A 72089-nucleotide genomic window follows, 5' to 3' on the forward strand; every position below is an offset into this window, starting at 1 on the left:
CAGGATATTTTTGGAATAGATTTATGGAGAGATATAGAAGCATCTAGAAATGGTGGTTCTCTATTATCGAAAATTAATTATCATTCTTAACACTTATACCCAAGAAAACTAAAGATGAAACTTCAGGGGACTTTAGACCCATAGCTCTTTGTAACACTATTTATAAAATCCTATCTAAAACTCTATCTGGACATAGGATTTGTACCTAGAATATCTATTCTAGATGGTATAATTATTATTTCATAAATGATGCATTTAGCAAAATAAAATAAAGAGGCAAGTATGTTTATGAAATTGGATATACAGAAAGCATATGATATGGTGGATTGGAGATTCTTATGCAAAACACTAGAAGCCTTTGGGTTTCCCAATCAATGGATAAATTCTATTTTCAAATACATATCAACCCCCAAAATATCACTCCTCATTAATGGATCCCTAAAAGAATATTTTGACATCTCCAGAGGCATAAGGAAAGGAGATTTGCTATCTCGTTTTTTATTCAGAATTAAGGTAGATGTTTTTTGGAAGACAATAAAAAAAGCATAGACCGAAGGAAGAATTAAAGGAATCATAGTGGCAGATAACGTCTCTAATATAATGCATCAACAATTTGTAGATAACACAATTCTACTAGGAGAGAGCTTATTAGAGGAAGCCCAAAACTTCAAAAATATAATCTAACTATATATGGAAGCATTGGGTCAAAAAGTGAATGCTGAAAAATAAAAAATCTTTTTTGTGAACACCAAACTTGAATTAAAAGATCAAATTTGCAATATAATGGGTTATAAAAGATGACCATTTCCATGTAAATATCAAGGTATGAGACTTATTAGAGGCCAAAACAATATTCTAGAAATAATGGAAAAGAAAATGGGAAGTTGGAAAGGAAAGTGGCTAACAAAAGTGAGTAAAGTAACAAAGATTAAAGCACTTCTTTATGCACTTCCTACCTATCAACTATCATGCCTTCCAAAAGAAGGAATTTTCCTTTGGGAAACCCTCCAAAGAAGGATATTAGTAGCCAATAGGCTAAGGAAAATTGGTTTTGAAGGACCATTGAGGTGCATTTTATGCAAAGAAACAAAGTAAATCAATAAATTATCTATTACTCCAATGTATGTACACTCAAAATTGTTGGGAATGAGGGACCACTGAGGTGCATTTTATGCAAAGAAAAAAGTAAATCAATATATCATCTATTATTCCAATGTATGTACACTCAAAATTGTTGGGAATGACTAAGGCAAAGGCTTTCATAGACATCACCTATGCTAGGTAGTCTAGAGAGTAACTTGAAAGGTTGGCCTAATGGTAAAACTCATAACATTTATGATAAATTTTGAAACATTTGTCCTTCCATCCTTATGTTGGAAATCTAGAAAGAAAGAAATAGAAGGATTTTCTATGAGAAGGAAATGATTATTGCCATGTTAATTAAAAAAATAGAAGCATGCATAGTAGAAGTTATGAACACACATTTAAGAAAATGAGTAAAAAATAAAGGTGTATTTTTAGAATGAGACGTTATAATGAAAAGAAATTGGAGCAAACTAACCAATCCCCCACTAATAAATACAAACTATAGTCAAGAGGTAAGTGATAACTGCAAATGGGAACCACCCCCAAATGGATAGAGAAAATTGAACATTGATGGGCATCAATAGGAAATCAAGGAAAATTAGTGATAGGATGTATCATAAAGAAGGATTTTGAAAAATGGATCATTAAAAGAGTGAGATATATGGGAAACATGATGAACAATTTAGCAGAACTAGAAGCCCTTCAAGAAGGACTCCTATTATGTCTTAATATAGGTATTAAAAAACTTATAATAGAAGGGGATTCACAAATTGTGCTCAATGCCTTAAGGAAGAGGAATACCTCAAATTGGGTATTGAACTCAAAACTAGAAGAAGTTTTGAAATTATTCAATCTCATTGAGGAAACAAAAATTCAACACATATTTTGATAAGGTAACTGAAAAGCTAATTATTTAGCAAACAAGGGGGCAGATGGAGAGGAAATATTAATATTTAATAATCAATAAAATAGAAATCAATAATATATTTACCTAGTAACAATATAAGTTAATAAGTATAAATTAAGACATTACTTAGTAATGATTGTAGAAAATAATATAAATTGGTAATTATGGGAGGACAGAGAACTAGCATCATTAATCAATGAGCCTTCTAGAGCTTTCAACACCTTTCCTCTATAAATAAGGTGTCTCTTTCTTAGCTTGTCAAGTGTGATTTTTAATTAAAGTTTATCAGTATATGTCTTTTTAGCATGGATATTGTTGTTGTTGTTTTCCATGTATTAGAAGTTAGGACAATTACATTCAGGGATAATGTCAAACCAGAAAGATGGAATAGGATTTTGAACCCTATAGATGGTTTTTCCAGGGTAGTTGTCAATATAATCTTAGGTGAGCAAGTATTCAATTACAATTACACTTGGTACACTAGAAGTTCATTTATTGGGTCATTTATAGCATGCTAGGCTAGGGAAAACATAGGGTTAGATCTAATCATAAATCTATGTTGTGACAATTTTTACCCCACCTAGTTGGAAGGGTTAGAACATGTAGTTTTAAGTATCATGAACCAAAGGATTCCTCTGCTAGAGGTTTATATGAGTCACCCACCAAGTAGCTTAGGTCAAGCTAAGGTCTTCAAGTGCCCCTTACTCACAATCAGGGACAATGTCATGTTTTATCAAGCTTGGAAAAAGATGGAGGAAAATATTTCCTTTCTTCTACAATGGAGAGGAATTGTGGTTGAGCCGAATGTGGAATGGATCGAAAACAATCTTAATCTCTCTTCTACATATATTGAGCCCGAGGTTGAATTGGAAAATTTGGAAAATGTAGAATTCATTCTCCCCAATCTATTCAAATCTAGTAAAGAGAAGACAACCTTTATCTTTCCTCCTTGGTCCCATCGACCAACATAAAAGAAGCTACCAAAATCATTATGCTATGCATTACAAATGATGAGATTAGCCCTTTGTAATTAATTATTTTGATTGAATTTAGTGGTGACTCCTGTGAATCAGGGTTTTGGTATTTGGGCATATGTTAAGGCCTTTGTAGGTATCCAATTGTTATGGTCATGGGTCAATTTTGTTCTATTTTTTTGCCTTTGTCGACCCATTATTATTAGGGTGTTTTGTATGTTGGTTTTAGTTTGCGAGGTGAAATAGTAGTTAGTAATTTTCCTTATATAAAGAAAATTGATTGTAAATATTAGTTGTTATCAATACATATATATGCAGTTGCAGCTCTCCCTTTTGCCTCATTTGATCAGTCTTAGTTATATTTTTTGGGCTCAATCTGATTAGGTCGATTTATGTATGTTTCCTTTCCATGGTTACTAGATCTAGCTTAATTTGGGGTTTTGATGAAACAAAGAATGGTGTGTAATATATTTTATAATTTTTTTGAATTTTGGGTTCAAAATTGGAAAGAAGATGCTGACATGAACTAATTCAAAAGGCATTAATTGCGAATCAGAAATGGATTAGAATTACACATTATGTATTTGTACTCAAACTCCAGAAAGAGAAAAAAGTTCAGTAATCTAACATTATAATCAACATGTAAGGTCAGATTTATTAATCTCGGTTGAGTGGCATTTGATTTTCACATCGCAGCCTCAGTTTCAATAAATATGAAATTTAAAGAATTAAGATACTAAATAAAATATGGTAAGAAGTGTCAGAATATGTGTAAAATATTTCAAGCACTATTTAAGATAAACATTGAGTAAAGATTTTTGATACTAGGTCAACATGGTTGTCAGTAATTTTCATAAAGTCAAACTTAAAATTTTATGAATCAAGTCAAGAAATAAGGAAAATTAAAACAAAAATGGCTTAAATTAATACTATTTTTCATTTGTATCAATATGAATGAATAGAAGCTCAATAAGAAGCATTGAATAATAGGCTAAAGAGATGCGTTTCTAGTATTTATCATTAATGTAATCATGAATGTAATACTTTAAAATTGGTTTAAGCTGTGAACATCGAGTTTGTCTTCTGGCTTTAGATTTTTCTCTTAATTTAATTACTTATATATAGTTTCTACTAATTCCAAAAGGGAAGCAAGTCAAGTTCTTTCATAATGATATTAATAATATATCTACCCAAAAACTGAATCGATGCAAGAAGCTAGGATCCCAGATAGACCCTTGTGAGTATGCAGTTCAAAAATCCATTGATTGAGAACCATGAGAGTAAAATTATTGTAATAATATATATAATTCTAAAGGAATTATTTAATGGACATATATACTGGGGTGTGCTCCTTTTAAATTTTTATAATATATGATCTTGGTCCTGGACAAGACTAGAGGTTTTATCACTCTGTTCTTTCTTACCAATGCCCACTTGAATCTATAATTTTGTTTCTTATTTTAATATAATACAAAGGCTACAGTCATTTATTGATGATATAATAATAATAATATAATTTTTTTAATCTAAAAAAGGTCTAATTCTTTCAAAAACAAAGTGTAATTACAACCAATATCCATAGACTTAACCACAATAATTAGCTACTATAACCACATTATAAACTATATTCTTAACCAAAATTATAGCCATTATCTTAAATACTATCTCTAACCATAATCTCAGTATAACCCTAAACATTTAGGTATCACATTGTTGTTGGTGTATTCAAAAGTGATATTTTTGTAACACCTCGCAAAGAAAGAAACATAGAATCATCAAGTAGATTCGACAGACAAGGATGCATTGTATTACATACTCTAAAAAAGGAGCCCATTCATAGTGCTAGTAGAGGGACGCATAAATCACCATCTTGGGCCAACTTACCTCTACCAAAATGTAGATGGTTGAGCATTATAATGGAATCAACATGCAATGTTTCTTTCAAACGGCTACCACATTGATGGACCCAAACAAAAATTGCTTATGGTTTATGTTGAATTGAAATGATTTGTACTAAATTATTTCAACTTCTTAGCTTATATTATATAATACACTTGTGCATCCTCATTCTATTTTGATAGATTAGAATCATTGAGATCATAATCAAATATGGTAAGTTGGGTTTCAATATTTTTCTTTAGTGATTTGTTTTAGTTAGAGGTCCAGGCAATCATCATATAATTATTTAAAAGTTATTATCAAGCTTATTCATTTACAAAAATTCATATGTTTCTTTTTATTGATCTATTGACTCAACATATGAAATACATTAATGAAATAACATGCATAATTATTAGTATGGTCGATTTTGAATCTCACTCATATTTTAATGAAATAGCATGCATAATTATTAGTACGGTCGATTATGAATCTCAATCATACCTTATCTCTGTATTTTCAATCTCAATACTATTGTTGGCAGTTCATTCTATTTGTGTTCATCTTATTGCATGCATATCGCATATAAAGCAAAGTGTATTAGAGAGGCAAGCATGTGTAATAGCTAACCCTACAACAAGATTCCCAATTCACACAAAAATGCTAATGTTGTGGAAAGACAACACCACATCATTGAATACTGATATAAAAAAAAGTTAAGTATCTATGAATTTAAATAGTAATCAAGGTTAACATGTTGTTAACTCAAAGTACAACTCATCATTCAATGTTCTTCATAAACACGAGTATACAATAATCAATGATAAATTTAGTGTAAAATTAACTTGCTTATTTTGATGTGAAAATACATTATAGCATTAAACTATGGTGCTGAAGTACCATATATTTACATCATACATTCTTCATAACTTGAACAATGATACATTACTAACTTTTAAGTTTACAATATCCAATAACTAAGATTTCATCAAAAGAATGGATCCATAGAACATCAAAAGATGAAGAGACATGACTATATGATAGGTTTTGAAAATTGACAGAACTCCTAAAAGTGTATCCAGTCTCCAAAGTCCTTCGATGTAGTCCTTCTACTATCTAAAAATGGGAAATTAGCCTAGATTCTTTTACCTTGCCAACCATAAAGTGTTTACTTCCCTAGGATTCTTCCTAACAATGAAGAATATCCTGACCTTGGCATGAGAAACCTAGCTTCCTGGAACAAGATGGGTCAAATGGATCTTATGTAGCTATGAACATACTACATGCATCCATGTGCCTAGCAGCCTAATCATAGAATGTGGAAGGGAAAGAGAAAAGAACACTACATATCTACCCACATAGAGTGAAAGAAAAACTATAATATATCTTCTCACATGGACATTTATTTTATCTAAGCATATAAACACATATGCAAACAATGAAATTAAGCATAGTCACTCATCTATGCTAGTGTCAAAAAAACAACATACTTAAATGCAGTAATAAATGGTTTGGCCAAGCTCTAAATTCATCAAAATTCTTGAAAAACAAAAACATAATGAATCTTCCTTTTAGAATCGTGACAGGTTGAGAAAAGCAAACACATAATGCTACCCTTTCATTTGGCCACATTTCACCCATCCATCAAGATAATAGACATGATTACCCAGGATTATCACGAATAGTCTATCATTAACTAAATGATTGCAAGAATAGTCTATCATTAACTAAATGACTACAGATTTTACTACATACCTCCTTGAGAAAAAGCATAATCCCTCCTGAACATACCCTTACAATTTTTTAATTTTTTTAAAACCAAGTTTATAGAATATCAACACTTGTGTGTGCAAGCTTGTTGGTCATAACACATAGATTTCCAGGAGTAATTATACTTGAAAACAAGGATTACATCAAAGTTTATCCAATAAAGTTAAAATTCTTCAAGAAACCCATTCAGCATTGTAAAAATAGTGACTATCTAGAAATTTTAAATACACCACCATTTGCACCATTTTAATGTACGATAAATGGTATTTTTATTTCTTCTACAATATGCTTAGTCTTCAAACAAGAAATAACAGTAATATATATTTAGAAGAGTTCTACAGACTGGAAAATTATATATATATTTCTCTAAATCTCAAAACTATATAGACATAGCCTTGGTCTACCATAGTAAATAAGCATATGTAGGGAATTTAATATGCTCACATCAAACCCACGGTACCAATAGTTGACTGTTTATCATAATAATGTTTAATAAAAGACTTGATTAACTATATGAGAGAATATAACATACTCAAGAAGAGTGGAAAAAAAGTTGATCATTATTAGAATCAAGAAAGGAATCTGAGAAATCTAGATACAGAGGAAAAACTTTACGCCATACAAGCAGTAAAGATGGGATAAAATTTCATCTCAGATTTTATTTAATTCTCAAAAGAGTCTATATGATGGATGAAATTACCTTCCTTCCAATCCCTCCAAATAACTATTTTCCCCAACATCTTCATAAATTGCCTCATTCTCTTTTCCTTAATCATTCGTTGGGACTCAGTCTGCTAAGAATTAATTGATAAAAATCAAAGAATCAATGCCCAGGAAGAAATAGAGATATATGGATATAAGATATGTTTACAAAACAATAAAAGAAGTTAAAGTATGCTTCTATATATGTTAGTACATTTTCATAAGTAATTATTGAACATTATATACCTATAAGAAAAATAAAAATACCTTTAGCACTCTCATTCTAAATATATACTTCAAAAATAATAAATTATATTTTACTTCCATCTCATCTTAATATAAGAAACTTCTAACAAATAGCATGTCACAAAAAAAATCAGTCATCATAAAAAAAAACTAAGTTTATATGTGTGTGTGGCTATGAGACCATTCAATGCATCCCCTTCCGAGAGGCTAACCCTCTCTACCTAAACCACACTCTCATCCTATCAATATTGCATCCACTCAAACACTCACAAAACAAGATTGAGTCAGTATCCATCACAATTAAATCGATACTGAGAACATCATAATATCAAAGAAATATCACACACATCAATACTCGTAGTGCATCATCATCATGAACATAACTTATCACATTCATCTAGAAATCCATTACCTCATCACATGATAATAGTATAATCCTAATTGCAACTTATTGTTACTGAATGGCGAGCTTTGGAAAGGGAGGGAAGACAAGTTTTCAAAATTCAAATCTTGATTAGGGTGAGATTTCTCTAGAATGTCAGAATCAGGCCCATGGCTTGGGGCATAGGTTGTAGCAGGAGGATGGTCAGTGATCTTCGAGTATAAAGGACTAGGCAAAGAAAGATGATGGGGACCCAAATGCTCCCCCCAAGGTTTTGGACAAGATTCCTTTTATTCCCAAGGTGGGCCTCCCAGGACTTGTTAAATGGTCATCACTTTTTTGTGTGAAGTCTATAAGTAAGTCCTCATTCCCAACTATTAAGATTCTCCCTAGGGCAGAGAAAGGATCTTGTGCTATTGCCATTCCGAATGAGCTAGTGGATCATAGCATAGTGTTAATGGCTTCTAGTCTGGTGGGCAAGTTTATAGGGCCAAGGCCTAATATAAATGTTGTTAGATATTTTATTAAGAAGAAATGGGCTCTCAAAGGACAATTCTCTGTCATGGCTATGGCAAAAGGATTCTTATCCTTTGACTTTTCTTTTCTGGAAGACCTCATCAACATCTGTGTGAGAGACCATGGATAGTTGGTCGGTCCATCGTGGTTCTCTAGAAGTGGACTTCATAGATGAATATGAATGACTCATTCTTTGAACAAGCACCTATATGGGTAAGGCTTCCAGAGCTTCCCCTAGAATTCTAGAATGAGGATGTTTTTGTGGGGGTAGCCAACTCCTTTGGTGAGCTCCTTTCAATTGATCTGACTATAACCTTTAAAAGACACCTCACCTATGCTCGTATTTGCATGGGGGTAAGGGAAGGAGTGGACATGCAGGAAGTTGTGACATTCCATTCAAAGTTGGGAGTGCATGTCCAAAAACTAATTTATGAGATTGTGCCTTTTGCATGCTTTCTCTGTTTTAAATCAGGACACAAGGCTAACCAATGTGCAAAGGCCAAAATAGCCAAAGCTAAGAAGCAAAAGAGTAAGTCTATTGCTAAATTAGGGAAAGATAAGAAAATGGTTTGGAAATAGAAGATGACCAAGAACCTAGAGAACCAAGTAGAGGATGTGGGAAAGACAAAGATTCTTTAGCCGGAAGGAGATCCAAGCTATACAAGCGGTAAAGAAGCAAAGGAGTCAAAAAATGGGGATCAAGAGAATGATTCCTAGGCCTTAGAAGTGACAATTAAAGACTCATCATCTATGAAAGAGTAGGAAGCCAATATGTTGGGGGAGCGTCAAATGGCAAACAAGTCCATGATGGAATCTATGGAACCAACCAATGGAATAGGAGGATAGGATAGTGTCCCCCCAGTTAGTGTAGGAAGTAAAGGAGAAGAGGTGAGCTAGTCAAGAGAGGGGTTCAAGATGGTGGTTGAGGTGCACAATCAAGGGCTCTCCTTGGATATCCCTTTGCCTCCTCTAGTGAATCTGGTAGTTTCCTCTAATTTAGGGATGAAGTTTTTGGAACTGATCAATAACTCTTCCCTAAAATAGATTTTAAAATGGGAAGAATGGATAGATATTTATTCTCAAGAAAATAATGGAAATTGATCTATGGTTAAAAGGAAGAAAAATCATGACCATCCCTCAGTGTCACTAGCAACGACAAGAAACAGGGTCAAAGCTAATTTTGGGGTAAATCCTAAGACATCAGGTAGAAAAAGATTGAGCTAGGTTATGCAAGAGGAGGCCAGAAGGAACTTGGTAGATGAGAGCCAAAGAACCATTAATGAATGCTTTGTTAAAAGGAAATGAAGATAATATCTTGAAACATAAGGGGCATAAATGGTGCCCATAAATAAGAGATAGTTAGGAATTGGATTAGAGACCAAAGACCTAATTATCTACATTTCCAAGAAGCAAAAATGAGTAAAGACATCGCAAGGAAGTTGTCTTTTAGTAGCAATATGAGTAGTGAGGCTAAAGACTCAGAGGTAGTTGCAAGGGGGGTGCTTATGCTCTTCAACAAAAAGGCTTTCCATATCTCCACTGTGCTCAATGAAGGTAATGCTCTCCTTTGTAAAGTTTTTCATATCCATAGTGGTGACACTTGGTTTATCTTAAATGTGTATGCTCCCAACTCCAAGAGGGAGAGAAGGGTTTTTTGGGCAAAGATTCTTGATGTAATTCAAAGTCGTAACATCAATAAAGGTATTATTATGGGGGATTTAAATACCCCTCTCTCATATGATGAAAAATCAAGGGGGTTGGCCCTAGACCAGGATAGTAAACTGGATCTTTCAAATTTTATTAACAAATTGGCCTTTATGGATGTTGATCTCTCAGGGAGGAAATTCACTTGGTCAAATATGTGGATTGGAGGGGATTGTATCCAGGTTAGTCTTGATAGAGCCCTCATTTCTCCAGATTGGATGCAAACTTTCAAGTGCTGGCTCTCCCTTCTCCCCAGAGTTGGATCAGATCACTCACCCATCTCGCTCTCATTTAGCTCTCTAATGGCCAAATAGAACATCCCCTTTCATTTTGAGAAGATGTGGATTTCCCACCTGGATTTGAAAGCTAAAATATCCTCTTGGTGGAACATAGAGGTGGAAGGTACAACTATGTTTAGGATTGCTCAAAAAATGAAAAATGTGAAAAGAAATATCAAAGTCTAGAATAAGACAGACTTTGGGCATATCTTCTAGGACAAGGAGGTGAAGATAGACCAACTTTGAAAAGTTTAGGACATGATACAATAGGAAGGGTATAATGATCAAAATAGGATTGAAGAAAGATCAATCCTTATAGAACTCCACAATATAATATCTAGGGAAGAGTACTTTTGGAAGCAAATATCTAGAATAAATTGGCTTAAAGAGGGGGATCAGAACACTAGGTTCTTTCATCTTTCTACCTTAAAGCACCATGCTAATAATAGGATTGTGGATATAAAGAAGGCTTAGGTCATTTTCTCTAATGATAGTGAGATTGTGGTGGAGATAGTGCAATACTTTTCATCGATACTATCCAAGGACTCTTCGCTTTCATTGAAAGACCAAGAGAAAATTTTGGCTTCAATCCCCAAACTGTTACTTGACCATCATAATTCTATGCTCAAGGAAATACCCACTATGCAAAAAATTAATCAAGCCCTAGTTTCACTTCCAACTAATAAAGCCCTAGGGCTAGATGGATTACCAACTTTCTTTTCTCAAAAGTATTGGGAGGTGTTCAAAGGGGATGTGGTGAAGGTGATGCAAGAATTTTTTGGGGCCAAGAATCTGTTGAAGGAACTCAATGCTACCTTCATGGTGCTTGTTTCGAAAACCTTAGGGGTTGATTCGATGGATAAGTTCAAACCCATTAGCCTATGCAATTATTTCTATAAAATCATTTTGAAAGTACTGACCATTAGGATTCTCAAGGTGCTCCCTTTGATTATCTCTCTGCAACAAACGGGCTTTGTCCTAGGAAGATATATTCTCGATTCAATTATGATAGTTCATGATGTGATCCATTCCTTGGAAGCAGGGAAAAGGGAGGGTTTCCAACACAAGTTGGACCTATCCAAAGCTTATGACAAGGTGGACTGGGACTTCCTTAAGGCTATTCTCTTGACTTTTGGATTTGATGCCCAGGTATGCAAACTCATCCTTCAGCTTGTCTCCACCCCATCTCTTGCTATTATAGTCAATGTTGCTCCCTTGAATTTCTTTTTTCGCTCGAGAGGGCTTAGACAGGTTGATCCTTTGTCCCCTTTTCTTTTCATTATTATGGTAGAATGTTTAGGGAGGTTAATTCAGAGGAAAAGACAGGAAAGGACCTTGCAAGGTCTTAAGACATCTTCCAGACAGGTCTCTTTCAACATCAGCAATTTGTGGATGACACAATTTTGGGCGGGGAAGCCATGGTTCAAGAGGCTAAAGTGTTTAAGAACTTACTAAACACCTATATGAGGGGTGCAGTCCAATCTATCAACTGGGAGAAAAGTTTAGTTTTCTTTGTTAACACTCGTAATGATCAATAAAGAAAGATTGCTCAAATTTTTGGATGTAGAGTTAGATCTCTCCCAGCTAATTATCTTGGAATGCCCTAGGATTTGAAACCTTTGGAATCTTTCTAGAATGGTATTATTGATAGATTTAATATGAATTTGGTGGGTTGGAAAGCAGCTGCCCTTAGTTAGGCAGGAAAATGTACTCTGGTGAAATCTACTCTCCAGAACCTACCAACTTATGCTCTTAGCCTTTTCAGGATTCTGATTAAGTATGCAAATAGAATGGAGAAAATCCAAAGCGGCTTTTTATGGTTAGGACTTGAGGAAAACCAAAGATATCATTTGGTGGCCTAGGATAATGTCTGCATCCCCAAATGTTATGGTGGTCTGGGTATAAGAAAAATTAGACACCTTAATAATGCCCTATTAGCAAAGGAGATATGGCACTTATTTCAGAGCACTAGAGAATGGTGGGATATCTTGGTGGAGAAGTACTTGAGAAGGCAGTCCCTTAGCTTCCTATTCAGTGAAGCTAACATTCCATGTGGATCTTTTGTTTGGAATGGGATTCTTAAGGCAAGTTCGTTGGCCAAATCAAAGGCAAAATGAAAAGTGGGGAATGGTGAAAGCATTCTCTTTTGGCAGGATAATTGGCTAACTCAGAGGCTCCTCTTAAATTTCCCTAATTATGAGAGATGGGCTAAATCTTGTATAAGAAGATTTGGATTGAAAGTTAGTGACTACAAAATAGACCAAGGGTGGAAAGACCTATCTTTAGTATCTTAGGATCTCAAACCTCTAATGATTATTCTGAATGCTATGATTTTAAACAACAAGAGCGATGAAATTATTTGGGAGGATAATACCAATGGGTTATATTTAGTTGCTTCTGACTATTTCTCAATTTGCAATAGGATGGAGAAACCCATTTGGGCTAATGCTTGGATATCTAGACTTACTTCTAAAATCAACAATTTCTTTTGGATGGTGTTGCAAGACAAAAATCTTACCATTGATAACCTTGCAAAGAGAGGTCAGTACATTCCTAATAGGTGCATCCGATGTAAGCATGATTTAGAGATATTTAATCACATGTTTATTCATTGTCTGTATTCCTCAAAGGTTTGGAAACTTATGACCAAGAGCTATGGGGTCAGTTGGTGTAAACTACACAACTTCAAGGATTTCTTTGGTGAATGGAATTGTTTGCATAAAGGCATGAAGACACAAATGATTGGCTCTTGGACTCTTCCACATTTCTACTAGGGAATATGGAAAGAGAGAAATAATCATATCTTCAGAGAAAGGGAAGCTCCAACATTAGTTCTCATAGATAAAATTGATAGTTCTATGAGAGAAAATTTTGCTATTAGAAAGGGGGGAAATATTGAAGAAGGAGGAAACCATATGGAAAGGAAGAAGGAGAGGGAGGTGAAAATACAAGAGGCTAAGTGGCTTTTTACCCTAGAGGAATGGCATAAAGCCAACTTTGATGGCGCAACCAAAGGGAACCTTGGCCCAATTGGCCATGGCAGAATAATCAAAAATTGTCACGGGATTGGTGTAGTAGCCTTTTCCAATCCTTTAGGGACTCAGACAAACCACTATGCGAAGGCTAGTGTAGCTTTTCATGTTCTCAAGCTAGCTCTTGCTATTGGGATTGACAACCTTTGGTTAGAGGGAGATTCTTTAAATATAATAAATTATTTAAATGGATGCTCCCATCCTTCCTAGACCATTGCTAACATGGTGGAGGAGATCTGAGCTAATTTGGCAAAGTTCAAAAGGGTCCACGTCAGGCACATGTATAGAGAGGCAAATTTTTTTGTAGATTGGTTTGCGAATGAGGTGATAGCCAAAAATATGGTGATGATTAGGCATAGCGGAGACAACTTTCTAATGGTCGTGAAAGATAACCTAATTCTAGAATGAATCCAGGAGAGTATTAAGGTAATCTAGAGTTAATAATATAAAGATATGCAAGATGACATGGAAGACAAAGTTTTAATGAGAATCAAGTGGAGGTTATGAGATGACATCATTTTTTGTACTTTTGGCACATTTTATGTGTCTTATTTTTATCTTCCATTAAAATTGCTAGAGGTGGAGGAGATTTAGTGAATTGAGAAACTTAGAAAGAAAATGACTATGAAGGGTCAGGGTACTGGTGTAGGGTTTGTTTGCAAGAGATCAAGATGGTTGGGGAGAGGAGAAGGAAGGAGTTAGCTAGGGAGGTTGAAAAATGGAGAAAAAGAACGAAGGTCTGGAACAGACTGGAGAAGGGAAAAATAGCAAGGTACATGGAAAAACTCCATGGGTTTGACAAAGAGATTACTAAGCTCATGGTGAACAGCTGGAAAGATGGACGAGTCAAAATTGATAGGGTCTCTCACCAGGTGAGCATGGAAATGATTCCTCTTGTCATAGAGATTCCTTAGGAGGGGGTTAATTTTTAGGGAAGGACAAGAAAACGTTGGCAAATGTAGTGAAGGATTTCATGAAGAATGTGGAAGAGAGGAAGAATTTAGTGAAGGTTGAGACTTATTATGAAATGGATTCAATAAAAAATCTATAGAGGTATGTATTAAGGGCTATCATTGAATTCATTACCCTAGATACTAGATTTGATAGAGTCAGAATGCACCACTTTGTTTTGCTAAATCATTTGAGACATGGAATAAAAAGTTCTTTTCCTTTCTATCTATTTACTTCTTTGAGCAAGAACATTGAGGGTTATAAGTAGAGACCTAGTGTAAACCTGACTCTTCATGAGGGTTTTCACTTTCTAGTCTTTGAATATCTTAAGGCCCAGACCAAGGGAAAACCCTTAGGCCACTTTGGGGAAGCTTCAGAGAATAATGGGAGCTCAAATTTTTCTGACTTTGATGACACCCAAAGTCATAGCTTTGAGGAAGAAGATAATACCCCCTCAATAGGTAAGAAGCCAAAGGGGGAGGAAAAACCTTCTCCCTCTACCAGTATTGTCCCATGTAGAAAGAGCCCAGAGGATTAACACCTAATCCTGTGGAACAAAGGGAGGAGGAGTATAATGATGATGAGGAGGAAATGGAGTTAGAGGATGAGAGGATGGAGGAGGATGTCACTATTCTTCCTAGGAATCCTAAGAAGAGAAAGGCTAAGGAGGATATGCCTCTAGAAAGGAGAAGCGGTGAGACAACAGAGATTCATGGCCCCTCCCCTTCCTTCTCTTCTCCCTAGAAGAAGATAAAAGATATTTTGGTGGAAGAGAGTGGTAAGGAGGTAACGAAACAAAGGAGGAGGGCATGGAGAAACTTCAATACCAAAATGAAAAAGATGGGGATAGTTAGAAAGACAATGAATCCTCAAGTTCTTGAAGACAAAGAGGGCAAACTTCATTTTGAGGAACTCATAGATCCGGCTTTGGTAGCAATTTTAGACAATGTAAGGGAGGTAGGGCTCAACCTTCTCAATAATGCCAAACATAGTATGATAGACAACTTTCACTCAATTAAGTGGTTGTTCCATGAGATTGAAGAGCTCAAGGAGAAAAGGAGTCAGGAGGAAGGCCAAAGGAAGAGTAGCGACCAGGGTTCTATTGTAGACTAGGAGGATCGTATTTCTAAGGTCGAGAAAAGGGTGCAAAGGATGGAGATATCAAACAAAAATCTTGCTAATCAAGTGATTACCACTCTATACATTCTTAACGAGAACATCAATAACCTGGGCGAATCTTTGAAAAACACAAGCATTTGTGGGGAAAAGGATGAAAGGGGCAATGAGGAATCTAGGTGAATTGAGGGGAAAATGAATGTGACCAAGGGCCCGATGGAATGTGCTACTAATCTAAACTAGGAGTGTGTGACTGTGGAGATCCAAAGTGCTAATGAAGTAGCTAAAACCATGTAGAAAACTAATAGGAATATTGAATAGCAAGGATTTTATTTCCTATCCTGTACTTTTATCTATTGATCTATTGGCTTTTGTTGTCTGGCCATTGGCCTATCTTTTGTTTTGGCCTTATGTAGGTAGAAGTATTGGGTCTGGACTTTATTTAATATTATTCTGCCAGCTCTTTTGTAAAAACTTTTGGGTTTCAGGATCCCTGTAAAACCTATTTTTCTTACTAAAAAATAGTATAATCCTAATCATGCTTAACATAGCAAGATATAACCAAAACTTCCAATGCATTAATCATCCATTTTTAACACTATTAATCACATTGTAAAATAGTAGTTAACTTAATGATTATTTAAATCCAAGTTAAAAACCAATTTTGGCCAAGTTAAAGAAACAAGGTTGCCACATAATCCCCACATAGGCAAAAACAATGGAAGTTGCAAGATAGGTATGACTTGGCTACATTATCCAATAGAAGAATTTCTTAGAGAATGTGAAAAAATTATTTGCAGTTGCTTTTCAAGATTTTTATAGTTTGTTCTACCAAGAACTTATGTTGATGCTATTGTATTCTTATATATATAGAGAGTGAGAATCTTTATAGAAGGAGTGGATCCTAAAAAAGCAAAGTGATATAGTTTCATCAAATTTTACAAAGACGGGTAATGACTGTGTTATGATATTTTGCACAACTAAATTTAGTTTATTTGTATAGTTTATTTGTAATCTTTTATCATTTTCAGTTTTTAAATAATGGTTGCCATAGAAGTAATTCATGATATTCAATAATTTGTGAAGGATTTGTCTTTTCATTATTTTATAAAAATAAATAATTTGTGTTTGAGATACCTTTAGTATTTAATTTCTATTACAATTAACATAAAGTATATAAATATTCTACATGTGATTAAGATATATTAAATATTACAATTATCATATTTCTCTCTACATCTTTGACCTATGTTTTATGTAACTTTACAATCAAACTTATATGCACACTACTAAAAACTAAACTTTCTAATTTACCCTAATTTAATCTTAACTAATTGAACATTTTTTTTTGTGATGAAATTAACTATCCTATATACAAGATGCAAATTGCTTTAATTTCAATTAATATATTGGCTAAACACATATATAGAATATACATAAATGTAGACAAAAGATCTTTAATTTACAAATAAACTAACTTAAAATTGTAGTATGAGAATTTCAAAAAAAAACTTTTGTTGATGTTGAAAAAGAAATATAGTTTAGGTGAAATTAAGCAAATTTTAAACTTATCTATAAAAGCCTTAATAAACTAAAAACTCATCCAATCTTAAATTTTGTGAAAAAAGTATATTTGAATGAGAAAATTGTATTTTAACTATATGATGCTCAAAAAAAAAAGTTTAAATATAAAAAAATCCAAATATTAATTTGTTTTGAAAAATAATAAACCTAACCCTTTTTCACTATTTTTATTTGTCAAAATACTTGATGAAATAAAGTTATAATTTTATATGAATCATATTAATACTATTATAAATATAATACTACAATATATTTTAAAATAGATAATATGTCATATATTTTTGAGACTTCAAATGAAAATTTTAAATATTTTTTTTAAATAATAATATTCTAATTAATATTATATATTTGAGAAAATTTAATTAACTTGGAAAAATTACGATAAATTAAGTTTTCTATAAACAATTTCTTATAACAAGAAATTACAAAGTTTAAAAAAAGCTAAATACTAAAATATGTTTTAAACTTTTATCTAAAGTTTAATGTAATTTTAGAAGCTAGACAATAAATTTATAAATTGGAAATTTTTATTTAAGACTTAGAGTTTTATACAGGAAAAATTATGAATTATTATAAAGCTTTATTTAAATTTTAATTAATATGATATGTATAAAGTCACATTGATTAAGGTGAGGTCAATAATATAGTGAATCTTAAAATATTGTCTCATTTCAATGAAATCATGTATAAGACCAATAAGTGTAAACATAAATAACTTTGATAATTTTGTTGTTTAAAAAATTGATATGTTACATCACCAAAAAAATTTAAAACTTTAAAAATATAAGAATACTAAATTCTAATTGGCCCAAATGAGTTTTTTTAATAACTAGTTATGAAAAACCATTGCAATAGTATATGCCTATCAAGAAATACTAATAAAGTTTTAGCTTTATATGGTCAAAGTTATTCCAAATATGAAGAATATTCTAAAACTTAAAAGTAGCTAATCATATTAAATTTAAAAAATAACACATTGGAATAAATATTTGTACAAAAAAGTGGAAAATAATGAGTCGGCAATTTTTTTTAAAAATATAAGTTAAAACTTAGAATTATGGGCTCTTTTAAAACTAAAAGATACTTTAACTAGGGTTTGGTGGTTTCTCTAAGGAGGTCTATTGTTTTCTCTTGACTATCTAAATCTTGTTTTTTATTCAATATAATTTATTTAATTACTTTTCTAACTTTGTAAAATAAAAATAGCACACCCCAATAAATATTTGAACAAATAGATAGAAACAATAAGAGTGAATATAATATTTTTTATTTATATGTTAAAACATTGAATCATAGACAAATTCTTAATAAAAATCAAAAGAGATTTTAATTAAATAAAATGTTTAACAAATTTATTTCAATCAATCATAGTGCAAAAAAATAAAAGTATTTGTAATTATTTGGAAAAATCTACAACTTACTCTAGATCTGCTTTCAAAATCAAAACGATAAATAAAACATAAAATATTACCATCCAAAACTGCATGCAGATTAGAATAAAACATAAAATATTATAGTTATATTAAATTTCTATTCATTCAAAAAGTTATCTATTTTATTAATTAGAGTTACTAATCAGAGTTATTAGTGAGACCCAAAAATTTCTCACACTTTCCTTCCCTTTTTCCTAGAATAGAGGATATGGGGGTTGATTTGGAGGCTTTATCTTTACACGAGTGATCTTCATAATTTCTATAATACACTAATGGTAGTTACTATATGGCTCTTATTCTAGTTGAATATTTACTATAGAAAAAATAGTAAACTAGAAGTCATGGGTAAGGATGAATTCAAAGTAGAGGATGAGACCAACGATAAAATTGTTGGTGCTTAGTGGGAGGTAAGAAGCAACCAAAGGGATAATTTGTATAATTGGGCATTGTTAGAAGAGAAAGTCTTTAATGAGGAGAAGAATGTGATTATTAATACTTTGGGATCCATGTAGAATAACTAAGAGAAGATGGGGAACAACTCAAGGTGTTTGAGTCTTGTCACAATGTTGGTTAGAAGAGGATGGATTTCACCATTGAAGGGATCAAGGAGGAGCTTGAAGAAATATAGAAGTTCAAAAGAAAGAGGATGGAGGATGCTCAGATTAAAGATGAGGTTCTACAGGTGGATATTAAACATGTTACTAGGGTGTCATAGCTCAATAAGAATTTTCCTTTGTCCTATGGACTTGATGCTACTTTTCCCTAAAGGATTTGGGCCCTATCCTACTTTTCCTAATAAAAACAATTTAGACAAGGACAATAATAAAAGAATAAATAATTAAATAGAAAGAAATTAAAATAATTATAAGAAGTTAACTTTTATAAAAATTAATATGTTGTCTCAAATAATAAATTAGATACATATATCTGTGTGTTAAATTTAAAATTAAATTTATAGTTAAAATAAACTCATAATATTTTTTTAAAAAAATTGACTTCAATAATACTATAATTACTAACTTTCACATTAAAAAATATAAAATTAATAATTATAATATAATTTTTATCAAAATTTGATTCAAACAAAATTATAATAATTAAAATTTATTTGTAAATTTATTCTTGTACACATTTTATTGAACATGGCTATCCTTCATATAAATGAATTTAAAAAAAAAATAAAAACAAAAGAAATTCACTGTCTTAATTACTTCCATAGAAAAGTAATGCTTAGCCTCAAAATGTATGATTTATGTATCTAAGTAGCTTTAATTAGAAATATTTTGAACAATATGATTTATTTATTAAGTAGCTTTAATTAAAAATATTTTGAACAGATATTTTTTAAGTAGACAGAAGACAAATTCAACAAAATTTGGATGCATGGATAACACCTGTCCTTATGATAGCTGGATTCAATTTTCTTAGGGTTGAAAGCGAGCCTTTACAATTGTGAGTACTTTGCCCTGCTTAGGTGGAAAGTAGTAATCTAGAGACCGGAAAATGGATGGTTGAATTATTCAATGGCATTATTATTCAGTACAATATGCCTCTCATAGAGGTGTAGCATATGAGTTGTCGGTGTCAATTCATATTATCTGTTATATGCACTTCAAATTTTGCGGGGCCGTACGTTTTTAACGATGTCGATGCTTAGATATTGATTTTAATTTCAAAACTAGTGCAAACGAGCTTCACAATCTCTTTGTTCACACAATATTTTAATTTTCATGTCGATTATTTCCAGTGATTTTTGTAATTACTTTGACAAGTTCTTCCATATTGACAAAATCTGCCTTATTGCAATCTTCTCGGAACCCGTGTATCCACTTCGATTCTTTTAATCCGGATTTATTGTCCGTTTGCTTGTCATTCTTGAATTCACAGAGTCTTATTTTGGCCTCCATTAGACAATAATGTTTAAATAACTATAGAATTGATTTCACGCGGTTGGATTTCTTCGGCTTAGGTTTGGATTGTTCAGAGAAAAGAAAATGGATGGGCTCCACCGCCACAATCAATCGCTCTGCCTACGCTACGACCGAGAAAATGGAAATGGAGGTGATTTACCTATAAAGTATCCTGAATTAGTAGTTGAAGTCTGCATAATAATTAGGGTGCTCTGCTAAGAATGAACAGAGGAAACGCAGTTAACGCGTCACTTCTGTTTTTCAAATCTTCCATTCATTGAAGTTAAGATCTTGAGGAAAGAAAAAATTGAAGAATTTGAATGATGTGGAATCCTCTGAATTCCCTGTTCTTGGCATTGGGAGTTACTGTGCTGCTGTTTGGTTGGGGTACAGTGTAGAAACTGAATGTAGTCACACAAAGGAAATAGAATAATATTTCCTTGTTACCAGATATATGGTTAAAGCATCCAAATCTAAATACCAAACATCATTCACCTTACTTTCATCTTTACTATAGCACAAAAAAATAAACCGCACAAAAAAATAAACTCACAATATTTAACAAAAACATTTGACTTCAATAATACTATAAAATGGATGGTTGAATTATTCAATGGCATTAATTATTCTACACAATATGCCTATGAGTTGTCTGTGTCAATTCATATTATGTGTAATATGTACTTCAAATTTTGCGGTAACGATGTCAATGGGAGACCTTACATTTATGAAGTAAGATCGATATTGATATTGATTTAAAAAATAGTGCAAACGATTAAGAAGCAGTATCATAAATAATTTTTAGTGTGAAATTATGCGGAGGGAAACTATTATTTGAGATCCCGGATAAGCTAACAGAATGGATCTGTGTAGTTTGATGTCATTATGAAAATTAGATGTTAAAATGCTCGATCTTGTCTATTAAAAAAAAGATTAAAATTAATATTTATTATCACTTGAGCCGATAGAGTGTAAACCAACAAAATATATATATACAAGTAAATACAATAAAGGTAAATAGTACAGTTAGCATCTATTGCATGCCAACAAATCAGTATACCATTCCAATTAAGTGCTTGAACTGACCATAAATGAATTAGTGAAAGTAGTCAATACAAAGTTAACAATAGTTAATATGTCTTGCTCAATATATATATCGACATAAATCTACTCTGGAAAAGTTTCATAACTATATAATGAGTAATGTAAACAAAGGGTACAAAGCATTGAAAACTGATGGATATCTAAATAGATGTGACAATGTGAGCGTAAGAAAATGTATAATTGCTACCATTGGGATTGAATCTACTTTCTCTTTTGAACATGATTGGAGGAGGTTTGTTTCCACAAACGTCTAGATGGAATACAAAATCAATTGGTTTTACAATGTTATAGTCACATTTAAAAAAATTTATCTTGAACAAAATCATTTTCACACTTGTATTCTTATTAAAATTTGTAAAGTATTTCTATTTATATTGTTAATCCTTCACAATAAAAGCAAATATAAGGTACAACAGATTTGATGATTTTAGTTTTATTATGGGGTGCTAATTATAGTTATGTTGATTTATAATTTGTATAAGGGAAGGGTTATGTTCTATTGATTGGTTATCTAACTTTTTAATTGTTTGTTTCCAAGGAACTAAAAGGCTAGAACAATAATTAGAAGCAATCAAATTGTAACCAAATTTTTTTTAAAAATACAATAAAATTAAATGTACCATTTAAGATTTTTATAGGAAGAAGTTAGCTTCAATGACTACTATTGCTTTTATATTATTTATGATGTTCAAAGTACAATTTGTATAATAGAAAATATAATGATGGGTTGGATATAAGTGATCAAACCCATCTAGAAGCACTTATATTGTAAACATTAACACATGTATGGAATTGAATGGAAATTAATTTATGCAAGTGGAAAAACTAATTATGGTTGAGCCTATTATATTGTTAAATGACTGAAAACATAAGTGGTAAGAATCATAAGACAATTTCTACAGGTAGTCTCGTAAAATCATGTGATTCATATTATCCCAACACCTTTTCCCATATCAAATACAATGAGATAACAAACAACCAAATTGCAATTGCTTGCATTATAAGACTAAACACTTGGATTTTAATTTCTTATACTTTTTTTGAGAGTAAAAATATTGATCAATTAATTGTTAAAATACTTATAAATAGAAGGTAGTTGGAAGCTGACATAGAGAATTTACTTAATATTAACTAATTAGACAATAATATCAATTAATATTAAAAACTTCAAAATATTCCACATTTCTTTTCTAAAAAATTTATATAGAAATAAAAAATGTAATCATATTCATTATTTTAAAAATTAAGAATTAAGGTCAATTAATTATAAACGATAGTATTAAAAATAATACTTTATTATTTTCTCAATAAATAAAATAATAAGTAGAAAGAAATGATAATAATGGCACGAGAAAAGGCGTATATTCATGAAAAACATAAAGATCTATCATAAGTTAATTTAATATTTGTTGATTTATGGACGCCATAATAGAAAAATTATTGCAATTCAGTATCATAAGGATTTGTCTCGCATAGTTTGGTATTATCATTACACTAGAAAAAGTCACGAAATTATCTTGGGCCCAAATCGGTTATTGATGTATCATTGATAGATGTGTAAGCCAAATGAGCAATAGATAGAGTAGATGAGGTTGTGCTTGCAGATGTTGATGTTGATGCATGTCGTGGAACATTATCTTGTGTAATGCTGAGATAAGTAGGTTTTGTAGGATTTGGTAAGTTGGTGACAGAAGCATTGGAAAGCATTGCATATACATTTATCATTGGTGGGCGAAGCACTGGATTTGCTTGTGTACATAAAAGGCCCACATGAATGCATCTATCAATTTGTTCATCGGAGTAACAATTTAACATGGATTTATCAATTATCTCAATGATATTTCCTTCTTTGTAATATCTCCATACTTGCATAATAATCACATAAGAATTCACATATATAAAATAAACTATATTTTCCTAACTTAGGTTTACCTTACCCATTCCAAGAGACTTTGAAATTCCTCGGATAATCTACTATCATTGTTCTTTCTTCTGCAAATGATTTCTAAAATTACAACACCAAAACTGTATACATCAACTTTGATAGATGACGATTAAAAGCATACTCTGGTGCCATATAGGCCCTGCATAATTGAGAACAATTATTAAATTAACATGTTGTTGAAGGAGAAAAAAACTAATAAAAAATTATTTTTTTAAGATTGATTGTGTGACAGTTTTTGGTATCAATTTTTGAAATCTTACTTTATAATCTGTCATCAGCCCTAAGCAAAGGAAAATGATCTTCTTTATAGATATGTAGTATAATCTTGATGATAAGAATAGTCATACGATAGATCTCAAAAAAATTAAATGTTTATAGAAATTTGATAAACTTAACTAAACTATTATGTTTATGTAAAAAAATTTAAATTCTTACAATGTGCCTGCAACCATTGTATTGACATGAGTCTCCTCTGAATTAAACAACCTTGCTAGACCGAAATCTGAAATCTTTGGTTGCATTTTTTCGTCAAGCATAATATTGCTCGCTTTGATATCATAATGAATGATCTGCAATTGAGAATCTTGGTGTAAATAAAGAAGCCCACATGCTACACCAAGTATGATATTCAAACACTTTGGCCAGTCAAGTTCTTGGCTCCGCTGAGGGTCTATATCCATAACCCATAGTAAGTGACTCTTAAATCCATAACCCATAATAAGTGACTCTTAACTAAAAAAAAAATATTATATGATAAGTGTTTAGTATTTAGCAAAAATTGACTTACAAAATAGTATTTTGTCAAGGCTCTTGTTAGGCAAGAACTCGTAAACAAGCAAACATTCTGCTCCTTTTGCACAATATCCAAGCAGATTCACAAGATTACGATGTTGAATTTTTGCCACCAACTTAACCTCATTTAGAAATTGCTTCTTCCCTTGCGATGATTGTATGGATAGCCTCTTTACTGCTATTTGCTTTCCATTAGGCATGGTCCCCTGACATAAAAGAAAACACTTCAATATTGAACTTCTGTCACACTATAAACATTTAAGGAATGTAGAACTCTTATTTGAGAAAAATATGCTTTCAAATTTCTTATAATGGAGGAAAAAGATCATTGAGAAGAAACTAATGATGTTCAAGCTAAAGACAATGGTTTTGACGAAAGACTAAGTCTAAAAAGTAAGTCACTTCTGATTATTTAATACTTTATTTTAGGAATCAAAGTGTTATTTTATGATGTTTAAGTTTTCTAGTTAAAGACTACTAGTATATATAAATTGGTCTTCTTTAAATATCATACACCAAATATAAAATTAAATTAAAAGGTATGTTAACTTTGAATATTTAACAATTTTATCTTTAAATATAATGTTTATACATTCTAAAAACTTACATGTATTAATATTTAAAATAATACAAATGCCAAGTACCCACAAAAAGCTTTGCGCTCTGAAAAAGAAAAGACTCGCATCAATTGATCTTTGATCATTACATCAAAAAGTTATTTGTGTGTTCAATCCAAAATAATATAGATTCAATTGTGTGTTATTCTCTTGTGGGAGATAGTCAAGAATGTGATATTGCTATTAACTTCTGTGAAACTTTTTCTATTCAAGCAGTTAAAAGTAATGACTCGCCTAAATTTTATGGGTTGCCACCTGAAAGTCTGAGAAAACTATAAATAATTATTCGAGAAGCAATGATATTTTCCAAATATAATTGGAGATTATCCACAAGGGTTTACTCTCAAACAATATTAACAATGGCATTATTAAATGACTTACTAAGGACTAAGATAAAAACCTTGGTAACAAATTTAAAGCAAATTGGATTGCTCAATGATTCGTATAAGATTCAAGTAAAAATTTCTTTCTCAGAAACTTGTCGACAATATTTGAGCTGTTATGGACGGTATTTATACAGGATTCATTGAGTGTGGATGTATCTTAGAGAACTCATTACAAGTTGGAGACGCTAATGTACGGGAAAGAGTATTAGATTAAAAATTTTGGGTTACCCCTCGTTTAATTTAGATCAGTAATTTTGGGATGTTCCAGGGGCCTTAGATTCCCTCAAATGTATGTATTGGGGATTGAAGAAAGATTGTTTGAAGATATTGTGGCTCAAGTGAATACGAATGTTTCTTTAACTAACCACCCACTTTGATCTCTAGATATCTATTAGGCAAAGTTATAATCCAGCCCCTACAATCCTTATAATTAGATCTAATATAATAGAGCATGAATTCTACTGTGAGAGGGGTCACACAACATAACAAGGATAACTATTCAATTCGCTAATGCCCTAGCTCTTTTTGAACACTTTTGAAAGATAACATTGGAAATTTATTTAAAAACTTACTATGTTTTGCAAAGAAATCTAGTACTAAGCTCTCAACTACAAAATAATTTATGAGATCAGCTAGGAAAAATCTTCTCCAAAGTGGGTTAACAAATATAATTTTAAAAGTGTAGCCCCTAAAAAATAGGTTAGCAAATATACTAACTAAATTTCTACTTATCGATGAACACCAGGCCAGGGAACTCAAAATCACATTATAATGGTAGAGACTATCTATGACAAAAAAAACCTATTAAATAATCAATAGATCCACCAACTCTCCCGCAGAAAAGGATTATCAGAGTATAAGTTCCTCCCATTTCCCAAATGATTGGCTAGAAAATCAAAACAATTTATCTCTCTTTAGAATTGATTAAAAGTAACATATCTGAGTATATCTTTCGAGGATGAATTTTGTAAAACATCTGATTTAGAGTTGTATAATAGCTTATGGCTTTGGATTTGGAATAACTAGAATTTATGCTCTGTTCTTCCAAGATTCTTGGGTGGTCTCTATCATTATCTTCTATTTCTGATTAACTATTTTTTCCTTGTTTTATATTTAATTTAATCTTTGCAGTGGCTTTCCTCACTTTTATTTTCTTTGAAAAATAGAACCATCCAATAGTAGGTGGTGGATGGAGTGTTGATAAAGACTCTAGACAGAGTCTGAAATAAATACAGAGATATATAATATATTTAGTCTTACAGCAATGTTGAAAACCTCACATCTGCTCATGATCCACAATGATCAGGCATAGATCTAATGGTTAAATGCTTACATACTTACAAACTTTAAGAAACCTCTAGAAAATACCTGTCATAGGTGATTTATATTTTTCAAAAGCCTACATAAAATAAAGTTCTAGCTTTATGTGGTAAAAGTTATTTCATGTATGGAGAATATTCTAATACTCAGAGAGTAGCTAATACAGATTGGAATAAATATTTTTACAAATAAATGGAAAACAATGAGCCCACCTAATAATTTTTTATTATATGTTAAAACTCAAAGCTATGGACTCTATAAAAATCAAAAGACTTTAACTAAGGTTGGGCGGTTTCTCTGAGGTCTATTTTTTATTCTTTCTGATTGACTATGTGCCTCTTGTGTTATATTTAATATAATTTTCTACTGACTTTTCTGACATTTTTCTCAAAAAATAAATAAATCATGGACTAGATCATTATTGAAGTTTGTGAATAGCACACCCCAGATAATATTTGAACAAATATATAGAAATAATAAGAGTAGATATAATAACTTATATTTATATGTTAAAATTTTAGATTATAGACAAATTCTTAATAAAAATTAGAAGGAATTTTAATAAAATTAAATATTTGAACAAATTTATTTGAAACAATGACAGTGCAGAAAAGTATTTGTAATTATTTGAGAAAATCTAAAACTTAGTCTATGTGTATTCTCAAAATCAAAAGAATGAATAAAATTATTTCAGATTAGGATAACTATGAAAAACATTTGTACTTGGGAAAAATCTAAAACTGCATGCAAATTAGAAAAAAAGATAAAATATTATAGTTACATAAAATTTTTATTTATTTCTTTTTTTATCTATTTTATAATGTGGAGAACAGTTTACAGATCTCTCAAAGCCAAATCAATACACAATAATTATAAAATATTTGAATTATGTAACTTAACTATTAATTTATTCTTTTCTTTTTTTTCTTTGGAAAAATCTAAAGTTGTATAGAAATTTGTCATCAAAATCAAATTAAAAACAGACCTACACAAGAATTCTAGTTTTATGAATAAAGACCAACTACCAAAATTGAAACTTCCAAAAAAAAGAAACCAGTTCAACTCTTGATTATCATATTTTAATTGTTGTTAAAATAATGATCTTACCTTATATACAGAACCAAAGCCTCCCTCTCCAAGCTTGTTATCTTCATGGAAGTTGCAAGTTGCAGTCTTGATATTTTCCAAATTAAAGATTATCTCAGGCTCCTCGCCAATCTCTGAATCTAGTTCACCATCTAGATTCCCTGGATAAGAAGAAAACTAACAACTTTTAATAAATATCTCTGATCCAAATGCAATATAAGAAAGGGAAAATAACAAATTTTCATCTAAGTGGAAATGAAAATGATATGTTAGTCACAACAATTTGAAGATAACGAAGAGAAACATTGTTTATAAAAACGTATACAAAAAATTCAACCAAATATTCCTGCAAATGTACCTTTCCTTAAGATGGCTGGCTTCCATAATGCGCCGGGCTTGAGTTTTCTTTGGATTGCAAAGATGCATAACAGTAACATGACCAACAAGCCGCCTGAAATACACACGGCCATACCGAGATTATTTGATGAATTCTCTGCACAGAAGATAAATGTGAGCGGTCAGTACTCAAGGAAAATATAGGGAACGTTAAGTTCACAAAGCACAATATTAAACCCTAATCTGGTCATTTGATACTGGTCATTTAAAGGTTATCAAGAAACAATAAAAATGCACTAGAAACAGCAGCCATAACACTTCTCTACTAATTAAATATTAAAGTCACTTTCATTGTTGTAGAATTCGATAGATTGCGATAAAGAATGAAATTAACTTGTAAGATAATTGAGAAGCATATTACTAGTCGGCGGCGGTGACGATGGTGGAGAAAGCGGTTGAACGGGAGACGGTGGCGGTGGAGGGGCGGGATGAAAGAAGGAATACGTTTCGAAACGAGCAATGCAACTTCCGCACCAGCCAACTCCTCCCTGAAAAGGTCCATCGGCCCTGAACGTCGCATCCAACAGCTGACGAATTGCGTATTTCAAGCATGTATTGCAGTCGTCAACAGAAGTTAAATCCATCCAACACTGCAGCAGGCCGTTTATCGTATAAAATGTAGTGGTGGGTTTTGATCCAGAAGAGTATCGTGTTGGGGATTGGATAGCATTTTCAGATAGATTGCTGAAAAGCTCCTTAACGGCTGCCTTGAACTCCTCAGGCTCATCTGTAACCTTCGCTGTATTATAAGCAACTTGTGTATTGGTATCTAGTTCTCCGAAGAAGAAATAGTTCTCATAGCGTACGAAGCATTTGTCTAGCATAGATCTATCGCTGCGTACATTTTTACAAGCACTGGGCATGGAGCTGTTTGCTTCTTGTGAACAGCTGAGGCATTCTTCCGCAGTTGCGTCTCCCCTACATTGGAGGAGACCATAAACTGTGTCTGGACTTTGGCCATAGGATAAGGTATTGAAACCATTTGAAGATGATGTATTGTCCACAAGATTATCAAAAACTATTTCAAGATTATTCTGGAATTCAGTGCTTGCGTTATTCTTGCTGCAGTTCTGCGCTGCACTGCAAAAAATATATGATAACAGAACAACACAGACCAACTTTGGATACTTCTCATTATAGACGATCTGCATTTTGTCTCCCCCTTAACAATTCTTTCACAAACAGGGCTATTTAATTTAATGTGAATGCGATAAGTAGTTGATTCATTCAATTTTTAAGAATGGGGGAGATGCATTTGCCTGTTCAACCACGCAAAAATTAGTTATCTTTATGTACATTTCGAAAAGCTAAATTAATTATGACCACAAAAAATTATTTTAGTCAAGCTTTGAAATGTCTCTATAGAGAAAAGCTGCAAGCGGGGCGTTGAAAAGTTGTTCAGTTAAGAAGTATGCCTGCACTGCATTGAAGGATATGTATTGAAATTATGACCTTAAAAAATGCCGTGATCACACCTGACGGATGTAAAACAGGTCTTCATTCATAGTTTAGCGACCGTTAAACAGGAGTTTCAGAAGAAATGTAGGCTCTGATTTAAGCATTCTTGCCACGCCGAAATCTAATGTCTTTGGTTCCAGGTTAGGATTAACAAAAATATTAATTTCTTTACAACGTTCCAACTAATGAATGGTAGTTGAGAATTCTCATTTTGAGATATTCCCATGGACGTGGTAATTGAGGTCTTTATATTCAACCTTTTCAAAATTTTAATATGAAATGGTAATTTATTTTCATTTTGGTATCTAGGTACATACAAGGTATATAGAGAAAAAGTAAGGGAACTGGTCATAATCAGGAGGCATTTATATTTGTATAGTTAATGTGACATGAACAATAATGTAAAAAAATGTTAAATTAATAATTATGAACATTATATTAAAAACTCTTGTAGCAAACTATTAGAATGTGTTCATGTATTAAATCATTTCTCTTACAATATCTATAAGAGTGAACTAATCAAGTAAAATAACTTAAATAAAACAAAATTTTTATCACACTTCTTTTAAATATAAAGGGAAGAGTATTTTGTGATATAAGTTGTTGCAAAATTTTGATATTTTTGAAATTTTTTATAGAAACCAAATAAGAGTCATGTTATGATCATAAGAATAAAAGAATTAATGCATGTCCAAGTGTTTTTGACACTCATGTCAAAGGAGAAGATTATTGATCTCAGATTGGTTTTGACAAGCGAGTCTCTATATACTTAAGTCATTTATCTAGTTCATGTTCAACAAGTATTATATGTCGAGCACAACATGTATAAGTTAGAGCATGTCGAGTCAATAGTGAGTGTCGAGTCACTCATATCTTGATCACTCAAGTGCCAAGCAGAAAGTATATGCCGAGTAATTCAAGATTCGACCAAGTAGTGCATGCCGAGTCATTCAGATGTCGAGTAACAGAGTTTTGCCATAGTTGTTTGTATTGGCACAAAGTACTACGTAAACCATTTTTGAGCTGACTTATAGATTGAATTACAATATTTTGGTGATAAAGATGAATCTTATGTTGGAATCTCTATGAATTACATGCATCCAATCAGGCAGATGGAAGGTTTAAGTGGCAATATGGGTGAATTATAGTTGTTGATTCATACCTAAACCTAAGTCACCTAGGTCTTTTTGAAGAGGATAGACCCTAAACTTCTTGTGAGTGTGAAATGGAATGTATGAATGATAAAGGAGAGTTTTTCATGCACAAACTAGGACATTCATGGTGACCAAGGTATTATCATCTAAAATTTCATTGTAGAATCAGTTAAAGGAGAACTGAAGAAGGAAATACTGAATACCAGAGAGAAATTTTATCAAGAAGGATCAAGAATACATCAGTTTAGAGGTGATCTATCATAAATCAATAGTGTGCTAACCATAGGATCAATGCTAAGACATTCTAATAGATGAATCAGTTAAATCTCTTAATAGAGTAGTCCTAACAGGCTATATTTAAATCCTCTAACAAGGTGCTTACTTTATTATGAGTTGAAGTCCTTTAACAAGGCACACTTTTAACAGGGTGTTGAAATCATTTTCCAATGTAAGACCTAAGAGGCTTTGTAAGTCTTTAACAGGGTAGAGCTTTCAAAGGGTAGATCATGTTTCATCATCAAACATTGTAACCTTCATTAGATACACTTTATTACTGAAGTAGCGAAGTTTTGTGGGTGTCATGCCCACCCCAATTTTACCTTTTCATTGGAGGGTTTTTGGGTAATCATATATGATGTCATGTATGTGTGAATGCTTATTTGTTTACATACTTTAGATATACATGCTTTACATGATGTATCAATTTACTTATTGAATGTATGAGATGGATGTGTGGTGAATGTTTTATGAGTCAAAGTTTAAAGCATTGATTCACTCCCTTGAGAGGTTCACCTTTTCTATTGTGATTCCAACATGAATCACTGACAAGGTGACATAATCATGAGAAATGTTTGGTCCACATAGTAGGATATAATGGTTAAACCTCAATTGACCAAGGGTTATGATCGAGTTGGAAGTTTATGGCAGCAAAAGTAGTTCCTTGAATGATGAATTTGATCTTTCGAATTCCTATAACTACTCTCATCAATCGCTAGGCTTGATAAATGCAAAATAAATAATTCATTGTCATTTGTTGATCCATTCATTAAGTCAAAGATTAAATGACTATTTCTCCTAGCCTCTCAGAGATCTATTTGGTGAGGAAGTGATCCTTTCATGCATGGATTTATGTAATAGTAAGATCTTTCAATATTTTGTAGTGATTATTCCCTAGATACTTGATTATAGTGGTTGATTTTTGTCTTATGAAGAAAGTCATCCAAGTTATGTTGGCACTATAAAGGCAAATATTATACAGTTTCTAGTGGTTGGATATTCTATGTTTTCTCTAGTATTGCTTTGGTATGCTACTTTAATATTTCCTTTTTCCTTTGAGATAAATGACATTCTACCTTATCTCTTTCAACCATCATCATTCTATGTAAGCTTGTTTACATCTCTTCAACATGTTCTAAATATCTATAATCTACATTCTTTATATCTCTTTATCCTATGAATAATAAAAAGTGAAGCATTTTCCTTATGTCATTCATCTGGTTGTTTGATTTTTGTGTAGTTTATAGACTAAAGCAAAGTTTGAATCCATAAATCTTTGGACTGTCATAATAATAACACTATACATGTATGGGTAGAGACTAGTTTGTAAACCCCTATTTTGGTGCATCACCTCTTTAGAATAGATTAGGTAGTTGCTTTCATGTATTCCTTCTGCCTTTTCTCTACAAGAATAGTTTAAGTACATTCTAATAGTATAGGAAGGTGACCTTCTTTGGAGACTCAACCTCATAGTTCAAGTCCCACAACTTGGGGGTTGTTTGCATGTTTCATGAGGTTGTCCTTAGGTATGACTTTAGACAAGGGTGCAAGATTTTGTGACAACATTTGCCAATGCAATTTCTTCTCTTAGCTTATTGAATGAATCAAATACCCTAGACTCCATGTCTTCCTTAGGTTCTCACACATGATAACCCTTTCTTCTAACTAGCCATCTCTATAAATAGAGATTTAAGATATTTTGTCATTCGACCTCCATCATCCATTTTAGGGTTAGCTTAGATTAGATAGGATGCAATAAATTTACCCATCATTTCATTTTATTCCCTTCTAGGAACTTCTCCTTCAATTCTCTTTGAATTCTCCTTAAAATGGTTAACTATGAATTTTGGGCCACCAACTCATCAATCTTACCATCCACATGGATAACACACAACAAAAAATCAAACTTGTCATCTTAGATTCATCAAATTCTCAATATTTCTCTTACTGCTCATACTTGGGATTAATTGGCTTCTAATGCTCAACACATAATATGTTTCTTGACATCCACTTTCAAAATATTTAGTACTAACTAAAGTTTGGTGGTGCTTAACATCAACTAAACTTTACTTAGCTTAAACTAAAATTGACTTTGCTTGGCTCTAATTGATTTTTTTATTGGCTTGCACTAAATTTTCTTGGCACCTATTGTCCACTTAGTCAAGCTTGCTAGACAAACTTTGTTTATCTTTTTCTTCTAAACTTACTCAAGATAACCAACCTTTGCAACCTTAGGTAGATTATCAATGCACTATAATATCACTTTCTTAATTGATTCTTGTACTCCTTTTCATATCATAGCTCAAGCTTTTCTCTAGGTACTATTTTTACCTCATTCATTCAAATCCTCTTCATCAATCAAAAAAATGAGAGTACTGCCTAGTTAGAATAATATCCTAGTAACACAAGTATTGGACACTGTCAAGCAATGATTCATTTTTAAAATTCATCATGTTTCTACTTAGAATATCATGCTCGACTCATTTAATGTATCAGTTTGGGAATGTGAACTTGAGACAGTGACTGCAAAGTGTATGCTTTAGTTCTTCTCAATAGTCATCACTACTAAGGTTAAAGTAGTTGCTACATGAAACTTATACTAAAAACTAAACTTACAGATTACTTCTAATCTTGAAGGGAAAACATAATAGAAAATATATAATGCTCTAGAAATAAACCTATGTTGTAGGATATAGTCAATGGTTCTGCTACTAATGGCTGCAAGAACAACAATACTTTATAACTCAAAGAAAAATTAACTAAATTCTACATAAGCATGAACAAGGAATTCACCTCTCATGTCGGCCCCCACAAAAGTATGAATGAATTATAACTCAGAGATTGAAGTGAAAAACTATCATATATTCATTCAATAAAACATGGACGCAATATATAATATCAATAATGCTTTACTCTACTGCTTGCTTACAACATGAATTTCTCAGAACATCTAACTCGCCTAGAAGCATAAGTTCCATCTTATTTAAAGGAAAATAGTAAAAACAAAATGCCTAAAAACTAGGTCTTCCATTACATAACATAACAAATTTTAGTTTCAAGAGTGGTAGCATCATTTATGCGAGACAATAAGCCACATTCAATGCTTTAGAAATATAGAAATGCTTTACAACTAGATTGTCTTGGACTGAATCAACAATTGCAAAGTGATGGAAGGAGTGGAGCTATAATGAACTCTAAAATAGTCACCTGCCTTGAAAGACCCACTCATCTTTTAGTCTATGCTCCTTGCTTAACTTATTCTTCCTATAAAAAGTTAACACAAAAAAATCCAAAATACGAATGCAAGGCATAGATCATAATAAGTTTTCCCTATTTTAATGTAGCCTTGTCACACAACTACAAGAGGTTTACCCATTAAAGCTAGAGAAGAAATATACCACATTTACCATGAACTTAATTAATCTAGATATATATTCAGTATTTCCTTTAAATTTTTTAAGCATCAAATATACATATAGTTAAAACTGATAAACATAAAAGACTGTATCATGTTTATGAAAAAAATATAAGATTTTCAAGTCTGTACTTAGAAAATCATTAAGAAAAACATCCTATAAACTTGACTCATAATTCCCCTCAGCTTACCCATTTGCTAGTCCCACAACAAAGAAATTCTTTAATCTAGCTATCATCCTATTGTTAGCAGCTACCCTTGTCCAAATGCTCCCTCTACAAAACTCCAATAGAACCCTTTTATTTTCCTGTGTTTCTTCCACCTATCCATTTCTACCTACATGTTAAAACTATCTAGATTTTATGAATTTGAAAGTAATGGAGACATTAACAATAGAGGGTGAAAGGTTAATGGAATCCAAACTCTCTCTCTCTCTCTCTCTCTCTCTCTCTCTCTCTCTCTCTCTCTCTCTCTCTTCTCAAAGAAATGTATGAAGGAGCACACTAGGCTGCCATAGAAAATTTGAGAGGTGAATGTGGTTCTCTCTTTCTCATCTCCCCAGATAAACAATTCTAGTGCCAATGTATGGCATTTCTAGGCTTAGGTAGTTTAGTATTCACCATCTATTCTTATGCATCAAATGCTTCCTTCCTCATTGGATATATGATCTCGCTGCTTGATTTAGAGGGGGCTATTTTAACCAGTTATAATAGAGAGTTTGAGGATCCTTGGCTTCAGGCCTTAGAAATAGGGGAATGTTTGACTCCAAATTTCTATATACTTCAGCTTGAGTGTTCCAACTAATTTCATTCTATATCTAGGACATGAAGGCTCTAAGTTGAATATCCCCAACATAAAGTAAGGAATTCCAAACTTGGTCATCTAGAACTGCAAGATTATTAAGATAAAGTTCACATAACACATTTTTTATTACTGCAAGAGAATTATGGAATGCTTGGGAAAACTAGGTAGGCTCTTGTAATGAGGGAGCCCTATCCTACATAATATAAGTCATTTGATAGTTCAATAGCTATTCTTTAAGAAATGGAGCATAGGAAAGGTGATGGGGATCTACAACCCATTAAGTTAGGGATTAAGGATGTAATTTTGTCAACCTTCATACTTTACTATTCTACCTTTTCCTCCTAAACAAATGTTTCCTGATAGTGACTACCTATGATTTTATTCAGTTCTTTCCTTTGTTGTTTCCAATTTCCCTCTTAGAATTTAATTGTTTAGCCAACAAGAAAATAACATCTAGCAAAGATGTTGGACTAGATTGAGCTGATATCAAACTATGGTGGGAATTATCTATTGGTTAAGGAAGAAATGACTTACCATTGTTAACACCTATCATTTTTAAAGGATCCATCCAAATAATCATAGCTCTCTTAGGATTAGAGCATTGTTGAGCGACTAAAGCTAATGAAGAAATGAGTTTCATCCTTCATAGGTGAAATACCCAATGGTAAAAAGTGCACATTGTAAAAATAGCTCTGGAAGAGATAGTCTAATAGTACCTTATTTCTTATTAATATCAATCTTTGGAGCTCCATGTAGAGTGAACTAAAATTTGGAAAAAGTTGGGTCAAGATTCTTTGTAAATTTTTGACCTTCCAACGGTAATCCCATAACTTCTGCCAAAACTATCTGAGAAAATGACACCTTCAATCCTTTAACTATTGCCACCCCATTCATTAAGGAGTTGAGAAAATGAAACACAACCTCATCATCCCAGCTAGTTAGCTTCTGAACATAATCTGTCCATCCCCTTGCTTTAAAATATAAAATTCTTGTTGAAGGTTGCAAAATGTACTCTGCTAGGGTTTGTACAATTTACGTCTGAGCCCTTTTTGCCTCATTGTCTATCATTTTACATTTAGTATAGGAATTGAATTTAGGATATAATCGCCTCGGCCCTCTCTAGCCCAACAGTTGTTGTTTGTGTTGGAGTTGTTGCTGCATGCAGAAATGGCTCCACTGAGAAAATGCCTACACAAATTTGTGCCCAAGTTATTTCATGAGGTAATCCCTCTCCTAGCCTAGTTTTGAATATTTCTACTTTTGAATCTACTTGTCAATGGGTAGAAACCCAAACCCTTATTGGGTATTTTGTAGGTTGCACTCCATCTAAAAGCACGTCGTGTGAATGGGAATCAAGGCCTAGACCCCCCAAGGGATTTTCCTTGAAGAGATTCAGAGCCCCACTAAGGGGTTTTTTTGTTTCATTTTGGTAACCCCTCATAGGTTGAGAGCATTTTCAACCATGTGCCATGGACAGTTCTCTTGTCTTGGCTTGTTTTTCAGAGATGGTCTCAAGATTTTAGCATCTTGGATGATCGCAAAATTAGGGTTCTAGTTTGGGTAGAGTTCCCTGGCCTGCCCATCCCTTGCTATTCTTTCCTCCCAGAAATTACCCAGAATGTAGGCAAAGTGATTTGTGCAGAAGTAGAGAAATTTTTTAATGCCTACCCTTCGTGGAGGATTTTTGTTGAGGTCGACCTCCCTAGGGACTTTAAGGTATCTATGGAAATTCAAATTGGTGCTACCACCTTTACCAAAAAAATGCTTGACTTGAATCACCCCAATACCTACTTTCACTATCAATCTTCTAGCCATAAGATAAAAGATTGTCCTCTTCTTGAGTGCTATTACTCTTTGGTGTAGGAACCCAAGCCAACTCTAGCAGTTAAAAAGGATAAGTGTACAATAGTTGTCAAGAAAGGAAAGGACGCTACTAAGCCAAGCCCTAATTCTCTAGAACCCAGCCATCTCAGCTCCAATGTGGCTCCTCTTGTGCCCATAGCACCTGAGGTTCCCATGCTTTTGGGACTACCTATTTCAAACCATGCATCACAGGGGATAGAATAGCCAAAGGAACAAGCTGCTTGGGTTCATGCACCTCAAGCAACTTCTATGATTTCCTCTCCATCTCTCTATTGCTCTTGAATACCAAAATATAGTTTCTATTACTGGGGATAAATAAAGAGCCATCACTTTTGGTGACCCCTCATTTAAATCCTCCACTTTCTTGCATAAAGACTTTTCCTTTCTTGGGAGCAAGGAGAGTATGCAAGCTGGTTTATAGTGAATTTTCTCTCCTGAAATGTTCGGGTGCTAACAGACCTCACTAGAAAATATTCAGTTTGTGATACTAAGCATAGGCTTTGCAATATTGATGTTTTGTGCCTGTAAGAAGTCAAAGTCTCTAGGTTTCTTCTCAACTCAGCTTGCCATGTGATATGACCAGATGGTCTTAGCTTTGCTTCTCAATGTGAAGTTGATCAAGGTGGTGTAGTTACTCTCCTCTTCCCTTGACTTTTACCTCTCGTTATTTCCCATGGTTCTAACCCCATGTAGAGAGTTGTTTGGATTTTGTTGTCTTTTAAAAATTATTCTTTTGGCATTGTGAATGCCTATGGCCCTAATGATGTGGTTGAGTGCTCACACTTGTGGAGGCGGCTAGCTAATTCTTTTTTCCCTTCCACCTAGATATTTTGTGGAGATTTCAATATTGTTGAGCTAGCTATTGATAAAGCGGGCCTTCTACCTTGTCAATGGTTAGCTAGAGAGCGAGAAACCTAATTCTATATGTAGAAGAAACTAGGTGGTTTTGATCCCAATATTCATCGTTGCTGGACTAATGGTGTCTAGTACATATGGTCCAACTTTTGAGAGGGCACTAAAGGGTCCTTAAAAGGTTGGACCATGCTATGATTTCTAGTTAGTCCTTTTTTTCATTTTCTTACACGAGCTTGTTACATGTCACTCCACTTCCTAATGTGACTATTTCTTTGCTTTTTCCCATCCACTTCTCCATTACCTGGCATTCTGCTCCTCCTCATAATTGTAAAACTTAGTTTTACCTTAATACTTCAGTGTTGTCACATCCACCCATTGTCGCTCATATTTTACAAACTTGGAACCTTGAAGCTAGGCCCCACTCTTCCTCTGGGTGGATTCAGTGGTGGAATGATCCCATCACCTATACTATGAGGTTTCTTCATATTTATAGGAGGTAGTTGACCACTTACAACAAGAGATCCTATAAGGCAACTACCAAAGATCTTTGTACAGCTAGTGCAGCTCTAGCCATGAATTTGTTTGACATAGATCTTTAGGTTTGGCTTGCTACCCATCACCACTAGAAGTAGGTTGCAAATAATTATACTACCCAGGGAGCTCAACGAAAGGCCCACCTTCACTGGTTGGAGATTGGTGATCAAGCTTCCAAGGAGTTTTTCAATACATTGAGGGCTCTCCATTCTATGGTGGGGATCAAATGCATTTGAGACGGTCAATATTCCTTTTGTCAGCTTCCTAACATTCTCCAAGCTTTTGTTGACCACTATGAAAAAGTTTTCATAGTGTAGGGACCCTTGAAAGCCCAGAATCAAGCATTTCAGGCTTGTTCGGATGTCACTCCTAAAAGTCTTGCTCCTGAACAATATGTGTTTTGTAAGAAGAAGCTCACTTTAGTTGACCTCAAGGAAGCTATCTTCTCCATGGCAGATGATAAGGCCCCTGGTTGTGATGGTTTTCCTTGTGAATTTTACAAAAGCTTTTGGGATTATATTGGACTAGACCTTTAGATTGAGACCTACACTTCCTGATCTCTACGCAATATTCTTAATAAGGGGAATATCAAATTCATACCTAAGGTGGGTGACCCTAAAGATATATGCAATTGGAGGCCGATCACTTTGTTGAATGTCTCATACAAGATCATTGCCAAGGCTCTCTCTCTTAAAATCCATCATCTTCTTCCTTCGATCATTCACCCTGAACAAATAGGTGTTATTAAATCTTGCTATATCCTTGAAAATATAAATGTTGTGTGGGAAGGGATGGATAGGGCTTGAAATTCCATGCAATGGGCCATCTTTGTCAAGATTGATTTTGCCAAAGCTTATGACCAAAATGAGTGGCCATTCATACTTACAATGCTTTAGGTGCTTGGGTTTGGCCCTACTTTATTGTAGTTAGTCCAGATGCTTTTTGGGAATGCCTCTACTTGCATCTCTATTAGTGGCCAACATTCACAAGACTTTGGGATTTATCATTCAATTTGACAAGGCTGCCCACTAGCACCCTCTTTATATGTGTTGGCGGCTGAAGGTTTTGCGTATTTGCTTGCAAATGCCATCTGACAAGGGAGTGTCTGTGGTATTTCCCTCATAGATTCCTTTGATCAGCTTGTGAATGGCCATTTTGTAGATGCCCCCTTCCCCACTCTCATTGAGGATGAAGAGAATGTTGCCTCCACTTTGTAATGTCTTGACACATTCAGTCTTGCTTCAAGGTCTGCTATTCAGTGGCACAAAACCCATTGCTACAAGTAGTCTTCCCTTCACCATTGTACTTTGCATAGGCAATACCAATGGAAATGGGTTCAGCATGGGGAAGTCTTCCCTTTTTTGGGCATCCCTTTTGCCTTCCAAGCCTCAGTCATCGAGCTCTAGAATGTAGTTCTTCTTAAAATAGAGAAGAAGTTGGAATACTGGATCACCAAACCTCTCTCCCTTGTGGGAAAATTCTAGATTTGTTTGAAAGTGTTGGCCACACCCATATGTACTATTCCTCCTATTGGGCACCTTCAAAGGCCTATTATCTCAAACTTGAGTGCCTATTACATGATTTCCTTTGGGCATCATATGCTTCTCACCAAGGCTTTCATAGAGTCGCTTGGAATTTCTGTTGTCTTCCCAAACAGTTTGGTAGCCTAGTGTTGTTGTCCACCCAGAAGTAAGGTACTACTTTATTTTCCAAATGGGTGATTAAAGGTCTTTCTAGCAATGAATCCTAGAAGAGTTTGTTAAGACATTGCATTTCTTCAGGCTCTTTTTTTCCTCGGCTAGCCTAGAAGGGGATTGGTTTTCAAACCCTTCTTGTCATGACTGAACCTATCTAGATTCAGGGCACTTTTGTTTTAAGAGTATTTGGAAAGCTTGGGAAGTAGTTAAGTCCTAGCCTCACTGGGTTGGCAATGGGTTCAGAGATGGGCTCTCCATGACACAACACAATCTCTAGTGGTCACCATTATTTTCTATCTTAGGTGTTCCCCTAGCTAAAGTGCATGAGGCTAGTCCTCTGTATTTATTTAAATGTGACATACAGACCCCTAAAGATCTTTTTTTCCAAACTTACCATAAGTTCACTATCATGGGAGGATATGAAAGAGAAATTTTGGCTCACTCGTCCAAATCAATAGATTGTTGATCTTCTAGTTTCTGTGGTGCCTCCACATTTGTTACATAAAGTGGGCATTCAATCCTCTCACCCTTAGCAGAAAGACTAGAAGTGGTATCTAGACACCCTAGTAACTAGTTATAAGGCTAGGTTGGGCTACCGATGGCTTGTTCCTCACCTGCCAATGGTTGAAGTTCTCAACCAATGATGCCATTTGTAATCTTCTCACTATACCAGGAGTCATAGGTTCTTTGTGCTATGTGGCAAGCCATTAATAAGCCTAATATTGTGCATTTTTCCTAATGTGTTCTTTTCCAGGGCTTGCCTCTAGGACACTAATTGCAGCACTTGGGTGTTCCTAACCCTGTTGCCCTTTCTATGGTCAACCAGAGACTCTTTTTTGCAAATTTTTGGTTTTGTAGACTGGCTCAGTGTAGTGCTAGCCGAAGGAGGATGATCATATTTCCTTTGGCTCTGATGATAAGGATCCTTGTTTTGAGTTTTATGTGATGAAGGTAGCCATTCATTGGAGCACACCTTATTAAATAATCTCTACCTAGGTATCTCCATTAAAAAAATTATATATTTTTTCTCTTGTTTTGGAAGGCATGCCACCAACACAAGTAGCATTTATATTTTTAAAAAGTTTTTAAACATTATATAATGTGTAATTCTTTAAATATTCAATCAAAAATTACACTATTACGCTATATTTTTTGATTAAATTTTAAAATCTCAAAATAAAAAATTCTTATTTCTATAATATGTTATTGGAAGGAATACTTTAAAAATTATTAGTTATCTATTTATGATTATATTTAATTTAAAAAAATCTATTCACCTTTTTTATAAAAATATTTCATTGTCTCTTTAATTATTTAATTCTTACATTTTATTTTTTAGAGAAATTCTAAACAAGTTCTAGTATAATGTTATTTTTAAAGAATTTTCTCTAAATTCTCATTGTTTTTAGAAATTTCATTATGCAATCTCTTTTTTTTGCTATCTTTCCTTTTATCTCCCTTGTTTTTCTGTAATGACCCTTTCCAATAGGCCACTAAACAAAACCCTAAATTTAATACACTGCTAAAGTATATTGCTGAAATAAGAAAATAATAGTGCCAATGTATTCATTCAATGAAAACCAAATTTTTTTACAAATGATATTGCAATTTCTAGCACCAAAACATTATAACATGGCACATTATAGACAAACCCTAACTGGTTGTATACAATTGAGAACTTGTTACAACTACAAACTGAAATGAAGAACTTGGATTGATTAGATACTGGAGACTGACTATTGAAAATGATATGGTGAAAGTGAAACTCCACTTGAAACTCCAAACCAGCAATTAAGCACAAGTGAAAGGATTGAAATATCCTTCCCACAACTGCAATAATTCAGGTGATCTCTCACACCCTCAAAATTGCATACCAATTGAGATTTTTCATTCTCAATGGCCAATTGTGGCTACTTGCAAAAACCCTAGGCTCCACAATGCACATTAGAAAAAATCAATAATAAATCTTGATGATAGGCAATGAGCCCTCAATGCCTATTTATTCTTTTTTTCTCAATAGGTCGGCCTCCTTTTTCTAATTTTTTCTTTGCTTCTTGCAGCAACCTCTAGAAGATTTTTTTATTTAATGACTTAAAATATATCACTTTATTAAGTTAATTTAATATAAAGTTACCTTGTAATATATATTTTTTTATTCATAACTTTATAAATAATTATCTCCTACAAAAATGGAATATTACAAGTCTGCCCCTCCTAAAATTGCTTGGCCTCAAGCAATCTTAATGCTAGATGCTACAAAATCACTTCTCCCTCCCAAGTAGCATCTTCAATAGGTAAATCTTTCCACTTAACTAGATACTCTCTGATTACTCTCTTGCAAAGCTTCTTCTCTCTACTATCTAGAATGGATTCTGGCACTAAGATCAATTTCCCCTCATCATCCAAGGGAGGTAATACTGCATAAGGCATCACATTCTGACCCAACGCCCCTTTGAGGCATGATACATGAAACACATTATGCACTCTACTGTCTATGGGAAGCTCCAACTCATAAGCCACCTCACCAACTCGCTTGATGATCCTAAATGGTCCATAATAATATGGCTTGATTTTCTCCGCACCACTCTTCTTGAGAGTGGGCTGCTTATATGGCTACAACATGAGGTAAACCATACCATTTACCTCAAAACTACGCTCAGTCCTCTTCTTGTTTGCATATTGCTTTTGCTGGTTCTGAGCTCTAGCAATGTTGTCTCTAAGCGTAGCAACTATATTCTTACTTTCCTATAATAGTTCACCTGTACAGGGTACTCAACTGTCTCCCAATAACAATCTAAGAAACTAAGTACCTCATAACCATAAAGTGCCATGAAGGGTGTCATTTGTATAGTCATATGATATGTAGTATTGTAACAATACTCACAAAGATATATCCATCTGACCCAAGCTCACTATTGATCTGCCACATAATTCCTCAAATACCCTTCCACCCATTTGTTTACAATCTCTGTTTGATCATCAGTCTATGGGTGATAACTGGTGCCAGGTGTAAGCTCACTGTCACACAACCAAAATATCTCCTGCCAAAAGTGACTCATGAAGCGGCTGTCCCTATCACTCACAATGCTCCAAGGAAAACCATGTAATCTAAAAACCTCCCTAAAGAAGACCTCTACTACCTGAGTTGCTGAGTATGTAGTAGCAATAGGGAAGAAGTGAGCATATTTTTTCAGCCTATCCACCACCACATAGATATAATTGTGCCCCTGGGCCCTAGGCAAGCCCATAATAAAATCCATAGAGATGCACTCCCACTTCTTTTCAGGAATAGGAAGTGGTTATAGGAGCCTTGCAGGATAAGTGTGCTCTTGTTTGTCTTGCAACAAAACATGACACTCACACACATACTGCAAAACATCAACCTTAAGTCCATTCCAAGTGAATCATTCCCATACTAACCTGTAAGTCTTGAAATACCCAGGATGGCCTGCTGTAGGTGAATTATGGAATGCTCTCAAAATCAACTACTTCACTTTTGATCCTAGGACTAAGTAAATCCTATTCTTGTAAATGATCAAATTATCTATGAGAGTGTATCTGGTGTCGATTGTTGTTCCCTCCACTATAGCAGAAGCCCACATGTCTTTCACATATTTTGCTACAATCAAGTGTCGCCAATCCTCTGATATCTGAATCATAGAAGTAAGGTGTTGCCTATGAGATAAAGCATCTACAACAATATTCTATGTCCCCTTAACATATGTGATATCAAAATCATATGCCTGTAACTTACTCACCCACTTCTGCTGATGATCATTCAGGTCCCACTATCCCAAAAAGTACCTCAAACTATTATGACCAGTCTTAATACAAAATTTTCTACCCACAAGATACTATCTGAATTTTGCCAAGGCATACATGATGGCTAACATCTCCTTATCATATATGCTAAATGATCTCTTAGGCCCTCTGAGTTTCCTACTCTCATAAGCTATAGGATGCTTGTCCTTCATGAGTACAATACCAACTCCCTCTCTAGAAGCATTACATTGAAGCTCAAATGGCTTCGTGAAATCAAGCAATTCTAATACTAGGCATGTAGTCATTATTTCCTTGAACTGCATAAAACACTTATGTGCCTCCCGAGTCCTTACAAATGCCTCTTTCTTCAAAAAATCTATCAAGGGTGTTGCATGTCATGAGTAGCCATTGACAAACCTATGATAGAATCCACATAGACCAAGGAACCCTCTTAACTGTGTAAGGTTCTTTGGTGGTGGCCAATCAACAATAGCTAGATCAACACTTAAAGGGTATCTAATTCTACAAATCATAGTTGTAGATCAAATATTAGTCATTGGTTCATTCTAATAGGTGGAACAATTAAATCCTTTCACAAGGTAGACTTAACAATCTTTTCTAAATCTCTTTACCGAGTGCATACTTCACTATATGTTTGTAAATCCTTTTACAAGGTGGACCCAGTAGTCCTTATTTCTCCTAACATGGTATATCATCAAAAGTGATCATTATAAGCCTTAATAGGTCAACTTTATACTGCAGTACTAAAGCTTGTGGGTATCATTCGCACTCGAGTTTTACTTTCTATTTGGAAGGGGTGTCAAAGTGTTATGAATGTTTTAACTCTTTCAATTTTGTATGCAAGCAATTAGATCAAAATACTCATTAAGGATTAATTAGTATATAAAGATTAAGTTTTAATAGTTATTGATTCACCCCTCCCCATTTAATAACTTAGGCCATCATATATTTCCAACAATTGGTATCAGAGCTTTATGGTTCTTAGAGAAAAGTTCAATAGCTTGAGCAAAGATCAAAAGGCTATGGAGGTATTAAGACTTGATAAGGCTATTGACAATGAAAAGTTAGATTTGGAATTTGCTATTGGGCAATTTAAGAAAGCAAAGGAGAAACTATCTCAATCCTTGAAAAGGAGAAAAGATCTTGCATTACAGATGAATGACCATCTCTACATTGAAGAAAGAATTGAAGACATCCATTTTTAGAACGTAATTCAGATGAAGCTAATGAGGCAATTAGAGAACTATTAGAAAATAATGGTACATTTCAAGAAGAAGTAAGAAATCTAAAAAGAGAGCAAGAAATTCAATTAAATTAAGATTATGTGAAGTCATGGAAGAGAAAAATAAGATAAAAGAAGAATTAGAAGGAAAGAGTAATGAAATTCAACATCTATCCTTTCAATAGGTAGACCTCATTGATTAACTTGCTAATGCAAATGAAGAAATCATGAATCTAAGATCAAAGAATGAAAGATTGTAGAATGATCTAAATACTGAAAGGCAAACCAATGAGGGGATGATGAAATCTCATGCAAACATGGATCAATTGAATGAGTAAATCCAATACAGAGAAAAGGGAAAAGTAGGAATTGGATATACAAAAGAAGGTGAATCATCCAAGCAAGGAGGTCAAAAGAATCAAAGACCTAATTGTAGTCACTGTGGCAAGTTAGGTTATACATCAAACAAATATTGGAGCAATTATAAAGATAAATTCAATAGAAAATGCTACAATTTTAATTAGCATGGTCATAGAGCTAATGAATGCAAAGAGAAACCTAAATTTGAGGGCAAATGTCACAAATGCAAGGAGAATAGGCACAAATCTTCAGAATGAAAAACTAAGATATTGAATCCAATAGGATAGATTATAAAAGCTATATTTGGTTGGGACTACAATACTTGGTGTAGATGTCATTACTATGAAGAATTTGGACACATTGGAGTGAATTGTGTAAAACATTACATGAGGACAAGAGATACTACTAAAAGATGTTTCATTTGTATAAAACTTGGTCATCTTTCCAAGAATTGTATGGACACTGAAAGAATTTAAGATCCAAGGCTAACAACATTAGAAAGCAGATGAGACAACAATAGATTCCAAAATCTTTTGAGAATATAAGCTTGAGTAATGAAGCAAATGTCACTCAAGAATTAGGTGACTCAAGCATTTGTACTTGATCTCCCACAAGGAGAACTAGATCTAGGACTTTGAAGAAACCATCTTACATGAGTTCTAGTCATCTAGAAAGAAATATCCATATCAGCATTCAAGATGCAAAGGGATCACCAAGTATCTACAAAAAATTTGGACATTACCAAGTAAGGCTAGGTTGCAAGACCCTACCGAGCAAGGTCGAGAGTAATTAATTTATTATGTTGACATCAAGTCATGAATTAATTCAAGCCGATTGGAAGAAACTATGTCATCAACCAAGCAATCATATTAGGCATTTATGGTGATTGAAAGGAAAAACTTGTTAAAAAGGGAAAAATTGAATCCATTTGTCACTGTGAATTTTCAGGAGCTATTTGTGAAGAGAAATTTCTGTGTATCCAAGCAATCTGTGTGAATTTTTGGTAAGATTTTTTTGTATTTTCTCAAATCCTACCGAGTGATGGCATCCTCTAGTAATAAGACAAAGAAAGGATCTAAAATGTTGGTTTGAGGAATTGAATGGAAGGCACTTGATTTCAAGCTTAGTCTAGCTGTTGTGGAAATCCTTGATCCCACCAAAGCATAATCTCTAATTCCATCCAAGGTACTTTTGATAAATGATATTCACTCACATTTTGATGTTCTATCAAAGATATAGGAACCCTAGAAATGGATGAAACTTTGGAGAAGTTGTGTGTGAATGGTGTGTTAAAGCAAACCATCAACACCTGGAAGCAAAGGGTTTAACCCACATTCCTCGCATGCCCCAAGATTTTCAAATTAAGTGGATGAGGTTTATCCTCAATCATGTACACAATGGGTAGTTATTGTTGAAGTAGCCTATTTCCATAACAAATAAAATGATTCATCGAATCATAGGACTTCCAATGTTGGCCAAGGCTAAAACCACCAAAACCCTGAGTCCGATGGAACTAGAGAAGAAAACCTTTGCCAAATGTGATTGAAGGGGTATGAATAGGTCAGTTGCATTACTAATATATAGATGAAATTAGGGATATATATAATTGTAAAAAAGATATACATCTCAAGTTGACTAAATAGTGTATCATGTGAAGTTGTGGATCTCACTTTCAAAGTGGTCAAGAACAACATGTCCTTTGACCTTGCCGAGTTGATGTTGAACTAGTTCAACAAAAATATGGAAAACATAAGAACTTCAAAGAATAACCCTTGCAAGTTCAGTTCACTCTTAAATTTCTTTGTGCAAATGTTTTTCCCTTCAAAATGAATAGTTGTATGGAGAAATTATGTACTTGTTCTTTATTAAATAAATGAGTATATTGTAGAAATGGAGAAAATTATGTCAGTATCATAAACAACTATTTTGATACATTTAAGGATAAGATGAATAATAAATTTAGAATGCCAAAGAAACTTTTTGAAGATTACAATGATAATATTTTTTTTATGGTTGATTGTGATAAAGTATATAGTCAAGCAGTCAAATCAAGAATTATATGGATCAAGCCTCTAGGTTATGAGGTTAATATAGATGAAACCAAGGACGTCATTGAAGCATTGTTAAATGAACCTATTTATCCAAATGCTACTTATTTTGGCACTTATGATGAAGCTAAAGAAAGAATTGAATTAGAAATAAAACTCCCTCAGGCTATCAATAATGGGAAGAAAAGAATAGCTAAATTGAAACAAACTAGCTCCACTCTCCTATTGATAGAAGCTAAAGGAGATGTCATACAAGAAGTTGATGTAGAAGATGAAGAAAAATTAGAAAAGGAAGAGCTACTAAAGAAGAAAGGTAAGGTTATTATAACCAAACATACCAAGCCATCTATTGTAGTTTTTACAAGAAGAGCATCTAGGAAGAAAACAAAATTGGGTGAAGAAGGAGGAGATGTAATTTTCAAATGGCCACCACCCTCATTCCAAGAAAAGTTGAAAGAAATTGATTTTGGAGTCGGCATGGAAAATTTCAAATCATTGAGATATGAAACTAGATCTATAGGTGAGAGAAAGAAAGTTGAAGACATGGTTATGTCTAAGATGGATAAATGGAAATATTCTCCAGACCAACTTGTACAATAGATTCCCAATGAATTAATGGAGAAAATTAAGCAAAGATGGGAACATGCTATGAAAACTGCAAAAGACATATATGAGTAGACCCTGAGGAAACTCATGTTGAGCTAGAGTTATAAGGAAGTGAAAGAATCCATCAATAAAAATGAAGAGAAACTTACTCTGAAGTTTAACATTTGATTGGTATTGATAAATGGCATTGAGCATGTGGTAAGAAATGCCACCAACACATGGAAGAATATCTATAATCTTCATAACAAAAGTGATTTTGTAGTTTATGTCAATGATAAGGATGAAGATGAAGAGGAAAAAGATGATGAAGAAAAATAAATAATGAGAATATAGATGATGAGGAATAGGAACAAGAAGCTATCGAGGAGAATCTCCCTAAGATTCAAAGCATTGAGGAGATCGACCCCAAGAAGATTGCAGTAGCAACATAGCCTCACTTCCTCACTCTCTAAGAAAAGCTTCAAAGCCATCTAACTTAGAGAAAGCTATTGCTGATTTTGTTGTGTCAAACATCGAAAATCCAAGCACCCAACCAATTTTTGCACCTATTCAGCTTAGTACTACATTGACTAAAGTGACCAGCACTTCATCTACCGAACGATCAGTAATTGCTCCTTCATTAGTTGTGGTTACTTAGCGACAATGTATTTCCTCAATAAGTGAAATATCTACTTTTACTACTAGTATTTCTATTTCTACCATTGTTTCTATTCCAAGCATGCAAATAATAAGTATAATGGTAGTTGAAGTTAAGCCTCAATCAAGTACAAGAGTTTCTAGAAAAGGCAAAGACAAGGAAGAAGATATTGATCTTGATGAAGATATAGTTATCCAAAATTCAGATATCTCTAATGTAAATCCTAATCAAATGGATATAGTACTATAGAAGAAAGCTAAGAAACAAAGGCTCAAAGAAGAAAGGAACAAAGAATTTCAAGTGCTTGAAGATGCAAAGAACATTCTTGCAGAGGCACTTAGCACTGAGGTTGACACTTCTCAACCTATTTTAGCTTAGCTAGGAGAAGTGGTCTAGAAATTTAATGAAGATTTGAATGGAAAAGAGAAATTGTTGCAAAAAATAAAAAGAAATTTGAAAATAAAGTATTGGACCTAGTAGCATAGAAGATTGCAATACATCAAGTAGATTTGTCTACTATTCTAAGATCATTGGAAACCTCTTACAAAAATGTGACTTCTCTATTTAGTAAATTTTGTGATACATCCATCTTCACATAGAAAATTAAAGACAAACTCTCCAAGATTGATGAAGATCTAAAGGAAAGTGCACATCAGTTGTCACTTGACCCAAGCTACAACTCTACTCACTATACAAAGATCAGATTTCTAATTGATATGCAGGAAAAAATTCTAAGGGAAGAAGCAAAGGTAAGAGCTACACTTGTAGATATACAAGGCATGATTTTTCCTAACATGGATGCATTATAGGAACATATTGCACATGCTAAACCTCTCATCCATGGTAACAACATCTCCATTGTTGATCATATGATGGAATTATTAGCAGAAGTGCAAATTGCATTCTATGCAAGAAAGGTGTTGCAAGAAAATTAGGACAAGACATTGTCATTGATTCTAAAGGTACATTCTAATTTCTTGTCATGTTTTGGGAATAACTATGTAAAATACACCTTTGGCATTTATGTAAAAAATGGGGAGAAGATATATATATAGCATGTAAAGCATAAGGGGAGAAGATATAATAAAAGATGTAATGATACAATAAAAGAGGAGAAGATGTATATAATGTGTAAAGTATATTGAATATATATGTATGCTAGAGCATCATATACATGTACAGATATTCAGATAAACATCTCTTACAAAAGAAATTTTGAAAAATCTCAAAAACAAAGTATGTTACCGAGTTGAAGACACAAGTCGAAGACTAAGGATTGTTTGAAACTTTTTAAGAATTCAGTTTTGATTAACAAGTGTTTGTGTCACTAATGCTAAAGGGGAAAATTTTTGACATTTCAGTCAAGTTTTTTAATTTGTGACACACTTATTCAGATAGATAACATCTACCAAGCCTAATGTATATGTAACAGTGTTAACCAAGTAATTAGGCTCTATTGAGTTCTACAGTTGCTACCAAGTATTAGGAATAGTATTTAGTTTGTACCGAGTAGTTTCTACTAGGTTGGTGATTATCAGTGTAAATCAAGCTCTATAAGGTTTACTGAGTTTCTTAGTGCAAACTGAGTTCTTTAGTGCATACCAAGTTTGTAGTTTCAATGATATGAATCTAGTTTTGACTAAGGTATGCTATGTCAACTAATTGATTCAATTTATACCAAGTTTTTAGTGATAGAATTGATTGAGCTATGTAGTGTGAATCAAGTGATTCAATTTATATGTTGAGTTTCATAGTATTCACCGAATTACCAGTGCAGACTGAGTTCAGACTACTTGGAAGTGATTAGTATGGACCGAGCTTCTATGTCTACTGAGTGCATGATGATGTCAAGCATTGATAATGGTTGTTGAGCATCAGAACCTCACTAAATTTGTCTTTAGAACTCGAGTTCCTATAATTGGGCTGATTTTGTATATTTTGGTGAAACTTGTATTGTAGCTAACTTTGATGAAATTTAAATTGGATTGGTATATATGTAATGTATTGTATCACATCCAAAGGTAGAAATAGGATTATCATATGTGACACACTAAGAGTAGAAAAGGGCTACAAGTAGTATGAGGAGCAAGAAAGATTTATCTATCACAACAAGGTGATCATTACACTCAAAGGGTATCTCATTCAGCAAATCATAGTTGCAGATCAAAGATCAACCACTAGTTCATCTTAATAGGTGGAACACTTAAATCCTTTCACAAGGTAGACTTAACAGTCTTTTGTAAATCTATTTACCGAGTACATACTTCACCGTATATTTGTAAATTCTTTTACAAGGTGGACCTAGCAGTCCTTATTACTCCTAATAGGGAAAATCATTAGAAGTGATCATTATAAGCCTTAATAGGCCAACTTTATATTATAGTACTAAAGCTTGTGTATATCATCCCCACCCTAGTTTTAATTTCTATTCGAAATATTTCTAGGTTACCATATTGTGTGTCAAAGTATTATGGATGTTTTAATGCTTTTAGATTTTCATTCATTCAATTAGATCAGAATATTCATGAAGGATTTATTGATATATAAAGATTAAGTTTTAATAGTTATTGATTCACCCCTCCCCTCTCAATAACTTATCCTATCATATATTTCCAAAAAAAATTATCATTTTCAATGTTAGCATACCATTACTATTCATTATATTAATAACTCATATTTTATGTTGTAGGTTGATAATCAAACATTTTACATCATTCATACCGAGAATTATCTACCATTATAAATCAAATTAGAATGAAGTATCAAACAATACATCTACGTCCTAATGACCACATTCGATATCTTAAATAACATGAATTTGCAATAGAATGCCTTGATTATCATATTAGTAGATATCAGTCAAATCAAATAACAAAATTTATGTCACAAGATTCTTCGGTACATTCCCATCATTCCACCTCTTGAACAATTATTCGGGTGCACTAGCTTTGCACAATTTATGGATTACCATACACACAATAGAACTCAATATGACATTATGTGAATGTTTGCAAAGCGTTCTACATTTAAAGACATAGAAAAAAATGGCTACACTTTAAAGAATAACTCCATAATCTCAAGCTTTCATTAGCAGTACATGGTGTCATTCCATTTTGGAGATATGAGATCTTTTTACTCAGTATGGCCTATTTTTGTTATTCATAGTTACATTCCTCCTTGGATGTCAATAAAGAGGGACCACGTAATGTTGTTAATGATTTTACTAGATATTTTTTTAATTTAATAGTTATCTAAATTAATTTATAAATAATGCATTAAAATGGTCATAATAATTATGTAATGCTTCTATTTATTCAATTATTAGGTAATTACCAAGTTAAAGATATGAACATTTATATTGTCCCCCTTATTGACAAGTTGTTAAAGTTATGTAATGGGGTCACCATATATAACATCTCTAGACCAATATGATAAAGAAAATTTCAATTCAATGCAATACTTGTTTGGACAATACATGATGCCCCTAGGTTAACTCATTGTTGTAGTATGTTGTATTATTAAGGTCACAATTTTTTTTTTTAATAATTCTTACACATTATTTTTGTATGTTTAAGTTGCTTATGATAATTGTACATGATCTAGTTGTACATGATCTTTTATGTCTTCAGACAAAGGAAAAATTTGTATGTCTAGTTTTTTGTTCAAAGATGAAATCTCATCATTCAAGAAGTTTAGAAAAGAAGGTGTTAGATGAGTTTAAGAAATTTCTCCACAATAATCATAAGTATTGAATTTCTGAAAATATTATTTTAATGAGAAGGAAGAGAAAACATCAAGGCCATGAAGAATGACACCTCATCTAGATGGAAGTTGGAATGTGATTGACTAAATCGGCATGGTAATGTCTAGTTTGTGGTCTAAAGTTTGAAATTTATATTTTGATAGTGTTTTTAATTTAGTAATGATGTAATTGATGCTCATTAAGGTCATCAAGACATAAATGACCAACTTCCTAGATGAATAAAAAATTATACTACTCAATTTAGTAGGTTTCTGTACTACAAAGATCTCTCAATCATGTATTTGTTTGATGCTATACATATTGGAAAGAATATAATAGAGAGACTATATTAAATACTAGATGGAAGACGTGACTGAGAAAAAATATTTTTAAAAATTGTAATGACATTCATGAATCCAATCATGTACTAAAAAATTTCATTAAATCAAATAGCAATGGAGACTACACAAATATGAGTGCCCTTTCTTGGTTATTAACAGAGTAGTAAAGTGATGCATTAAAAGAAATCATAAAAAATAGAAGTAAATTTTACCATAAGATTTGCTGCAAATATTAGTCTTGTATTATAGAAACATGATTTTGGGCCAGGGTTAAAAACACATGGTTGGCATACCTTTGTCAAGGAAAGTCATGTTCTCTATTTACAATATATTTGTAAAATTGTATGTACTACCTATTTTATTATTTTATCATATATTGAAAGAATCATTTTTTAATGAGTGTAGTATGTCCTACCTCTATCACTCCCACACCAGTTTGACAATGGTATTAATCAAGTTATAAATGATCTTAGAAAATACATGAGGTTAGAAGTGTTATTTTTTAGATTTGTTATACATATATTATATTTATGACTTTCTTTACTTTTTATGTAATTTATTGTATATTTTTATCTAAAATTTCATTTATATGTTCTTGCATGTTGAATCTCTTTTAGGTGGTTATCATCTAAAGAAATTGATTAAAAAAAGATTTAAAATATTCGAGGAGAAAAAATCCACAGCTTATGTCTGAAATGCAAAAGTGTCCACCTTCAACTTTTTTCAATGCTCAAGAACACTGCCTCATACATCAAGTTGAAGAGATTGAATTGTGTGGACCTATACAAACTAGGTCAATGTGGATGGTTGAGAGGTACTTAAAATTTATGAAAGGCTTGGTTTGATTAAGAGCACGTCCTAATGATTCTATGTAGAGGGTTATATGGTATACTACACTATGGTGTACATTAATGAATAAATTCCCAAGTTTTCATCAAAGATCTATGTATATCGCATTTGGGATTCTAACTCCATTAGCAGATTGGAAGGGGGGTACTTGATCGGAAAATGTAGATTAATGAAAGTGAGAGGTAATTATAAGATGTTATTGTAGTTAATTAATTCTTATCCATCATCAATATAAGCTGTTTCTAATTGGTCTAGTAGTTTTCTTTATAGTTGGTCGTAACTGAGATGCACTACATTTGTATATTGCAAACAATCTTGATTAGATGATGGTATAGATTCAACAGTCTCAAGAAAAATAGTCGCTCATTAACATGACACAGTGTTGCATCATTAGTTAAAGAAGCTCATCTTAATGGAGATCTCAATGTTACACCAATGGTACTTGATCTAGCATATGGATTAATAGATAGAAAGGTTTCTAGAAGATTACTAATCATGACCCATAAGTTTAATATCAACCAACGGAATGATGTAAATAATCTTGACATGTTTGAATAATTACAGATCAAACACCACAAAGCTATGTACTACCATGGCCATAAATTTTGCATTGAAAAGTTAGATGAAATGAAGAAAATGTATGATTCAGGGATAAGTACAGACTTTGAGATCACCAATATTTCATCTTGAAATGACATACATCCTCAACAATCTAAAAAATGATACTATGGGATTTTGGATGATATACTTGAGTGTGACTTTAATTCATTCAATTTAGATCTATTTTTCATCAAATGATACAAGCTACAACTAAATTAATGATCCTAATAGAACTTTTATTGAACATGATAGTATATTTATAATGATTAATACAATGTCATTTGAGCTAGTTGGAGATGAGCCTTATGTTCTTCCAAGCCAATGTGAGAAAATGTTTTACTTTGGCATTCTATATAAACCAAGTTGGTCATTTGTTGTTAAACATGATCCAAGGGGAAGGTTAGTAAAGTATAATGTCATAGAAGAAGAAGATATTGAAGAATCAAAAGTTAAAGTAAATGATGATCATAAACAATTGTTACACAAAGATGATGATGATTCTAGTGATGTTGTTGATGATGGTGATGATGATGAAAATCATGATCATGGTGATGAAGATGGTCATGATGGTCATGATCATGATAATGGTGATGATGATGATCAAAGTGACAAGTATGCTAATGGTGATGATGATGATGACATGGATGAAGATGATGATAAATGACATAATCAATGAAATGTATGTTGACGTATAATTAATGTCAAGTATGATGGGGTGATTTATTTATAGAAATTTATTTGACTTTTTATGTTTTTATAATTAAGTTATCATGTGTTGAACTCTACTATCATGGAGTATATACAATGATATTGCATAACTATCGCACATAAAGTAGAGGTAACGAATTAAAAAATATACAATGCTTTCAATGAATGCATCATGTAATTTTTTTCTTCTATGTAATTTGTAACATATATATTAGGCAATTTTTGGGTAACTTAAGATAAATGATTTACGTATGTAGGATATTTACTACCTTTGACCAGGATCATGCACATGAGTGACATGGATTGATAGGTATAAGTCAATAGACCCTATAAATACAATTTTTTATTTCCATGTCTTCTCTTTACCATCAACATCAAATTTAGTCCTATTATGTGTCTCATTTTATGGATTGTAGGTATCACCAAATATGTATTTTCTGATCCGACTTCCTTGAGTGAGGAAAATGTAGGAATAGAAGATTAAAGTGAGGCATCTAGTAGGTCTAAAATAGGGAGATCAACTAGAGGTCAAAAGATTAGAAGAAAAAATAAATGAATGCAATTTTTTCTTGCTTAGGGGGGGTCATGTTCTTGTGATAATGAGAGTGAAGGTGATAGGAAGGCTCCCTTAAGGTACACACATCTTCAAAAATAATGGGTACCCAACCTCGAGTTAACAATGATTTTTCTATTAACGAAAGGATATATCATATAGCTACATCTTCATTACATGGTTTGGGCCTATTTTCTATGGATGGAATAAAGTTCAATTATAATAATTTTTTTTGAATTGATAGAGTATGTTGGACCATTTACAATTACAAAAATTGGATGCAGATTGTGCAACATTAAAAAAGTATGTGTATATATAAGCATTGTCACCAAATTATATACAATGCAAAGAAAATGATCCAACTAAAAGAATCGTTATGTATATTGATGGAAGGCAAAAATAAATAGGGAATATTATAGGATTTATAAATAGTTCTCAACCTGTGTCAACTAATAAGTGGTCAAATTATATATTTGAGGCACTAGAGGGAAATTGTGTTTTTCTATGTGTAATAAAATCAATCAGTGTAGTGGAAGAGATTTTGATAGATTATAATTTGAATCATGTAGATACAAATAAATTCTCTCTCATGGGACTGGTAAGTATAACATTTAAAATAATTACCTCCAATTAATATTGACTCCAATAGATCAAAAATTTTATTAGTAATTTTTTTTTCTAAGTCTATCACATTCATTTCATTGTTGATTGCTAAGAACTTTTAATCTTTGTCACTAGACAAGATGGATCCACCAAAAGATAGAGGCAAGGATGTACCTCACACACCTTCTTTAGAAAAGGTAAACCTTAGTTGTACAACTTATATAGAAAAGTGCCATATTATTATGCTATTTTCTTTATGGCTTTGGAGTTATTTTGATGAAATTTTACTAATATTGATGTCACAACTTGATACTTAATGATAGGGAAAAGTGCAAATGAGAGAAGACCAAATGCAATCCGAAATCCAAACATCATCTTTAGATGATAAAATATGTAGTGTTGACCACATCTTCATGGCCCGTAAGCTTATAAAAAAATGTAGTGTTGACCCTGTCTTCTCACAAGATTTTATGACACTTGTATGACCACATGGTCAATATGCTAAGGGTTGTAGTGCACAAGCTTCATGTAAACAATCTGTAAACCTTTAAACATTCATTTAACCTTTTGGATGTTTCTAGCTATTATCCAATTTGATCTTTATACATTACAAATGTCTTTTCCAACAATGTATTCTTCAATTCATGATGAAGTGTGGACACCTCCTTTAGTCACCACTCTGATATTGGTGACTACATTGTCGGTAATAAGAAGCTTTCATAAATCTTTGACTATATCAAGTACAGCTTGTAGAACCTTGGTTTTCTATATTTTGTTATTTGCTAATCATGAATTTTGTTTTTTGTTGGGTGGATTTTGTACTCATGGACCTATTTTGAGCACTAATAGATAGAACTATAGTTGATAGAACAATAGAGACCTTTACTAGTGAAGCTCAACCACTTCTTGAAGCAGCCTGTGTGACTAGTATTGGTTCAATTGTAGGGACATTATTGTTAAACAAGAAAACTATATTTCTGTTAAAATTACCAAAGCTTCCAAGTGCTTTAAAAAAATTATTATTTACAGTGTAATTGTAGTTTACTTATACACAATTCATTTTAGACTGATAATCCCATGATGCTTTTGTAGGAAATGATATTTTCTATGATGCTCTTTTGGAAATAATTTTGAAGCTATTTGGACCCACCATACATAAACGGTATGTATTTTCATATCATTGCTACAATATTGTTCTTATCTTCCATTTATTGCACTATATTAAAGTTATTGATCTAACAATTCTATTTTTTCAAAAAGGGTGGAATAAACAGGGTCTTCAATTAAAAAATCAGCTCATTACATATTTTGAGGACTTCTTTGGAAAAAATAGTTTTGATAGTGACTTCCTAAAAGAGAATCAAAATATATAAATATTCTGAGGGAATAATATAGAAGGGCTCCAAAGGATAACCCAAAGTACGAGCATCCTCCTATGATTCCACCGATGGAGTGGAATGAAATAATAGAAGATGCAAAAGAGAAAAGGCTATAGGGTAGAGGAATTGAGGAATTGAACCAGAAGAGGGAAAAATAAGGTATGTCATGATAGCATTAGGTAGAATGTAATCATGCACTAATTAGTGATCATTTTATTTATATAATCTAACATGTTTCAAACTTTTTATAGACTACAGGACACATCAAAAGTTACAAAAGGTTGGCCAACACAAACTTGGCTTTGGTGGCTTTATTAATCTTCACTCTCAATTTGTAAGTAGCGGCAATGGAATTTCATATAATTTTTTTTATATAATGTGTTGGAAATACAATAGGGAAAGCAAACTCTAAGAGGGGGTTAAAACTAGTACTTCAAAATTGTATCTATTAAAACATTCACCACACATCCATCTCACAATTTTCATGTAAACTAAAATAGAAAACTAAGCATATTCATCCATGGCATTAAAATAAATAATATTCAACACATATGAAACAACATATTTGACTACCTAGAAACCCTCCAATGTGAAGGTAAAACTAGGGTAGGGATGACACCCACAAATCTTCACTACTGTAGTTGTAAAGTGTATCCAATAAAGGTTGCAATGTTTGATCATAAACTATCATCTACCCTATCAATGGTCTACCTGGTTAAAGGCTTACAAAGATTGTTAGATCTTACCCTGTTAAAGGATTTCAACACCCTGTTAAAAGTGTCCTTGGCTGAAGCACTTCAACTTACAATGAAGTAAGAACCTTTTTAAAGGATTTACAAAAGTCTTCTAGAACTACTTGGTTAAGATATTTTTACTAATTCACCTCTTAGAATGTTTTAGCCTTGATCCTTTGGTTAACACCTCTCTGCTAGATATTAGATCACCTCTTTTCTAATATATACTTGATACTCTCTAATAAGATGCATCACTTTTTTCCTCTCTCTACTTTCCTATGTTCTCTCTAACTAATTTGGAAATTCATATCTATTCTCACAATTCCTTAGTCACCATGAATGCTCTCTTTATGCATGTCAACTTGTCTCTTCACTCATAAAATCTTTAGGATTTTTCCCTGTTAAGAACACCTAGGTGACCTAAGGTTAGGTAGGAATCAACGATTTTGATTGACCCATTTTTTTGCTTAGAACATCCCTCAATCTGGTTGGTTGCATGTACTACATAGAGATCCTCAATAGAGATTCATTCTTATCATCTAGAATTGCAAAAAAATCCTTAAGTCAGCCCAAAAATAGTTTACATAGGATTTTGTGCCATTACAAACAACTATGTCCAAAACTTTTAACTCGGCACTTGAAGCCTTTGATGCGTAGCATCCACTATATATTCAATGTTGTAACATGGCCTCTAAATGACTCAACATCCACTATTCACTCAATATCTAAATCAATCATCATATACTAGCTTTCTCATCACTGGAGTGACATGACACTAACTATTTGCTCGACACATACTAGCACTCGACACATAGTGTACATTTTTCTTGGCACACATTATCTAACAAATTATGCTTAGCATACACTACTTATTCAACATGGACTCTATACTTGTTAAGTAATGACTTAAGCATATTGTCACTCATATGTCAAAACCAAATTGAGATCAACAATCTCCCCCTTTGGCATGAGTGGAAAAAACAATTTCTCATGCCTATATAATCTTAACTTATGAGCATAACTTAGATAATCTATAATATTTACTTGGTTCATATACAAAATTTCAAAAATTGAAAATTTTTCAAAACTATGACCTATTAGTTATACCTCAAAACTTCATCACCCCCCTTGAGCTAATTCTTCTATGTTGTATATGAATCTAATACTCCTACTGAGTAAATATGTTGAACTATTGTCATTTCTTGTTTTGACTTAGCTCCCCCTTTGGGTATTATCTCTATTTCTATCTCAGTTCCTCTTTCTTCAATATTCCCCCTGACTTCAATATCCCCATTTTTTGACACTTATGTCTTAGGTGGTAGATGAATAGTGTGTTTGTCCAAAAATTTTTTATGGACCTCCATTATTATCTTGAGTGTTGCATCCCAATTGTTGCATGCTACCTCTAGAAAATCAAATTTAACATCTAGCTCGGTAGCAAGGTCTACTAAGCCTTCATGAGTAGAAAGATGAGAATCTTTCCTTCTCAATGTTTCTATAAAGGCTAGTTCCTTGTCCAACATCTCCATGTGTGGAGTCAACATGGTTTGAATAATTATCAAGATAGCTCGAATATTTACATCTTGTGCATGTAATATAGTTAGCTAACATTGAGTAGATAATAGTCTTTGAAAATGTGACTGACTTTGACTAGGAGATAATTTTAAGGCTTTACTCATAATCACTAGATCTCCCTCTAGTTGTTCAAGATATCTCTATACTTCTTGTGTGAACAAATTCACATCACACTACTTTGTGTATAGACAAAGAATATTCTCTAACACCTTCTTCACATCTTCCTTTTTGGTTGCTAACTCAACCTAACTTAGTGCAACTGCACTAGAAATATTTTCATTGACCTTTGATTGGAACTTCTTCTTAGACCATTCTAGCAATTTATTATTTGTATCGAGGTCTGCATCACTTATCTTGTCAATCACATTCACTAGTTTCTCAATAATGGGTTTATTCTTATTAGGTTCTAGGAGGCTAAATGCATTAGGAAATATGTCTTTGATGTCATGTAGAACTTGTTTTTGTTTATGCTCCCTTCTAAGTAACTCTTGGTTCTTCTTCCTTGCTAGAGCTTCCTACAATATGCTCATTTCTTCTATGGTGATCATTGCTAGATCAAACTTTTGAAGTTCAATCACCTCATCTAAGTTAACATCTCCATAAGATGTGCCTTCACCAACCTTGTATTTATTAGGACTAGGCCTTGATTATTGCAATGGTGCGACATCTACACTCAACCTATGAATATTTTGACTAGGAATAGGAGATGCAAAGATTGGTAGGGTAACTAATGTTGAAATTTCTATTTGTTCCTCTCATTTCATACTCAAAACTAACTCTTTATTCCTATCCTTCTCCTTCTTTGTTTTATCTTCTTGTTCACCTTGTATCTGTGAAATGGTGTGAGACTAACTTCCTAACCTATATGGAATTATGTCCCATCCTACTCAACTGTCAATACTACTTGCACTGAAGAATTTGGCATTAATGTGTTGACATTTGATGTCATTATGTCCTTTCTTTGATATACCACAATGGGCATTGAAACATGTGTGTACATGATGACACCCTGTAGTGCTTCTAGACCTCTTGTCTCTATAGATGAAAGGGGTACACTAGAGGTGTTAGTGTTATGTTTCTCCCCTGTTGATGCTTTGTCAATCTCATTTGTACTAACTAACATAGAATTAGTGCATAATTTAATAGCTAAATTAGAATCATGTAGCATCCTTTTTCAAATAATCCTCTGTCAAAGGATTGATGTTATACATTGTGTTATCAAAAACATCCTTTATCTTAATTTTATCATGTTGATTTGCTAGGTCCACATGAGGGGGACTGGCACTTAGCATATGTACCTTAGGTATATTATGATCTTTTTGCTGCTCTTCTTTAGCTATAGCCTCTACATCTACTTCCTTCTCTGTGCCTCCCTCATGTACATCTTTCAAAGATCCATCCTTGGTAATCTCCACTACCTCTTGTTCATATTTTTCCGCACCTACCTCCTTAGCTACTTGTTCAATTTCCTTTTCTATTGTCAACCCATAGATAAATTTCCATATCTGGGTGCTCTATTTGACAACCTCTTTAATATTATTTTGCAAAATGTTGAAAGCTCTGTAGTTGGGAGCAAATCTCCCCTTGTATTTATTTATGGCCTTAGTCATAGATGAGTTTTCCAATTCTAGCATGACTATAGCTAGAGTAGTCTCCCTTATATTCCTTTCACCGGTTAAATTATATTGCCACCTTTGTTCAACTTTGTCATATATAGACTTTTGGGTAATGAATTGGAAAGCTCAATAGGTGTGTTCTTAAATGTAGTCATTATCTTATATATATATTCTTCAACCCTATTCAATTTTACCTTTCCAAGTTTATCAAACTCAACTTGTGTCAACCTTGATAAATCTACATTGTTCTTTATATTATTACACAAGTTGTCTAAATCAAAAGAGGGAATGTGGCTTACCACTTGTAATTGACTATTATCATCTGATTTAGTCCTCTCATCATCTAATTCAGCTAGAGCTACACATTTTCTCCTCTATTTATTTTTAGGTTCATCTTGCTTGGTAGCTACAATAGCTCTTTTTCCTTTAGGCTTCTTAACTTCTTGAGTCTTCTTTGCAATTTCCCTTGTGATATCCCTGGTAACAAGTATTGTTGGCTTTTGTTGTGTAAGTTTCACAATTGTCCTTGGTTTACTCATTGTTGCCTACTTGGCATTTCTTTTCTTATTTCTACAGGTTTGGGTACTTCATTGGCTTCTTCTTCCTTAGCACCTTCATCATGTTCTACTTCTTTCTATTGGTCATGTCCTTGACCTCATGTAATTGTAAGTGGGGCTTCTAAAGCTAGTTGAAATTCTTCAACATCTTCATCATCATCTTCTTCTACTTCTTCTCCTTCCCCTTCACCAAATCTTTCCTTTAGCTTCTTCACAAGCTTATTTTTATTTCTCACCATAGAAGTTATCTTCAAATCTATTGTAATTCATGATTTGGCTTCCTCATAATTTCCAAATGATGTTGCACTCTTTTCTAGTTCTTATGCTAATAGTGTTGTGATCATTGTTGATGCATCATCCACATTGATTTCATAGGGTAATGGTCTGAGCCATCTGACCCTTGGAACAACTGCTTGTACATATGTGTGATCAACATCAACTAAGAAGTAAATATCATCATAATGTTTCTCCACTAGTCACATTGGTATCCTCATCCTTTTCTTCATAGAGTTCTTAAAGTATTCAAAATAAATAATCATGACTAACTCAAAGTTGTCCCCAATTTAATTTATGAAATCTCTAATCTGAATTACAATAGACCTGTTGGTATTCCAAGAAACTTTTCTAAATGAGGGAAATGTGTTCTATGCATAGAAAAATATGCAAACTAGTAATGAACCAAATTTGCATTGTGCACTCTTTTTCTTTCTTATGGCTCCTGTGTTTTCTAATAACTATTAGAGTTGTAACTTGGCAAGGTCATAAGAGTGATCCTTCTTCACAGTCTTGTAGCCCAAATCCATAGCCACACAAGACACACTATTCAATTTGTTAGATTGAAAGAACATGTGAGCAATTATTCTCATTTCAAATTCAATTAGGGGATCTAAAATTGTGCCTATGGTCATTCCTCTTTTATTTCATACAACCCTTGTATTCTTCTTAATTACATCCAAAGCATCACTTTGCATGGACTTGGGTCTATCTAGGGTAAGATATTATGTTACTCATTGAATGATCCTTTTTGTGATCTTGGTAGGGCCATTTTCCACCCATATAGAGTGATCATCTATTTTGCATAGTACTATCTTAATCCATTATGTTTTGAATACGTTTGGAAAATCTAGGGCACAATTTAACCCTTTTGTCTCTATAATTTTATTTTCCTCCTTCAACAGTCCATCAACCCATAGTTTTCCATACAAATCTCTAACTTCCATGTCTCCAATACTTCCAACCTTACAAGTGTAGTACCATCTTATACCTTGTATCATCAAAACCTATGGTGGTATCATTGATAATACACTAGTTGGATCTCCCATGTATGAGATCTTAGGAATAGCTCGAAAGGGTAGTTGTTTAATCTCATTGCTTATTAATTGATCATTCAAAACCTCTTTTCCTTCCTTCCTAACAATAGTAAAATAACTAGACACCATTTAAAATAACTAAGGTTTTTGATAATTTATATAGTGTTGCTCAACACATCATAAATACCTTATGAATTTGATGATTGGTGACGAGTAGCAGCTAGATCCAACTCACAATTTTTTTAATCCTTCAGCTTAGTTTTCCTTATTCTCTTCATGCTCTCTTCAAACTTAAATGAATGCAAATGAGTCAAAAATTGACCATATAACCCTTAAAATTTGGCAATAAATGCTCAATGCGTACATAGTTTTAAGCTCGGATATCATAGTAATTTCAAATCACTCAGCTTACACATGATTCCTACTATGCTTGGCAATCACAGTGATCTTGGCCAATACTATCACCTTTAATAGCTTGGTATCAACTAAAATTTCATTTTCACTCAGCAACAACATGAAAATTAACAAAACTTATCGATTTCTTCCAAGTTATGACCAATACATTGCATCTTAATTCATACATATATAATATTTTTAGAAAATAGATTCTTAAAACTGATGTAAAATATGTTATTGAAATATGAGTCCCACATACCTTTCCATTTCCTAGTTGGGGGTGGTGTGATCACCTGATCCATTAGATTAAGTGACCTCATCTAAACTTGATATATTAAAATCTTCCTTTTTCTTCCATGTCTTGTTCATCTATACTTTGGTGTTCTCAACATCAACCTTCTCTTTGCCTTTATAGAATTCACTACTAGGATCTTTTGAATTTGTTGGACAATTCCTTATATTATAATCCCAATTGTAGGATTTTCCATTGTCTTGTCCCTTTGTCTTCTTATTAGATGTCCACTTCCCATTAGATCTTCTTTCTTATTCTTTATGTCTATACTTCTCACAATTATGGCAATATCCTTTAAATATTTGTGTGTTTGTAGTCTTGGTCCTACATTTATGTGCATGATGTCCTTTCTTGTTGCACTTATGATAGTAACCCATGAATTTTTGCTTAGGGTTCTAATTTATATAAATGCTTCTACAAAAATTTTTTGTATGACCTACCTTTCTACAATTATGACAAGTGGGTTTGTAGTTCTTACCTTTTTGTTTCTTTGTTCACTACCTTTAGATTTTTTTCCCTTAGTACTAGTGTATTGGGCAATCCGATAGTATCATTGTTAGATCTAGGAGATCTCATAAACTTCTCAAAGTACTTGATGGCTTAACTTGGTCTATTGAAAATTTCAGCAATTTATTTTTCTCTTCTTGGATCATTTCCCAACTATTCATTCTGTAACTTCAAGGTTGTGATCTTAATGTCCTTTCCATTCAATTCATGATTAGCAATCATCACTTGATTCATTGTTTCCAATTGTATGTTAGAAATCCTTTTTACCTCTGATGTTTTCTCTTCTAGTTTATTTGTCAATATCCATTCTTCATCTTCAATCATTACTTTGTCTTCCTCAACTTTTTTTTTTTGCTTGGTCACCTCTCATAGCAATACTGATCAGAGTTCTTGTTCTATCTTAATATTTTTTACCTTTTCAATTAGGGAACCATTCTTTTGCATTAGATCTACAATTGCTACATCAAATTCACTTGAGTTTCCATCTATAAATAGTTTAGTATTGTCTACTTCTTCATAATGTGTGTCATTCTCCTCAAAAGCTATCTCTTTCCTTCTCTTTAACGAACACTTCAACTCATCTCTTGCTTCATTCAATAGAAGTAGGGAAAGCTAGATTTTAGTCTTTTGGTTCTCAATGAGTTTTCCCAACTTGTAGACTTCCATCTTCAAGATCCTTCCTCAAAGTTGAAAACCTTTACTTTCCAGAGAACAAGGCTCTGATACCAATTGTTGGAAATATAATATGGAAAGTAAACTCTATGGGGGGCGGGGGGAGGTGAATCAGTACTTCAAATTTTTATCCATTAAAACATTCACCACACATCCATCTCACAATTTGTATGTAAACTAAAATACCAAACTAAGCATATTCATCTATAGCATGAAAACAAATAACATTCAACACATATGAAACAAGATATTTGGTTACTCAAAAACCCTCCAATGTGAAGGTATAACTGGGGTAGGCATGACACCCACAAATCTTCACTACTGTAGTTGTAAAGTGTATCTAATAAAGGTTGCAATGTTTTAACATAAACTATGATCTACCCTGTGAATGGTCTACCCTGTGAATGGTCTACGCTATTAAAGGCTTACACAGATTGTTAGATCTTACCCTATTAAAGGATTTCAAAATCCTATTAAAAGTGTGCTAGGTTAAAGGACTTCAACTTACAATGAAGTAAGCACATTTTTAAAGGATTTAGAAAAGCCTTCGAGGACTACTTAGTAAAGAGATTTTTACTGATTCACCTGTTACAATGTTTTAGACTTGATCCTTTAGTTAGCACCTCTCTGCTAGATATAAGATCACCTCTTTCCTGATGTATACCTAATCCTCTCAAATTTTATGTATCAATTATGTCCTCTCTCCATATCCCTTTGTTCTCTCTAACTAAATATGTAATTCATATCCTTTCTCAAAAGCTTTTATTCACCATGAATGTTATGTCTGTGCATGCAAACTTCTCTCTTTGCTCATAAACTCTTTAGAGTTTGTCCTCCTTAAGAAGACCTAGGTGACCTAAGGCTAGGTATGAATCAATGATTATGATTCACCCATTTTTCCACTTAGAACATCCCTTAATCTGATTGCTTGCATGTACTATATAGGGATTCTCAATATAGATTCATTCTTATCATGAATTGCAAAAAAATCCTTTTATATCAGCCCAAAATTGATTTACATAGGATTTTGTGTCATTACAAATAATTGTGTCCAAAACTATTAACTCAACACTTGAAGCCTCTAATGCTCAACATCCATTATATCTTGAATGTTGTAACATGACCTTTCAATGACTTGGCATCCACTATTCACTCTATATCTGAATCACTTAGCATATACTAGCTTGCTCATTACTAGAGTGACTCTGCACTAACTGTCTGCTTGGCACATACTGGTGCTTGACACATGTATACTGTACATTTTTCTTAGTATGCATTATCTAACAACTTATGCTCAACATACATTACTTACTCTGCATGCACTCAATACTTGTTAAGTAATGACTTAAGTGTATTGTCACTCATATGTCAAAACCAAAATGAGATCAACATAATGTTGCAAACAATTTGTTTTAATCAAATCATACATGCAAAATTGATGATATTAAGAAAAAATTATAGGGCACAAAATTCAATGTAGAGCCCACAGATGAAGATAAAAAAAATTGCCTTGAAAGAAGGCTATAAAGTCATGGTTGCATGCCTATGCCAAAAATGAGAAAGCCAAAGCCAAGAATCTAGTGCTCCAGATGAGACATAGGTAAATTGGTAAAATGAAAAATAAATCAAATTGTATAGTTGAGAAAAAAAAAAATTGGTGTTAGTTTCCAACATAAATTGACTATTTGTGTTTTATATATCAAACAATGATAACATTGTGCATAACATTTTACTGCAGCCTTCAAATCCTATAACAGAACCTATGCATGATGATGGCCATTATGCACATCATAGTGGTGGAGGTATTAATTTTCTATTGGAAATTAATTATGCAATTATGAATAGAATTTAACATCTTGAATTGCAATTTGACATGTATCCTTTTTTTAATATTTTAGAGCATGTTGAACATCATGGTGAATGAGTGGAGCATGTTTGAAGCATTCAACATGTTGACGTGGTGGTGAATCAAGATGTTCTTGTACATGATGTGGCATTGTTAGGTAAGAAAAATGCATATTATGTTCTACTAGTTAATGAAATAATTATAATAATAAAAAAATAAAAAGAGTATGCCAATTTAACTCATTTACTTGTTATTGCAATAAAGCCCCCTTTAGTGCAATAGCCTCATGCTCCTCAAAATAGGAGGAGGCATCATAATTTGACATTACATATGCCATAAGAGTAGGAGAATGAGGAAGATATTGATGCTCCTATCAGCCTTACCCTTAAGAAAGGTAAGAAAAACAAAAAGAAGAATTGATTTTTAAAGAATGCTCTTTGATAAACATTGTTGGACAATGAAGTAATGATGTTTTAAGTAATTATCTATGAATGTTGCATATTAATATTTACTTTAATGTCTTGTTAATGAATATTGTTATGTGTTAATGAAGTCTTAATTAGTATTTTGTATTATTGAATTTTATATCATATTAATGAATGTTATATTGATTGAATCTATAGTTCATAAATGGATGAATGAATGAATAAGTATATAATTGGATGTTAATGGAGAATTTACATTGATCTTAGTGGAAGGGGTGAGGTCAGATGAGTTTCCACCTTCATGTGGTTGGCCTTGTTAAGTAGAGAATATTGATGTATGATAGATAGATTTTGTTTTAGACACTTGTTTTGACAAGAGATCATGGAGTATAATATAAAATTTTGATGGATAAAATTAGTTTATAAAATCTAATTTAGAATATTTTTAATGAATCTTCAAAAATAATGAACTCTTTTTTATTTGAGCTATTCTTAATGGATAGCTTCTATTTAGTTGCTTTCTAATGATCAATAACATGAAGTAGTATATCTATTTGAATGCGTTTATCATCAGTCCACTTTAATTTTAATATTTTAGGCCAATTCATTAAAGGCTTCTATTCTAATCAGTGAAAAGTAAATTGTTTTTCTAATAGATAAATTTTTATATGATAATTTTGTTGTAATGCCAATGTTGATAAATAAAATAGGTACACAAGTTCTAATTCATATTGTTGATAATGAATCTTCCAAAATAATTAACTCTATCATAAATATATGGAACTCTGAAAACAATCCATTTTCATTGATCTTTGTATAACCAAGTTCTATTTACCTAAAATTATTCCAAGTAGCTTTAAGAGAGATCTACAGTGTAGACCCTAAACATTGGAAGTGCATCAAGAAATATTGATTAAAGTATCTCAATTTAAGAGCATCTAAGACTGTTAATTGAAGATTTTGGATTTAAAATCTTGTATAGGCTCAATAGAAAGGATATATTAAACAAGTTGATAGGAAAGATATTGATGCTTTTTGGGGACTCCATATGAAGAGGCCAGTTTTAGTCCAAGGAAGGAATTCCAAGAAATGGGAAATCTATGTTTAATAAGAGTCCTCTTGCAACACTCAAAGCACTGGTAACTTTACAATGTATTCGCTTCAATCTTTTTTCTTTTATTTTACAAGGTTGTATCTAAGTTATAAACATTTGATTGGTTTTTTGCAACTGAGTGTTTGTCGGATGTTAATAGGCTTGGCACAAGGTCTGTTAATAAGAAAGTACAACCACATTTATTAATTAACCTTTCCAGATCAGCTGGACTTAATCCATTTGGAGGATAATAATCTACAACTCAGCTAGTACATCATTTTGTGATTCAATCTATGAATGACTGCCAAGGGCAAGCCCAAAATGAAGGAAAGTCTAAATCTAGGGTATGTTTTTCAATATTGAATTTCTACATATATAATATATTTTTCTCTTCAAAATTATGAGAAACTAGCTGGTAACTTGTTTGATATTTTTTCTCTTGGAAGGATCTTTTGAGCTCAGTGTTCAGTCATTGGTGGCATTAGAGAATGTACAATTTTTATAGCATTCCCATTAATTTCATGTTTTAATGCTTTGTTGAGGATTTCAATCCTCATAGGATTATGTATACATATATTTTATTTATAATTCACATTTCTAACAACAATGAATATAAAATTATGAATCATCAAATTCTAATGACAACTAGTGACTGTCCTATTGTCCTATTTCCCATTCTAGGCAACTAGTGACTATCCTATTTCTCATTGAATACTTAACCCACATTCTCATTGTTACTTGTATCAAATCTACCCCTTCCCAAGAGTTTTCCCACACTCACTCTTTTATAGACACTTCTCTCAAATCCCAAGATAATGCTCATGAAGTGTGAGTCCTCACCATAAAAGATTATACATAAAAGATATGTATCAATGCCTGAGAAAACAATAGAATTTGTAATAAGGTCACCCCCACCATAAAGTGTGACTCCTAACCAGCCACAATAATATGTTTTAAGGATTACTAAGGTGATGTAAAGGGTTAGAAATAAAACTTTGGCATCTTAATTGGATTTCATTTTATTAAGCTACTAGTAGAAGGGGTTGGTTGGTAATAGCGATTCTAAAGATAGGTTCATTTGAACACAACACAAACATTGATATTAATATTGGAGTTTGCTACTACTGGTGTCATGTGGAATGGAATAAACCTATGTTAAAATTTAGTGTGTCTAAGAGAACACACATTGGCTTCATTGGTATGATTTTTTGAAGAATTAATGTTTTTGACCACCTCTTTAGTGAGTGATAGAAACTAAAACTTTCAATTCGTAAAGGTTGTAATTTTCTAAAATTGACTTCTTGAAACAAACGATGAGTAACATGGATGGTGTTCATTATGGAATTCTCTTTGATATGTTCCTTGGATGTTGTATGTGGATGTTTAGGATATAACTTTGCGGGGTGTTGAATTCCCATTTAGCCAAGAAAGTGTAGAAACTATGTGTCAAGTAAGTCTACACCAAATACTTGGTGAAGACCCAAGTATTTGAGAATCAAGGACAAATGTGTCTCCAACAGGATTATATGCAATAACACAATAATGTAAGGACTATAGTGCAGCGATTCAATATTTTAGTGTTTGCACTTGAAGGTCTCATTTCAAAGATGCTACGAGAGTCTTTATGAACCTTGAATTCATCGGGGACATTAAGCACCATGAAGTTTTTTTTTTGTTTGTAAGAGTATATGTTGAAGTTGTTGGTGAATATGATGGATGTGCTTTAGACATGTCTCCTCATTATGCGCTCCTTTTTTTATTGGTATAAAAATGTGCCTGATAGGAAATTCCAAGGGCTAAGTTTGATCAAACCCAATATGCCTCTAAAATGGGTTGTGCATTATAGAATTATGCAGAGCTTCTAAATGGGGATAAAGGTACACTTTTACACATGTAGTATGTGGATAAATTTTTTATTAGATTGAAAGCATGTGGAATACAATTATATGAAAAAATCCTAGGTATATGTAAGCTTGCATCTTGATAATACAAACAAAAAACTAATAAAAAAATACTAACCAACAATTGTTTTATCATCAACAAGTTGATTATTGCTAAGAAAACTTCAACATTAAATAGATAGAGTCAATTTGTTAACCTATTTAGGAGTTGTGATAGGTTATGTAACTAAATTAGGGAAACAATAGAAATGAAGCCTCTTAGTTGATTTTGATATCTAATTGATACTTGTTCATTGTTTTAATAATTTTAGAACTATAACCCAAAATCACAGCCTTTTTTTTTGTAAGTGAAATGATAAAATTTAAATTGAGTTGTCATTAGAATTTGATGATTCATAATCCACAACTAGTGACTATCATATTTCCCATTTAATGCTTAATCCACATTCTCCCTATTAATCTTATTAGAACTACCCCTTCCCAAGGTTTTTCCCACACTAATTCTTACATAGATACTTGTCTCAAATCCCAAGCCAATGCTCATACCAAACCCAAACACCATTGAAGCATTCTTAAGGAAAAGTTACAGTTTACTAGCATTTGAATAGTCAAAAGAGCTACTAAGACAATCACTAGTAAAAGGCCTCTAATTGAGTATCCCTCCTTCCTAACCCCTTAGGCGCCCTCAAAGCCATACCACACACCTTACCACATTAACATACTCCTTCTTAAACATTTCTAATTGTGCAAAGTATTAAAAAAGTCCTTTACCCTATCTTTACTAGTCTGAGACAAGGAGTTAGTCATTCCTCTGATGGGATTCACATGCAAAAACATGCATGGTTCCCTACAAATGATTGAATAACCAAATATATATTAAACTAAATCATCCCTCTCAAGTTGAGGGCTTATTATGTGTAAAATGGACATTTTTTACATTTTCATAGTGTCGTTGGATACCCTAATGAGTGTTTTGACCAGTTTTACTAAAACAATGATATTTTCCTTTATACAATATGAAAATGGATAAATTTGATGCCAAAATGGAGTTAATTTAATGCTCTATCAATCCAAGGTAATACTCAAATTATTTCAATAATATTTAACCATAAGAAATGACCGTGACTATTCATTTATGATAGAAAACTATGAGGAATTCACAAGAAAACCTTTGATCTTTATTGATTTTTTTTTCACTCTTGACCATTACATTTCTTTTGGATATTTGTAACCATTTAAAGTTGTCTCAACTGACCAAACTCCTCCTAACTACCCAAAACTACTTAACGAAAAAAGTTGGCAAGCAACTTGTAAAGTTGCTTGACAATTTTTGTGCAACCTTTGCAACTTTTACAACTTTGTCAATTTAATGACTCTTAAAGGTTACATAATGTATTTTAACACAAAAAATGGCCTAAATTTCCCAATTCCACCCTTGGTCTTACAATTTTGACTATTGGACCCAATTTGACAACTTTTCAAGAACTATAAACCTAACAAACCTACAATAATACTAAAAGGCTCTTAATGGCCTTATTATACCATATTTGGTCATCAAATACC

At 32.9% G+C, this 72089-nt stretch overlaps 1 pseudogene; it reads right to left on the reverse strand.

Annotated features, from left to right (window-relative positions):
- Positions 1–22958: 22958 nt before the first annotated feature.
- On the reverse strand, positions 22959–29266 carry LOC149531161 (cysteine-rich receptor-like protein kinase 15; annotated as a pseudogene).
- Between the last annotated feature and the right edge of the window lie 42823 nt (positions 29267–72089).

This window comes from Cupressus sempervirens, chromosome 11 (assembly GCF_028749045.1).
Source record: "Cupressus sempervirens isolate cs-2001-9-10 chromosome 11, ASM2874904v1, whole genome shotgun sequence".
Taxonomy (NCBI): Eukaryota; Viridiplantae; Streptophyta; class Pinopsida; order Cupressales; family Cupressaceae; genus Cupressus; species Cupressus sempervirens.